Genomic DNA, 72,089 nt, shown 5'->3' on the forward strand with positions numbered 1-72,089 from the left:
GCAAGGCCAGGTCGTAATAGGCATTTTGCGGCTTGCCAGTTCGATATAGCACCAGAACTTCTGCCCACTGTTCTGGCGGTAGCTTCTCCTGCTCAACAACTATTTCAAATACCGTCAACAAGACCTCAACATCACCTGGGATCATCTTTTCATCTTTTGTATGCATGGTCTTACCACTTCTGGACGTGTGAATCATCCCCTGGATGTGGGAGTGGGGCAGTCGCCCTGCCATGGACTGCCTCCACTAGGAGATCCATCTGCCGCTACATGGCCTGCTGCTGATGCCGCTGCTGCTATCCTTCTATCTGTTCCAGCAACAGCATATTTGTTTCCTGCTGTGTTAGCTGTTGCTGCTGCTGGGCTTGTTGTTGCAGCAGCTGGTCTTGCACCAGGTGTTTCTTCAGATCCTCAATGCTGTCTGACTTATGGCGGCCTTGACTAAGGATATGCAGTTTGTCTGCAGCAGTCACATGTGCTCCCTGGGAATCTTGCCTGCATTCTCCACCAATTGTAAGGATTTGGGCTGCGTAAAGAGGTAGACACAGTAATGGTTTTTGTTTAAAGCTTTCACTGGTTTATCTAGATTTCATAAACCAGGATAAAATAAAACAAACTAACAACAACCTCTCATAAAGGAAACAAACAGCTCTTAACAGACCATACAACTGCAGGGTCTGCCGCCTCAGGAAAAAGGTTCAGCTCCTTCAGTATAAACACAGCTTTGGTGGTCTGCTCACCTCCCTACACAGAACATTGAGTGAATCCAGAGGCCTTCATTTTACCTGCTGGACCATACCCTATGGTGGAGATATGTGAACTGCCGTCTCTTTGACTGTTCACAAAAAACCTGGCCCTTATCATAACCAATAAACCCTCTCAGCGCATAGTATGACAGAGTCTACATCTGGGTTCACATTACTGAAGCTGACAACCTCAGTGAAACATATCTCCCCTCTGGGATTTTATCAGTGACCATGTTACAAATGGATAGCCTATATTTAAGGTCAATTGCAGATAATATGTACATTTGCATCAAATGGCAGCAGAAGCCTAGTAACTATACACAAAGTGATAAATATGCTAAATATATTATATACAAAAAGCATTATTATTCATAATCAGAAATACAACATCAGTAGATATGAGCTAAATTGATCCATAATGAACATCTGATGCTAAGAAGATTATAGGAAGTCATTGTACCTGATGTCATGATGCTAGCTTGAGTAACCCCTTTTGTGCAAGCAACACCTCAACACATGTTTCACAGTCTTCATCAGGAGACATCTGCAGGGAAACTAGAGGAAATGTTCCCTATATTGGGCACCCATAATCGTGAAATGGAAAATGAGCTTTTTTTTTAAGAAATCTGCCAAGATGTTGCACAAGCTTCTACTAAAGCAAATCTGTCGCCTTGAAAATGCGTTTTTCCCTGACAACAATTTAATATTTGAGGCAGAAACATCTGCAGCAAATACTTATGCTATGGTTACATGCAGAGGTTTAAAATTAAAACCTGCTTTTTACAGTACCAGCAAAAGCTATGAGATTTCAGAAATGTCATTCGCACGCTTGCTTTTTTTTATTGTGACTGAAATTGAAATCTACAGTTTCTTTTTTGCACTCATAGAAAAACTGCAAAATAAAAAAAAAATAACTTTTTTTTAGCAGTTTTGGTGAATAAAACTAACTTTATTAAACATGTACAATAGACTAAGCACACAAGTAATCCACATCCACATCCCTGAAAGGGATTTCTGAATGCAGCATCAATTCTGCAAAGATAGCAGGTTTTTAGCTGCAGAGAAAAAATCGTGGACATAGCCTTAACATGTGCCCTTATACATATTTTTAGTAACATTGGATATACCATTTCATATTATATTTTACTGCATTTACAATACTAATAATTATTAAATAGAATTGAAATTTTATTTTCCCTTAATTCACTACAGTGAAAAACAATATAGTGTTCTTCATCCTGAGTTTCGGCATCTAGGAATGGAATACGGATATAACTCTGCATATCAATGAATATTTATGCCATTGAGGGTATACGAAGGTAACAAGAGTTATTAGTGGTGATAAGCGAGCACTGCCATGTTCAGATGCTTGGTGCTCCTAATGAGCAGTTGGATGCTCAGATGGGTGTGTCTTGAGTACGTGAGTATGTGGAAGTCAATGGGAAACTCAAGCATTTTCCTGGAACTCTTCGAAAAAATTCTCGAGTCCCATCCCACATTGACTTCAATTATACTACGGTACTTGAGTCGCGTCCATCAGAGCATCCAACTGTTCGCTACAAGTGCAAAGCACCCAAGCATTATCCATGTAGAAAAACAGTAAACATTAGTATTTCTTATTTTACGGGATAAGGGCCTATAAAATGTAAGCGCTATCCAAAATATAGTCCTGCACATAATCTCAGCGTCTTTTCTCCAATGTTCTCCTTTGTGTCACTAAACAATCAATCTCTGTAATATTCTTTCAGAAATAACCTGCTTTGAAATAAATGCAACCTAAACATGTCGTCCATTCAACTACTAGATTTTATTTTTCCAATAACAAAACTGATGCCACATATGCTGTAACTGTCCTGAATCTACATGCAATTTTGACTTTGAAAGTTGCTAAAGGTTTAGTTGATGTCAATAAGGCTACCTTCCCGCAATGAACATTTGGGGAGTTTTGGATGTTGCAGATTTTCTGTGCACCGCCCCCGTGTCAGCAGCTCGGATACGGATCCGCAGTGGCTCAAGGGGTCTCCGGACCCGGGGGTCGTGCGGCTACTCAAAAAAAAGGGGGTAGTATTTACAGGGGACTGTATGGTTAAAGTTCGTGACGCCACCCACGGTGTGTGGTAAGGTGGAGTAACACCGCTGCCCTTGGGAGCACCCGGTGGCGATGGGATGGCAGCCAGGTGTTTAACCCCTCCGTGGGTAGGGGGAATGCCCCGAGGCTCGGTGATGGTGGCGAAGGGATGCCGTTGGGGATGTAAGGGTCACTGCGTACTCACTCAGTTCAATAACGCTGACACCGACAACTTGTAAACCAAAGTTCTGAGCACTGCTGCAGCAGGGAGGGAGCACGCTGGATCCCGTGCCCGATGGTGTTGCTTGTTAGCCTGTGACCTTTTCCTTGGCACCTTTCTACTGATTGGCCCCTGTAGTGTAGAACTAGTCGGGTCCCGCTCACCCGTATGGCTAACGGAGTGAGCTTGCTCTCAGGGTTCACGCTTGGGATTTTCTAGACTGTGTATTGGCAAAGTCCTATCCTCCTCGTTGCGCTAGTACCCCGATTTTTGAGCAGGTGGAGAACGAATCTTGAAGGCTCCATCCTCCTCGGGTGAATTACCAGGACGCTTCAAGCTATTTCCCAGCCTAGGGTCCACGTACCCTGTCGTGCCCTGGCCCCTGCCCGGAGATGGCACAAGGCCGCTGGCTGCCCTCCTCGGCAGTGCTGTGCCCCTTGTCACGATCCCCTGCGACCGGGGTTTCAGCTCCTACCAGGCCCAGACCAACGTCTGCCACCTAGTATTCTCAAGGAGCCCTGCTCCCAACCTCCTCCAACGCTACCCCTCTCTCAACTGACTGCTGCTAACACTCCTGACCTTCCTAACTAACCCCCTAAGTGGGCGGCCCTATTCCCTTCAGGCTACCCATTGGTGTGTCTGGTGGGTGTGATGCAGAGTGTTTCTAGGATTTTGATTAGCTTGTTCTTAGCAACACCTAAGGCCATGGACCTGTAACCAAGGGGGATTCGGATGCTGTGCAGAAGGGCAGATTGCACAATACCCTATGACGACCTGATAGGCCAGGGTGTCACATTCCCCCTTGGTTAAACTTAGCTCCCTGAGCTACAGGACACCAGAGGTTTATTATTTTTTTTTTCAACTGTAGAAAAGATAGAAAACAAGGTAAACATTTTTATTTGTATTTTCATCCCACGCAGGGGAGGCACTTTTCTTAAACGTTACTAAATGGAAAGAGTTCATCTCCCAACGATGGGACGCTACCGGTTTTAATGGTAACGGAGACTCAACCTGCTCCGTTGCAGCCTCTTCCTGCGACAGTCCAGTCCCAATGTCCCGCATCCCAATAACCCGCCACCCAAACAAACCTGACCCCTGCAAACCTATCCGCGGGTCCGTGACTAGGTTAAGGTCCCGGGTGTGGTATTAGACGATTCTGGTTGGCACAGGAGGTGCAACTATATACAAAACACAAGTTCGTGTTGGTCACGCCAGTCCTGTGACCATGGTCCATTTTTACTAACTATAAAAATCAACGGAGTCCATGGACCGGGTGTACACACTGTAAAAGAATCTGGTTGTCAATCAGGTAACTTCCTCATTGATTTGCAATTGGTTAATTAAACATTTACTTGCTACATTTTCTAAATGAAAAATAACAAACTATGGAAAATAACAACCGAAAACACCGATACCTAACAGTTCTATGGCATCGTAAAACTACTGGCATTATGAACATATTTTTAAACTACTGGTACCGCTCACTGGGAGGCTGGTAGTCGACCGCGGCAGCTGGCACAACTTGCTCATTCACCACAGCAAGCCTTTTTACATAAAGGGCGTACCAGCCCTGCTCGCTCCAGTGACTACCTCCCCTGGCTCCAGATTTCGGCCCGGGTGATCCCTCGGGATATGCTGCTCGATATCCCTTCGAGCCACAAACATCTCATCAGGGAGACTTGCTTCCCAGAGGAAACCCCACCCCTTTTTAGGGTTGAACCGCCGCACGAGGCCCCTTCTCTGTGGCCCTCGGACACGAAATGTGGCTTTCGTCAGGTTCTCTTTAACCCCTCCGTGGGTAGGTGGAATGCCCCGAGGCTCGGTGATGGTGGCGAAGGGATGCCGTTGGGGACGTAAGGGTCACTGCGTACTCACTCAGTCCAATAACGCTGACACAAACAACTTGTAAACCAAAGTTCTGAGCACCGCTGCAGCAGGGAGGGAGCACGCCTAGATCCCATGCCCGATGGTGTTGCTTGTTAGCCTGTGACCTTTTCCTTGGAACCTTTCTACTGATTGTCCCCTGTAGTGTAGAAGTAGTCAGGTCCCGCTCACCCGTATGGCTAACGGAGTGAGCTTGCTCTCAACTGACTGCTCCTGACACTCCTGACCCTCCCTAACCAACCCCCCAAGTGGCAGCCCTATTCCCTTCAGGCTACCCATTGGTGTGTCTGTGGGCATGATACCATGGATTTACAAGAGCGACGCGTCGCTCTTTGAGATCCCGCGCTTGCCCACTTACCATTCCCGCAACCTTGTTTTCCGGGCGCTTGCTTCTCGTCTTCAGACACACACTGCATATGACCAGAACCACAGGAGTCTTCTGAGCATGCGCAGTTCGCGTGTGAAGCCGAGAAGCAAGCAAGGCTGCGGGAAGGGTAAGTGCGCACGTGCGGGATCTCAAGGAGCAACGGGACGTCGCTCATGTAAATCACGACCACAGGGGCATGATACCAAGGAAAACATGCAAACGCCCACAGGGCGATGCAACGCCCAGGTGGCTAGAGCATCTGATCATTTACATAGGGTACACATAAGTATTAAAAATATTTTTATACATGCACATTACACAGTATTACAACACAGGGATGGGTAGGAAGGGGTTACTAGGCATCACACTGCTTCTAGGTTAGAACATATAAATTACCTGACAGGTTCCCTTTAGCTTTGATAAACTTTTTGGATAAAAATCATGTGAAAATTACATGCTTTTTTTTAGTTAGTTTCAATTATGAAAACACACTAAAAACACACAATAATTACCTGCATATTTTCCTCATTTCTTTCAGTCTATGAGGAATATTTGTGAATAAAACACATATTTACAGCAAGAGGAATTGACATGTTGCGGATTTCAAAATTGCGCCACAGTTAAATAAAGACACACACTGGGAAGGAGATTTCTATAAATCCCATTCAATTTGCTGAAACTGTACAATGCTGAGGTTTTTTTTTAATCATAAAGGTTTTATTAAATTTCCAGCATATAACAAAGAAATTTGACAATGTCAAACCACATACAGGTAACAATACAAAAATAGAGTACATATAGGGTATATCAGTGATGGCGAACCTATGGCACGCGTGCCAGACTGGGCACGCAGAGCCCTTTTTGTTGGCACACGCGCTGTCGCCACACTGCACCAATTTACACTATCAGTGTGGTCGCGCCGACAGTGCAAATTGGTGTTTAGCAGAGGACATCTCTGCTCCTTCTGACACGCCTCCTCTCCTGGGCCGCAGGCCTGTTGTCTAGGAGACGGAGGAGCGTCAGTAGGCGGTGCCGGTGTCTTGTGGCCGCGCAGGAACTGAACTGAGGACGCAGCGATGGCGCGGGTGTTGCAAGGTGAGTTTTTTTTTTTATTTTTAAGCGGTGTGCGGCTGTGCCAAGGTGTGGGGGACAGAGCCAGCACCGGGGGAACATGGAGCGCACGGGGGAACATGGAGCGCACGGGGGAACATGGGAGCACAGGGGACGGAGCGCACGGGGGAACATGGAGCGCACGGGGGAACATGGAGCGCACGGGGGAACATGGGAGCACAGGGGACAGAGCCAGCACTGGGGGAACATGGAAGCACAGGGGACAGAGCCAGCACCGGGGGAACATGGAGCGCACGGGGGAACATGGGAGCACAGGGGACAGAGCCAGCACCGGGAGAACATGGAGCGCACGGGGGAACATGGGAGCACAGGGGACAGAGCCAGTACTGGGGGAACATGGAGCGCATGGGGGAACATGGGAGCACAGGGGACAGAGCCAGCAACGGGGGAACATGGAAACACAGGGGACAGAGCCAGCACCGGGGGAACATGGAGCGCACGGGGGAACATGGAAGCACAGGGGACAGAGCCAGCACCGGGGGAACATGGAGCGCACGGGGGAACATGGGAGCACAGGGGACAGAGCCAGCACCGGGGGAACATGGAGCGCACGGGGGAACATGGGAGCACAGGGGACAGAGCCAGCACCGGGGGAACATGGAGCGCACGGGGGAAACATGGGAGCACAGGGGACAGAGCAAGCACGGGGCAAACATGGAGCGCACGGGGGGGACACATGGGGAGCAAACATAGGAGCACAGGTGCAAACCGACGGAGCACGGGGGCAAACCGACAGAGCACGGGGGCAAGCAAACAGAGCCCGGGGCAAACAGAGCACGGGGCATACATGGCTGCAAAGATGGGGGAAACGTGCAAGGATGGGGGGAAACATGGCTGCAAGGATGGGGGGGAAACATGGCTGCAAGGATGGGGGGAAACATGGCTGCAAGGATGGGGGGAAACATGGCTGCAAGGATGGGGGGAAACATGCAAGGATGGGGTACATTTAGCAGGAAGGGGAACATGCCAGTAAGGGGTACATTTACCAGGATGGGGGATACATTTACCAGGATGGGGGGAAATATGCCAGGATGGGGGTACATGAACATGCCAGGATGAGGACAAATGCCAGGATGGGGAACATTTAGCAGGAAGGGGTACAATTACCAGGAAAGGAGACATTTACCAGGAAAGAGGACATTTACCAGGATAAGGCCACATGCCTGGATGAGGTACATTTACTAGGATGGGGTCATTTAACAGCATGGGGGAACATGCCAGGATGGGATACATTTACAATGATGGGGGACATTTACCAGGATGGGGCCATGATGGGGACAAATATACCAGAATGTAGGAAATATATATATCAGGATGGGGATGGGGGTGATGTTTACCAGGAAGTGACCAGGAAGGGGGACAGAACTACACAATGAAGGGGAGGGGGCAACTCGTACGTCTTTATGGGATTTCAGGGTGTTCAGACTTTGAAATGTAGATGTGGATTACAGGGCGACATCTGATTGCATTCCAGGCTAAAATCTCTGTCTAATATGCTGCAATTTTTTCCAGAAAGATCAATCCAACTGCTGTGTCTGGAAAGGGCAGGGGCTCAGCTTCAGTGTGTGGTAAGCATGAGTGTGATGTCCTCTGCTGAGGAGAAGACGGCAAAGGTAAGGTTACAATCAATTCTTTATATAATAGGATTGGTTGGCACTTCGGAAAAAAAAATGGGTTTTGGGCTACAGTTTGGGCACTCGGCCTGTAAAAGGTTCGCCATGACTGGGGTATATCAACATATCATTGTGGGACATTAAATACCCCTACAGTACAAACTGTGAATAACTAAGGAAAAACATAGGGGGAAGGGGGGGGGAGGGGGGGAGCAGCCATATAGATAAATTACCTTAGTGAGTCTAGCATTTTCCCTGGGGTTATCTGTCTCAAGGGGCCATCTCTTTACACATTGCAACATCGCAAACGACATCGCTGTAACGTCACCGGTTTTGTGACGTAATAGCGACCTCCCCAGCGACATTGCAGTGTTTGAAACACATCAGCGACCTGGCCCCTGCTGTAAAGTTGCTGATCACTACAAATCGTTCAGGACTATTCTTTGGTCCTTTGTTTCCCGCTGTGCAGCAAAGTCTCAGTGTGTAAAGGGACTTAAAACACTGGAAACGAGTGATGTGTCACAATATCTGTCAATCACTATTCTCTGTCAGTCGGTCTCTCCCTCTCGGTCTCTATTCTCTCTCTGTCGGTCCGTCACTATCTCTGTCCCTCTCTCACAGTCTGTCGGTCATTTTCCACTCCTCTCTCATACTCACCGATCCCCGATCCCCGGCGCGGCACTGCACGGCATTCACACTGCTGCGGCGGCTTTTCCTCTTTTGAAAAAGCCGGCCGCTCATTAAACAATTTCGTATTCCCTACTTTCCCTGCCCACAGGCAACTATGATTGGTTGCAGTGAGACACACCCCCACGCTGAGTGACAGGTGTCTCACTGCACCCAATCACAGCAGCCGGTGGGCGGGTCTATACTGTGCAGTGAAATAAATAATTAAATAATTAAAAAAACGGCGTGCGGTCCCCCCCAATTTTAATACCAGCCAGATAAAACCATACGGCTGAAGGCTGGTATTCTCAGGATGGGGAGCTCCACGTTATGGGGAGCCCCCCAGCCTAACAATATCAGTCAGCAGCCGCCCAGAATTGCCGCATACATTATATGCGACAGTTCTGGGACTGTACCCGGCTCTTCCCGATTTACCCTGGTGCGTTGGCAAATCGGGGTAATAAGGAGTTATTGGCAGCCCATAGCTGCTAATAAGTCCTAGATTAATCATGTCAGGCATCTCCCCGAGATACCTTCCATGATTAATCTGTAAATTACAGTAAATAAACACACACACCCGAACAATCCTTTATTATAAATAACAAACACATTCCCTCATCACCAATTTAATAAGCCCCAAAAAGCCCTCCATGTCCGGCGTAATCCAGGATGCTCCAGTGTCGCTTCCAGCTCTGCTGCATGCAGGTGACAGGAGCAGCAGAAGACACCGCCACTCCTGTCACCTCCACGCAGCTAATGAAGACAGCCGCGCGATCAGCTGAGCTGTCACTGAGGTTACTCGCTGTCACTGGATCCAGCGGTGGATGCAGCGGTGGCCGCGGGTAACCTCAGTGACAGCTCAGCTGATCGCGCTACTCACCGCCGCTCCGGTCAGCTCCACGCAGCAACTGAGGTGAGTAGCGCGATCAGCTGAGCTGTCACTGAGGTTACCCGTGGCCACCGCTGCATCCACCGCTGGATCCAGGTAACCTCAGTGACAGCTCATCTATTGCCTTCATTAGCTGCGTGGAGGTGACAGGAGCGGCGGTGTCTTCTGCTGCTCCTGTCACCTCCATGCAGCAGAGCTGGATGCGACGCTGGAGGTCCGTGGATTACGCCGGACAAGGCGGGCTTTTTGGGACTTATTAAATTGGTGATGAGGGAATGTGTTTGTGTTTGTTATTTCTAATAAAGGATTGTTCGGGTGTGTGTGTTTATTTACTGTAATTTACAGATTAATCAAGGAAGGTTTTTCGGGGAGACGCCTGACATGATTAATCTAGGACTTATTAGCAGCTATGGGCTGCCAATAACTCCTTATTACCCCGATTTGCCAACGCACCAGGGCAAATCGGGAAGAGCCGGGTACAGTCCCAGAACTGTCGCATATAATGAATGCGGCAATTCTGGGCGGCTGCTGACTGATATTGTTAAGCTGGGGGGCTCCCCATAACGTGGAGCTCCCCATCCTGAGAATACCAACCTTCAGCCGTATGGCTTTATCTGGCTGGTATTAAAATTGGGGGGGACCGCACGCCGTTTTTTTTTAATTATTTAATTATTTATTTCACTGCACAGTATAGACACGCCCACCGGCTGCTGTGATTGGGTGCAGTGAGACACCTGTCACTCAGCGTGGGGGCGTGTCTCACTGCAACCAATCATTAATTATTTATTTCACTGCACAGTATAGACACGCCCACCGGCTGCTGTGATTGGGTGCAGTGAGACACCTGTCACTCAGCGTGGGGGCGTGTCTCACTGCAACCAATCATAGGCGCCTGTGGGCAGGGAAAGTAGGGAATACGAAATTGTTTAATGAGCGGCCGGCTTTTTCAAAATAGTAAAAGCCGCTGCAGCAGTGTGAATGCTGTGCAGCGCCACGCCGGGGATCGGTGAGTATGAGAGAGGAGGGGAAAATGACCAACAGACTGTGAGAGAGGGCAGAGATAGTGACGGACCGACAGAGAGAGAATAGAGACCGAGAGGGAGAGACCGACTGACAGAGAATAGTGATTGACAGATATTGTGACACATTACTCATTTCCAGTGTTTGACTAGCTAGGTCGTTCTGCAGGTCCGGATCGCTGTTGCGTCATTGGCCAGGTTTGCCTGTTTGACAGCTCACCAGAGACTCACCAGAGACTTTGAAGCGATCCCGGCCAGGTTGGGATCGCTGGTGGGATCGCTGAAAGTCTCAGTGTGTAAAGGGGCCTTTAGTTACTTCAGGGTTCAGAGGAGCCTGGTGACTGTGGGGGATTAGAAGGTTGCGGGAGAGCCGCGGCATATGGAGAAGTCGCCCAGGGGGCCCATTGTTCCAGCACTGCCTCTTTCTTTTTCAGACTAGAAGCTAAACTCGTTTCATATACCCACTGTAGATTCAGCCTGTCTGTTAGCTCTGTCCTAGTTGGGGACAGCGGGGACTTCCACCTGTAAGCTATACAATGCCTACCTGCAATAAGGAAATGGGAGATAATGGTTTTAAAGGGGTCAGGAATTGTGTCTATACCCATATGTAGAACGGCGAGGACTGTGGACGGGGGGATCTGGAGACCAGTGACCTCCTGTATCATTTCAAAAACTAAATTCCAAAATTCAAAGGTCCTCGGGCAGAACCACCACATATGACTTAAAGTACCTCTGTGGTTGCAGCCCCTCCAGCACAGTGGGGACATATTTGGAGAAAAGGTTGCTAATTTGGTGGGGAAATTATACCATCTCAGGTGGATTTTTTTTAGTTGTTCAATATGGTTAAGGCATGAGGAAAATCTTTGGATCCACTTTGAGGCAGAGTGCCAGGCCTGAGTTTGGAGTGGGGAGGAAAGATCCTTCTCCCATTTAAGCATGTAGGGGAGTTGTTTATCATCTAGCGGGCCATTTAGTAATTTATACACGAATGAAAGGCCCTTAATTTTACTATTTTGAAAGAAGTTTTTTATTGAGATGGGGTCAGCTACTAGAGGGTTGGAGCGTTTATGAGAAAGTGGCGCAACTGAAAAAATTGGAACAAGCTGTGCCGAGGAAGATTGAATTTCTCACACATCTCTGAGTAAGGAAGTAGAACTCCATCTTTATATAGGTCCGCTAACACCACAGGCTCTTTTTTTACCCATGAGGTAAGGTTTAAATTTGGGATGAAGGATTCAAGCGCTCTCAGGGGGATATTTGGTCTTAAAGCTTGTGACACTGTTCCACTCCACTCGCTCCAATTTTTCTTCAGTGTTGCTGTTGTGGGAAGAAGATCACCATGGGAAGAGGGAGCTAGAATTAATGATTCAATGAACTGTTTAGGGGTGTGACAATTGATTGAGGAATGTTCGATCTGCAACCATCTCTGGTCTAGTTTGTTTTTACACCAGTCACGGGCCGCCTCCAAAATGGCAGCTCTATGATATGTTAGAATGTTTGGGATACCCATGCCTCCGCCATTCAATGGTGCATGCATACAGCGCAGGGCTATTCTTGTTTTTTTCCCAGCCCAAATGAATTTTCCCATTAGTGAATGGATTTTAGATAGATAGCGGTGTGGGATTGCCAAGGGGAGGCATCTCAGGAGGTAGATGATTTTTGGGAGACATATCATTTTGAAAGTCTGCATTCTTGCCATCCAGGACAGGGGAAGCAGAGTGAGGCGGGCAAGTTCATTTTCTAGTGAATTATGTAGAGCTATCATATTTGTTTGAATTATGGTTTTAAGTGGGGCCAGTATAATACCCAGGTAAGGGATGCCATCCTCTTCCCACTTAAAGGGGTATAACTGAGATAAGGTGGTTTTGGTAGCGGGAGGCAGGAAAAGCGGAAAAATGAGGGATTTATTAACGTTTAGTTTGTAGTACGAGATTTGTGAAAAAGAGGTCAATATCTCCATTATATGCTTCAGGAACACCACCACATTGGTACACGATAGGATGACATCATCTGCATATAAGCTGATCACATGATCCATCTTGCCCGCTTTCACTCCCGAAATCTGCGGACACTCACAAATGGCCTGGGCCAAGGGTTCAATTGTGAGAGCATAAATGATAGGGGAGAGGGGGCATCCTTGACGTGTCCCATTAGTGATTTCAAAGCTCCGAGACATAAACCCGGACGCCAATACCTTAGCATTGGGACTAGAATAAAGCGCCATTATAGCAGATAAAATAGGGCCTTCAAATCCAAACTTATCTAGTACCGATTTCAGGTAACCCCAGTGCACCCTGTCGAATGCTTTTTCTGCATCTAAGGACAGGAGCACACTGGGGGTTTTCCTTTTCTCAACTAGCGCGATCAGGTCCAGCATCCTTCTTGTTCCATCCTTCGCCTGTCTGCCCGCCACAAACCCCACCTGATCTGGAACAATTAGTTTCGGGAGAATTTTATGAATCCTGGCCGAAATAATTTTTGCATATAATTTTACATCGCAATTCAAAAGGGATATGGGCCTAAAGTTTCCGGGGGTTACTGGGGGTTTTCCCGGTTTAGGTAAGGTAGTTATTATGGCTTCAAGATTACTTGGTGAGATAGCTGCTGATTCTTGCCAAGAGGAGAAGATTCTCAGGATAAATGGGGACAGAATGTTAGTGAATTGTTTATAATATGTGTTAGTGAGCCCGTCTGGGCCAGGAGCTGAGTTTCTTTTTGCCGAATTAATTGCCTGGCGAACGTCTTGTATAGAGAAGGTCACATTGAGCAATTTTAGCTGATCTGTGGATAACCGGGGGAGGTTAATGCTATTTAAAAAGGAACTAATTGTGTCTTGGGAGGGCTTTGGGGCGGTGAGGTCATCTTTAAGGTTGTATAGTGATTGGTAAAAGTCAGCAAATGCATTGGCGATTTCTGTTGGGTTGCGAATTTTCGAATGAGGGCCTGATATAAGGAACTCTATTTTGTTTTGTACTTCTCTTTTTTTGACTCTCCTGGCTAATAAGGCTCCTGCCTTGTCACCCATGGCATAAAATTTTAACTTAAAAGCTCTCAAATTTTTCTCATAGTCCACCAAGAGCAATTGGCGGAGCTGTAGTCTTAGTTTTCTGAGATCGTTCGAAACAGAGGGACTTGGGGAGAATTTATTAAGAGAGTCAAGGAAATTGATTTGGTTTAGGATAGCTTTGGAAGCTGCCTGACGTCTTTTTTTCTCCCTAGTGGCGATTTTTATGAATGACCCCCTAATATAAGCTTTGTGAGAGGACCACAATGACTCCTCTTTTACTTCATTATTATCATTAAATTTGAAAAATTCGTTGAGGTCAGATCTTAGTTCCTCAGCTACTTGTTTGGAAGCTAGAAGGGAATCATTCATTCGCCACCGGTCAAATATAGGCGAGCGATCTTGCTCTCGAATAGTCAAATAAATGGGGGCATGATCCGACCATGATATTATTCCAATTTTAAAATCTGAACAGTCTGTAATAAGTGTACTATCTACCAGAAAATAGTCCAATCGGCTGTAGGAGAGGAACCGAGGTGAGAAGTATGTGTAGTCTCTTTCATTTGCATGATGGTATCTCCATATATCATGAAGGTGCCATTCTGAGACCACTACTCTCATCTCTTTCCTCTGTACAGCAGCATTCGAACTGTCCAAGGAGCTTGACATTAACATATTGTAGTCTCCGCAAATTATTTGCTTATCTCCCGTGACTGCTGAGAGTTTAATCAGGAATTTGCGCAAGAAACAGATCTGGCCTGTATTGGGGGCATATACAGATGCAATAGTATACCTGGACCTATTTATGGAGAAATTTAGAATAGCATATCTGCCGTCAGGATCTGAGTGCTGGGCTAGCATAGTGAAAGAGACAGTATTTTTTACACAAATAAATACACCCGCCTTTTTTTTTTACCACATGCATGCATAATAAATGGGAATTTAGGATTATTCAGCCGATACGTGTCATTTTGGGGAAGATGTGATTCCTGTCTGCAAATCACATCACATTTTGATCTTGACACTTCCCGCCAGAACATAGACCTCTTAGCTGGCGAATTTAGACCTTTTACATTTATAGACATACAGTTTAACACCATTATGCTAGAATTAGAGTCTCTTGGCTAAGACTGCAAGGAGGGAAAGGAAGGTTAGGTTGAACATAACACACATAACCAACATTTGTCCAAAAGAAAAAAAAAAGTCCAAAAAAGGACCAGCGCCATGATAGGAGATTGCCGCCCTGGGGGCCAGAAGGACCTGGATGAACCATATCCAGAGGGCCTTCAAGAAAAATAACTAAGTCATAACCACGACTCGGAATATTAGATAACTCACGCTACAGACCACTCTTCATTAATTTTCTCCCTGCGGGATGGCCCTGCGGCTCTCGGAGATCTGTCTGGGAGATTCATCAAGTTCACCGAAGAGAGGAGCCTAGCCAGCTGGTTTGGCGAGTGACACACGTGGGTGTTCCTTGCCCGGATGATCAGGATTTTGACAGGGAAGCCCCATCTGTAGGCGATAGCTTCATCTCTTAAGATCTTGGTGTAAGGAGCAAATTCTCTCCTTTTTGCCAGAGTTCCAGCCGACAGATCAGGAAAAATGGATATAAGGCGGAATTTCTCAGGCAGGGATGGCTTCTTCCTCAGAGCTTGTAGCAGGGCCTCCTTGGTTTTGTAGAAATGCAGGCGAGCTAAGGTATCCCGAGGGGCCTCAGCGTTAAGATATTTTGGTTTTGGGACTCTGTGAATCCTGTCTATTATGAAATCATTTGGGCCCAGATCTGGCAAGGCCTCCTGCAGCAAGGATACCAAGAAGCTCTGCAATCCTCCGTCTGGTATAACCTCTGGAATCCCTCTTATTCTTATATTGTTTCGGCGAGATCAGTCCTCCAGATCCAGGATTTTAGTTTGCAGACCCTGTACTTGCTCTTCTAGATCTGCATTGGCATCTATGAGGCTGTTATGGGATCTTGTGAGCTCCTCCATCTTTGTTTCAATGTGGGAGGTGCGGGCTCCTATGGCTGTAATATCTGCACGCAGCTCAGCTACCATGCCTTTCCAGTCCTCTTGCAGTGAGGCCCGGAGGGCACTGAGAAGCTTCTGCATTGTGTGCTTAGTAAGTGGAATGTCAGCATTATCAGTGTAAGGGGTGCTTCACACACAGCGAGCTCGCTGCCGAGATCGCTGCTGAGTCACGCTTTTTGTGACGCAGAAGTGACCTCATTAGCGATCTCGCTGTGTGTGACACTGAGCAGCAATCTGGCCCCTGCTGCGAGATCGCTGCTCGTTACACACAGCCCTGGTTCGTTTTCTTCAAAGGCGCTCTCCCGCTGTGACACACAGATCGCTGTGTGTGACAGCGAGAGAGCGACGAAATGAAGCGAGCAGGGAGCAGGAGCCGGCATCTGGCAGCTGCGGTAAGCTGTAGCCAAGATAAACATCGGGTAACCAAGGTGGTTACCCGATATTTACCTTAGTTACCAGCCTCCGCAGCTCTCATGCTGCCTGTGCTGCCGGCTCCGGCTCTCTGCACATGTAGCTGCATTACACATCGGGCTAATTAACCCGATGTGTACTGTAGCTAGGAGAGCAAGGAGCCAGCGCTAAGCTAAGCGGTGTGCGCTGGTAACTAATGTAAACATCGGGTAACCATACCCGATGTTTACCTTAGTTACCAGTGTCCGCAGCTTCCAGACGCTGGCTCCGTGCAAGCGCAGCGTCGCTTGCATGTCGCTGCTGGCTGGGGGCTGGTCACTGGTGAGATCTGCCTGTTTGACAGCTCACCAGCGACCATGTAGCGATGCAGCAGCGATCCTGACCAGGTCAGATCGCTGGTCGGATCGCTGCTGCATCGCTAAAGTGTGAAGGTACCCTAAAAGTCTGTAGCAGCCGTGGAGCCCCTCCTGGATGAGCGTGTTGAAACAGTGGAGGAGGAAGCAGCCATCTTATCTCTTCCAGCATTGATAAAAAAATCTGTCACTTTTGCTGGAGAAGGCCTCTTTTGGGACTTTCCCTTTGTCATATCTAGCTCCAGGGGGTTATCTCTGTGATTACCCACCGTGCAGGGAGAATTTGGAGTCTCTGGTGAGCTGTTCTGAGCTGTTTCTGAGTCACTATGGCTGGAGCTCAGCTTCTAGGTGACCAGTGCCATCAGCGTGCAGGCCATGGCCCCCAGTGCTGAGTTTTTGATGCAGCAAAAACACGCAACGTCAAAAACTCAGTAAAAACTCACTATGGGAAGTTAGCATTAGTTCCCACAATGAATGGGAGTTTATTTTACCAAAAAATGTAATGTCTTACAGTTCCAACAAAGTGGATAGGACGTCTAGAAATCTCAAGCCCGATGTGCTTTATTTTTTTTTTACACAGTATAAACTGATCGGTGATGTGATTGTGAAATCAGCAACATATCTATTTCTCTTGCATGTACCTTGAGTTTTACGTGTGAATTTTTCCAATAGAATTGAATTAGATGTGAAAAATCCACTGGTATAAAAACACAGGTAATCCTTACATTACTGTATCATAACGTTATGTCAACACCAAATACCAAGAAATAAAAAAGTAAGGTAGTTTTCTTTAAAACATGACATTAAAAAAGCAAACAAAAAACAATGCAGTAAAAATACTGGTAAATAAACGCATTAAAAAGTGCAATGAAATAGAAATACAAGTATTTTAATTTACCTAATAATCGATGAAGAAATATGGCAGAGAATCTGCAATATTAAAACTCCCCAAATACTCATTGTGATAACGTTGCCTGAAGACAAGTATCATCCATTTACCATTTGGTTAAGAGAAGACTGCATCACCAAATATATCCTTAGAGCTCTTGTCACGCTGGAGCAAGGACTGCAATACAAGAGCTCTTTATAAAAAGCCCCTATGTGAGGGTTTATAATATGCACAACTTCCCTGACCAAAGGTCGCAGTCGAAAGCAAATATGGGCTTTGCCAGCATACTACAGGAGAGACCATGGGTCTGAGCAAACCCAGAATCAACCATATTGGCTCCAAAAGGACAGAAATGGTCCCCGTTTTTGTACCAATGACCACTTCTGCAGGTAAGATACACAGAGATACACATGCAATGCAAATGCATACGCCCAGGTCCTAATCCTCCACACAACCTGGGGTCAGAAGTTTTCCTATATTTTTTTCTGCTTGGGAATAGGAAGGACAAGTAAAGTGACCCCAATTACAGCAAAAGAACCCCCCCGACTTTTGGAGTATTACCTGAGACCCAGACTGAGAGGGCCCCCTTAACTGCATGGGTTCATCAGTGCATATGGGCAGGACTTTACCCATAGGAAGTACAATGATTGGTGGAGGCACCTATCAATCTGTATGGCAAAGGACATACAGTGCCTACAAGTAGTATTCAACCCCCTGCAGATTTAGCAGGTTTACACATTCGGAATTAACTTGGCATTGTGACATTTGGACTGTAGATCAGCCTGGAAGTGTGAAATGCACTGCAGCAAAAAAGAATGTTATTTCTTTTTATTTATTTTTTTTAAATTGAGAAAAGTTTATTCAGAGGGTCATTTATTATTCAACCCTTCAAACCACCAGAATTCTGTTTGGTTCCCCTAAAGTATTAAGAAGTATTTCAGGCACAAAGAACAATGAGCTTCACATGTTTGGATTAATTATCTCTTTTTCCAGCCTTTTCTGACTAATTAAGACCCTCCCCAAACTTGTGAACAGCACTCATACATGGTCAACATGGGAAAGACAAAGGAGCATTCCAAGGCCATCAGAGACAAGATCGTGGAGGGTCACAAGGCTGGCAAGGGGTACAAAACCCTTTCCAAGGAGTTGGGCCTACCTGTCTCCACTGTTGGGAGCATCATCCGGAAGTGGAAGGCTTATGGAACTACTGTTAGCCTTCCACGGCCTGGACAGCCTTTGAAAGTTTCCTCCCGTGCCGAGGCCAGGCTTGTCCGAAGAGTCAAGGCTAACCCAAGGACAACAAGGAAGGAGCTCCGGGAAGATCTCATGGCAGTGGGGACATTGGTTTCAGTCAATACCATAAGTAACGTACTCCACCGCAATGGTCTCCGTTCCAGACGAGCCCGTAAGGTACCTTTACTTTCAAAGCGTCATGTCAAGGCTCGTCTACAGGTTGCTCATGATCACTTGGAGGACTCTGAGACAGACTGGTTCAAGGTTCTCTGGTCTGATGAGACCAAGATCGAGATCTTTGGTGCCAACCACACACGTGATGTTTGGAGACTGGATTGCACTGCATACGACCCCAAGAATACCATCCCTACAGTCAAGCATGGTGGTGGCAGCATCATGCTGTGGGGCTGTTTCTTAGCCAAGGGGCCTGGCCATCTGGTCCGCATCCATGGGAAGATGGATAGCACGGCCTACCTGGAGATTTTGGCCAATAACCTCCGCTCCTCCATCAAGGATCTTAAGATGGGTCATCATTTCATCTTCCAACAAGACAACGACCCAAAGCACACAGCCAAGAAAACCAAGGCCTGGTTTAAGAGGGAAAAAATCAAGGTGTTGCAGTGGCCTAGTCAGTCTCCTGACCTTAACCCAGTTGAAAACTTGTGGAAGGAGCTCAAGATTAAAGTCCACATGAGACACCCAAAGAACCTAGATAACTTGGAGAAGATCTGCATGGAGGAGTGGGCCAAGATAACTCCAGAGACCTGTGCCAGCCTGATCAGGTCTTATAAAAGACGTGTTACGGGGGGACCGGCAGATTAGGACCAGGGGGTATATATCCTAATCGCCAGTCGGGGCCCACCGTGCTCCAGATGACAAAGGAGCTGCTGGCACCTGAGGGTTAGGCAGAGACTATAGAGCTAGATGGCTCTGAGATAACCCAGGAACTCTGGGAACCGGTCACGTGTGTTGGGACACGTCAGACCGGACGACAACCCGATTAGCGTTTTGGTGCACCTAGCGCTACACCAACCACGTGTGCAGGAATCACGTCAGGCCGGGTGGTAACCAGGTAGCGTTGACCGGAAGACCGCCACGAAAGCGCCCTGTCGGCCACGTGTGTAGGACACGTCAGGCCGAGCGGTCCTCCGATTAGCGTTTCTGGCCACCTCTCGACTGGCCACGTGTGTGTAGGAAACGTCAGGCCAGATGGGTACACCAGTAGCGTTGACCGGGAAGCCGAGGAGGATAAGGAACACCCTGTTAACTCCACAGGGGTCCTGGGGTACGCTGTCCGTGCGCGTAGGGGGCACAACCGGACAGATGGCGCAGCAGGTGCGTTGTCCGTGTGCGTAGGGGGCACAATCGGACAGGTGGCGCAGCAGGTGCGTTGTCCGTGTGCGTAGGAGGCACAATCGGACAGGTGGCGCAGCAGGTGCGTTGTCCGTGTGCGTAGGGGGCACAATCGAACAGGAAGCACAGCAGCCGCAGCCCAGTTAACGCCACTGGGCTGCTATAGCAAGACTGGAACGGCAGGAGAGAAGTACGGCGCCTGACCTTGATGTGCCGAGCCACGAATCTTGGCGTGACAGGCACCGTTCGCCTAACCCTACCTACCGCTTCCCAACATAGGCTTATGCCGCAATGAGGCTCTAACATGGAGGTGTGCTCTAACTGAGCAAAAGTGAAGACTGCGCACCTCCATGTTGTCTCCAGCCCCTGTTATAACCTGGGTCCGCCCCAAACCCAGGGTGGAACCACCAATGTCCAATAGCAGAGTGCCATGTCATCAGTGACGTCACATGCGACCTATCCGGAACCGCCACGTCATTGATGACTTCATGGCAGCCACGCCCCAAACACTTCACCAGTCATCGTCTGACGACCAATACTGAGGTGCCAGATCATAGGGGCGGGCCTCTGCGAGCCAGTCCGGAGTTGCCACATCATCAGGACACCTGACACCCTCTGCCCTATCAGGGCCTGCCACCTCACGGACATGCTCAGTGAGGTCCTTACCGGACCTAGCCTCTGGTGCACTAAGTGCCTGAGCATGCCCAGTAGCCTGAGCAACAGGCTCAGAAAGCAGACTATCAGTTTGAGCATGCTCAGTAGGCACATCCCAGAACTTCGACACAGCACGAAGTCCAAGTACCTGTGCAAAGAGGCTGTTAGAGTTAATTGTGGGAGCATGCTCAGTAGCCTGAACTGAGGACTTAGTTTCAGACATAACACAATCAGGCTGAGCATGCTCACTAGGCAAAACACCGGGCTTAAACTCTGGCTGGGGTAAATCAGCGCACGCATGCGCACTAGCCGCCTCTCCACACTTAGACGTGGTGGAAGGAACAGCCAACTGGATGACCCGAGGCACGGCCAAGAACGGCAGCCGGCGCCTGGGCGCAACAGGAACTGCAGCAGGCTGCTTGCGGCGCCGGTTCGTAACAAGACGATTATTAGCTGTAATTGCAAACAAGGGTTATTCCACAAAATATTAAACCTAGGGGTTGAATAATAATTGACCCACACTTTTATGTTGAAAATTTATTAAAATTTAACTGAGCAACATAACTTGTTGGTTTGTAAGATTTATGCATCTGTTAATAAATCCTGCTCTTGTTTGAAGTTTGCAGGCTCTAACTTATTTGCATCTTATCAAACCTGCTAAATCTGCAGGGGGTTGAATACTACTTGTAGGCACTGTAGTGGCCTCTAAAGGCTCAGAAGTTTTATATAAAACCAGAGTGTCCTTTAATCTTTCTGACAGACCATGGCAAAAATGACTTCTTAGAGCAGGTTCATTCCACTGAGTGTCAGTAGCCCACCTACGGAACTCTGAATAAAACTCCTCAGCAGGCTGGTCTTCCTGTTGGAGCTTGAGAAGTTTTGACTCAGCAAGAGAGAAACGGTCAGGATCATCATAGACGAGACCCATAGGCTTAAAAAAAAACATATACTGACCGGAGTGACCGTGAGTCCGTAGGAAGGGAAAAAGCCCAGGATTGAGGATCACCTTGCAGGGCAGAGATAATAATCCCTACATGTTGTACCTAACCCCAGAAGAAGCTTGAAATAAAGTTTGCAAGCCTCATGAAAAACCACAAACTTATCAGGTCCCATGAAAACCTATCCGGGAGAGATGATTAGCTGCCGAGAACATTAGCTCCAATGACTGCTGTTGCTGATCCAAGAACGCATACTGTAGATCTAGAGCCAGAGTCTGCAACTGATCAGCAAGAGCAGCAACAAGATCCATGAAAAATCCTGAAAAAATGTGGTCCGGCTATAATATCAAGCTGGTCCAAGGACCATTCGGGGTGCGGCACAAGAGGAAGGGGACACCAGGGAAGATGTGCCAACTTTCGAACAATGAAGTGAGCAGTGAAATAGATTAGTCAGAGCCCTTTATTTCACCAATGTAAGATGTTGGTCATTCCATTCTAGCTTAAGGTAGTAACTCACAGCATAATAAACAAAAGATATAAATTGGATATCATATGCATCTGTGACGCCCTGGCCTATCAGGCAAAAGATGCAGATTTGGTGCAGAAATATTTGCAAACACTCAACGTGCGCACATAGCTTAAGACGGTAATCCAGAATTGAGTTCAATGACTTCACCTTAGATGAACTCACAGAGTTCAATAAGTTCACCTCAGGTCAGTTCACCTGAGGTCACAGCTGAGGTACCATGGGATTCCAACTGTTACATCATTGACTTCAATGTCGGATTAGCCTATGTGCACAGATTGAGTATTTGGTTGCAGATATTTCTGCACCAAATCTGCAGCATTTCCTGGCAAAAACGCACTGAAACCGCATGCGTTTTTGATTCAGTTTCGGTACGTTTTTCTGCCAGGAGATGCAGACTTGGTGCAGAAATCTCTGCAACCAAATACTCAATGTGGGCACATCAGCTAACCCGGTAGTCTGGGATTAAGTTCAAAGACTTCACCTTAGGTGAGGTCACTGAGTTCACCTCAGGTCAGTTCACTTGAGGTCACAGCTGGGGTACTGTGGGAACCGCCAGCTGTGACCTCAGGTGAATTCACTGACGTCACAGCTCACAGCTGCACCCGTGTGTACCAGAACGCCGCAGTGCACTTTAACCCCAGGATCTAGCAAAGCTGGGATCGTCGTGGGACTTTGTGGTGTGGATTAAATTTGACCTGCAGTGGTGTATTGGGGGTTAATAATTTAATGAACAAAGGGTGTTTTCTTAAATAAAGGATTTTTCTGTTTTGTGTTTTATTTTTACTTACATGATTAGTAATGGGGGATGTCTTATAGACCCCTCCCCATTACTAACCTTGGGCTTGATGACAGCTGTGATTTTTTGACAAATCACAGCTGTCATTAACCCCTTATATTACACCTCTCCATGGCAATCAGGATGAACCGGGTAAGCACCAGGATTGGTTCATCTAATGGATTTTCTAATTCTGGGGCAGTTGGGGGCTACTATTTTTAGGCTAGGGATGTCCAATAAGCATGGGCCTCCCCAGACTGAGAATACAAGCCTCCCTGTGTGCTTTATTGTGGCTGGGTATTAAAATTTTGGGGGACCGCACGCAATTTTTTAAAATTATTTAAGTAAATAAAAAAAGCCACATGGGGCTCCTCATATTTTGATACATAGCCAAGATAAGTGCATGGCTTCCTCCCCACCTAATTACTGATAGGCCCATTTATTTTAGAAGACAGGTGTCGTGCTTAGGGAGAATTAATCCCCTTATGGGAGATTACCCATATTACTGGGAGATATTTTGAGCATCATATTCATTTGTTGGAGAAACTTTAATTGATATGAAATTTTCTGAGATAATGAATTGGTAGGGGGATCTTAAAACCTAAATTATCATGGTGTCTGGACTTGGATTATATTGATTTTGCCCTTATCTGACCTGCTAACTGCATGTGAATGATACGTATATAATTGGCATGAATTTGTGACTACCGATTGTATATATATAATATACATGTAAATGTTCTTATTATTATTGTTATGGTCAGGTATTTGCATGTATATGAGCGCGGGATCCCTATCATTAAAATTGTCATGTAGATATGACTATTAGTATGCTGCCCCTTTGAATGCCCTTATGTCATCTTATAAGCTGTGGACTTTCTATGTTCCTTGTGTATCTCAGTGCGGCTGCGTCTCAGTTTTAAATGCCCTTATGTCATCTTATAAGCTGTGAACTTTCTAAGTTCCTTTTGTATCTCAGTGCGGTTGCGTCTCAGTCTGCCTTGAACACGCCCACTCTTGATCATGTGACCGTGTGAGCTCACGATGAAGGAGGCAATACTTATTATTGTGAAGGGCTTTTCCCTTCACATTACGTAGCTGGGGCATGCGCACTGGTGGCGCAGGTGGTGCATGCGCAGCTGAGACTACGGTGACGCTGAGTGTGGGAGGACGTGGGTTTCCCCACAGCTGTTTGGTTTAAGTGAGGGCTATTTAAGGCAGCGGGGAACATGCAGCTCCATGACGCCTGGAGGACGGGAGCATGTCATCAAGACAGGATTGACTGGAGTGCTGCTGATCTGTTTGTCTGGCGCCATGGACCTGCATACCCCATATTATATGATCTGACAAGTGAGTTATCTACTTATTCTGTTACCGGTCTGATGTAATTTTGTGCACATGTTGTATCTTTATGCCTGTTTGTCTATGTATGTCCGATTGAAAGCTGATAGACTATACTTACCTTTCCAGCCTCCTGATGAACCACATGTCTGTGTGGGGAAACGCGTCGAGGTGGAGACGTCTTTAATTAATATGAAATGGTTGGCGGTTCACTACATTGACTAAAGGACTATTTATTCAACGCCTTGTGATCTTAATGTGGATACTCCTGGATGAATATATCTGACTGTGACTCCAGAATTAGCACTAACGTGCCAGCATAGTCATATTGGGAGCTACCGAATTAAGTTTGGCTTAGGCTAAGTTCACATTTCCGCTAAAATCTATCAGTCACAATCCGCTGCTCTTGTAAACAGCGGAATCCGTTTAGCGGATTCCGCTGCTCCCATAGACTTGTATGAGCAGCGGATTGTGACTGATGATGCTGCGTTGCACCCTCCGCCCGACTGATCAGTCGTGGAACGACTGACCGCCGGGCGGGGGGAACGCAGCATGTAACGTTTTTTGAGCAGCGAGATCCGTCGGATTTCGCTGCGCATGCTCTCTGGCTCCCTGCACACGTCACCAGCTTTGGTTGGTTACCCGATATTTACCCTGGTTACGGTGCAAGGAGCCAGCGCTAAGCGGTGTAGGCCCGTAACCAAGGTAAATATCGGGTAACCAAGGTAAACATCGGGTGCTTTGCTGTTACCCGATATTTAGGCTGGTTACGTGTGCAGGGAGGCCGACACTTCCCCGCTCGGCCCCGCCCCCTCCCGCACTCCGCACATGTATGTACACACACACACACATACACTCACCTGTCCCCAGCCATGCAGACAAGCACTGCCACTGACATCCTCAGCGCCTGGCCCCGCCCCCCGCTCGGCTCCGCCCCCTCCCGCACTTTGCATGTGCACACACATACATTACATACATACATACATACATGCACATACACACACTCACTCACTCACACATACACTCACCTGTCCCCAGCCATGCAGACCGCAGCACTTCTACTGACATCCTCAGCGCCTGGCCCCGCCCCCCGCTCGGCTCTGCCCCCGAACTCCGCCCCCGCACACAACGGAATCCGACAAAGAATTCTGTTCTTTGTCATCCGTTGTACAGCGTTGAACAGCGCATCAGTCACATGCGTCAAGCGACGCATGTGACTGATACAAATCAACGGAAATGTGAACTTAGCCTTATGCAATGTGTGTCCTTATGTGAACCAGCATTGGTTATGTATGTTTAAATTGTATCAATTTGTCTTTTATTTCATTGTAAACCCTGTTCTTGATATTCAAGATCAGGGGTTGCCATTTAGTTGTCTTAAGACAATTGATCAGTGTAATGTCAATATGCACAAAATGGTGTGGTGAAAAATTCTTTTTTTACTTGAATAAAAATAAAAATCAATTTCATAAAATTGGGGATTATTATACGTTTAATTCAATCACAGACATGCCAATACTCGACATGGGGACAGAAAGGAATGGTTTCTGCAATAGTGTAGATGCCAACATTTACAGAACAATGACGAACTTGGTCGATTTTTCAGAAAAGGGTTTGTGAATCCGATCTTGATCAGAGCGAGCCAAGGCTCCTGCTGAATGTGAGATTGGCAATTCTTTATCTTTATTTTTATATAGCGCTAACATATTCCGCAGAGCTTTACATACATCAGGAATGCTGTCCCCATTAGGGCTCACAATCTAAATTCCATATCTATATGTCTTTGGAGTGTGGCAGGAAACCGGAGAACCCGGAGGAAACCCACGCAAACACGGGGAGAACATACAAACTCCTTGCAGATGTTGTCCTTGGTGGGATTTGAACCCAGGACCCCAGGGCTGCAAGACTGCAATGCTAACCACTGAGCCCCCGTGCCGCCCATCTCTGTAATATCTCTAGTGCTGAGCTGCCTACTGTCCGGGGTCTATTGAGTGCTTGGTGGGGTCTCTGGACCTGGACCCTCACCAGGTGATTAAAGTGCACACCAAATCTGATACAGGTTCAGAGTATAGTTACTCTGCTGAGACTCAAGGAGGACTGGACTGTACTGCGCTGACTGCACTCCTCCCTCCCTTCACAAAAATGGGGAGCGCTGCAGTCAATAACCGGAGACGATCAGCGTACAGTCAGCACACCACAGCAGTGCTACAAGGTCCTGCAGTGCGATCTGTGTGCATTCACAGAGGGCAGAAAAAAGCGGCCAACCATGGTGTTCTCAGTGCATCAGCCAAATGCTCTCCGCCCACAGAGTGTACGGAACACAGGCGACTTCCGGTTCTCCGCTCTCTATGTCCGTACCCAACAGTGTGACTGTGTACGGAATACAGGCGACTTCCGGTTCTCCGCTCTCTATGTCCGTCCCCCACAGTGTGTACGGAATACAGGCGACTTCCGGTTCTCCGCTCTCTACGTCCGTCCCCTATTTCCTGCCGACGTCACACGTTCCTGTACGGAAGGTGGTTCACAGTTCCGGTTGCCTGCCGTAAGATGGCGTCATTCAGTAGAAGAGTCTTGTGGAGTTTCTCCTGTCTCCTCAGGTACGTGCAGCCGGTCACTGGCGCTTTCTCTGCCATATATAGTGTAATGTAGCCATTACCTGTGACAGAGCTGAGCGCTCCATACCGTGTGTCTCCGCCATATACAGGTCATGGTGTGCTCGTCCTTCCCTGGCTGTGGTGGAGCAGGTAATGTCAGGACTCGGTGAGCGGACCTATCCTACTGTGCAGGGTAATGGTAGCCATGTTCACATAGGAATCACAGCCCAGCTTTCATTATTCCAGCCCGGCTTAAAGGGCCATATTAAAGGGATCCTGTGCTCCTATAATATCAGACCCCGGTGTAAGGTTACTGACCGCTCTGTTTTACTTAGATACTTTGAGGCAGATCAGAGAGAATATACTTTAAGATCCAGCCGGGGCGGCGCTGACTGGTCAGGACTCTCACTATGGTCTTATTCCTGCCCTTCAGGTGACTGACAAGTGTTTCCCTATATGCACATGGATGAGACCTGTCATTCACCTGCAGCGAGGTGGCAATACGCCGGCTGGCTTCCTTGCCGGACTAGTCAGCTCCCCCCTATAGTCCCTGGTCGGCTCCTTGTGTTTTTCTGAAACGATGAAGTGTATCAATGTAAAACACCCCTGACTTCCATCGCACAGCCGGGCTCTGATTGCTGCTGCTCGGGGTCCGGAGATCCGGCTCTTAGTCACATGTTCCCTTTAAAGAGTAACTAAACTTTTGTTTGATTATTCTCCAGACATTGCAAAGTTCAGAATTTGTGATGATTCATTACCTCACCATTTGTTCAAGCAGTCTGTGTACAGGCAGCTCCAATGGTGATCACTGTCCCTTCTAGATGTCACAGGTCCCCTAAAGCCTATGATTGTCTGTCTGCAGTGTATCAACAGGAAAACATTCACTCACTGTACTGGTCATGTGACCGCTGCAGCCAATGATATACGAATTGTGCAGTCATTGCTTCCATCCACAAGGATGGCCTGCACTGTATCCATGGGGGTGAACACAGGTGAGCATTTATTTTTAGGACAGCCTATTCCTAAGTTGACCCTTTTTTATTTTTTTTGTTTTTGCAATGCTGGGCAACCCCTTTAAGAAATAAAGGCTGAGCTCTGCTTGGTTGCTGTCACGAACCACCGGGGGGTCACTCAGAAATCCCCCGCGCTGGCTACCAGTACGTCACAATCGGGGGGTAACAAGTGGGGTCACCCCTCCTTTATACCTCCCGACCGACAGACAGAGCACGTGACGCGCTCTCTAGCGCCCCTCTTATAGTCAGGCCAATTATGGAATTGCCCGACAATAAGCAAGGAGGCCGCTATACTACTTATGCCGGTTATTGAAGGGTCCCCGGTGAGAGTAGGGTATATATTCCCCCGACCTCCGCGGGCGGAATATATAATATCTTCCCGAATCTCACTGGCCTCCCCACAATAATCCTTGGCACAATTCGCTGCCACCAACCGATTTACGGTAACTATTAGCCGAACACACAGACGTGGGATTCGAGATCGAGATAACAGAACAGCCCAAGATTAATTATATAATTTAATCAGCTTAAAGCACACTAGAACTACGATATATACAATAGGGAATCTACAGAATATACATATGTCAGAGTACAGTTACAGATAAAGCATGGGTTACAAACAGGTATACAATTACATCAGTTACCTTGTGTGTCTGGCCACAGGGGGGCGCTGTAGACCAGGTTTCCAGGAACTCTCTCACAGGTCTGTCCCAACCAGGCCCCCGAGCAGAAGAACGCTGGAAAATGGCCGAAGTAGGGTTATCAACCTGGGCAGATCCAGGTCCCCTCCTACCTTCGTGACCTCACGGGGAAGCACTGCCACTCCCCCTGCATGGATCAGAATTATCCAGAAAAGGGGATTTTGGCCATAACTGTGCCTGGGAGCGTCGTAGACGGACGTCAACGCTCTCATTGTGACAGTTATGAATTTAGCTACAGAACGAGGGGACTCATGACCTGTCTACGAGTTCCCATATGGCTGATATCACGTTTGGTGTGTTTCCCAATGTCCTACTTCCATAAAAAGGGTGTGCCAGCATCGTCCACATGCGGAGACACCATTTCTATGGTTGCCATATTTATCGGAAATATGGCTTGCGAGATATGAACCATTTTTTACTGGAGTCGTTCTGTCTGGCTACTTCCATAGCCTTGCTAATGAGATAGCAGCTCCAGCTACAGGGTGACGGCAGGGAGTCATCCTGGATCCATTGTCCTCACATCATCTCATTTCCATATCACAGGACATGGCCATGGATGTGTAAGTGGAATGTGACACCTTTCAGATGCTGCACATTGAGAATAAGAAGGGAGGGGGGCACTGCCAGGGAGTGATGAGAGCAATTATGACTTCTCGTCATAATTCCTCTTCATATCCCAGGCTTTACCTCACACCTCCCCCCTTTTGAGGGCGCTAGGGGGCAGCACACTCCGGTGTTCCCCCGTGCGCCCGTCCGCGACCCCTCCTTGTCTGGACAGCCCGTCTGCGTTACCGTGGTCACGGCCCCTTTTGTGGCGAATGGTGAAGTCGTATTGCTGGAGCGCAAGGCTCCATCGCAACAATCGCCCATTCGTCCCAGAGACGGTGTGCAACCAGCTGAGGGGATTGTGGTCCGTCTCCACGATGAAGTGGCGCCCGTATAGATAGGGTTGCAGACGCTGCAGGGCCCACACTATGGCCAGGCACTCCTTCTCCATCGTGGAATAGGCAACTTCCCTTGGTAACAGCTTCCTGCTCAGGTACAAGACTGGGTGCTCTTGGCTCGCAGAGTCCACCTGGCTGAGCACCGCACCGAGGCCGAAGTCACTGGCGTCGGTCTGTACTACAAACGGCCGCGTGAAGTCGGCTGCCTGTAGCACGGGCGGGCTGGACAGGGCGTCCTTTAGGGCCCGGAAGGCTGTCTCGCAGTCCATTGTCCAATCGACTGCAGAGGGCAGCTTCTTCTTGGTGAGGTCCGTCAAGGGCTTTGCCAGGCTACTATAGCGTGGAACAAACCTCCTATAGTACCCAGCGGTCCCCAAGAAGGACATCACCTGCTTCTTGGTCCTGGGGGTGGGCCAGGATGCGATGGCCTCCACTTTCTCAGGCTCGGGCTTCAGCGTTCCCCCACCTACCCGGTGACCGAGGTACTGGACCTCGCTCATGGCCAGCTGACACTTTCCCGGCTTGATGGTCAAACCTGCCCGGTGGATCCGCCTGAGCACCTGTGCTAGATGCTCTAGGTGGTCCTCCCAGGTGGGACTGAAGACGGCAATGTCATCCAGGTACGCGGCCGCGTACCCTTCAAGTCCCTTGAGCAGGGTGTTGACCATCCGCTGGAAAGTGGCAGGGGCATTCCTCATCCCGAATGGCATCACCGTGGACTCGTACAGTCCAAATGGGGTAATAAAGGCAGAGCGTTCCCTGGCCTTGCGAGTCAGGGGGATCTGCCAATATCCCCGGCTCAGGTCCATGATGGTCAGGTACTGAGCCCCGGCCAACTGATCGAGCAGGTCATTGATGCGTGGCATTGGGTACGCATCGGCGACCGTGACAGCATTGAGCCCCCTGTAGTCCACGCAGAACCGAGTGGTTCGGTCCTTCTTAGGGACGAGGACTACAGGCGAGGCCCAAGCGCTGTGGGATGCCTGGATCACCCCCAGCTCCAGCATCTCGTCAATCTCCTGGCGCATGTGTTGCTGCACCTCCAGGGAGACCCGATATGCTGAACGCCGGATCGGGGGATGATCCCCAGTGTCCACGTGATGGACAGCCAAGTCAGTCCTTCCGGGCTGGTTGGTAAACAACCCCCGGAAGGGGAGGAGGGTGGCCCACAGCTGGGACCGTTGGTCCTCCAAGAGCTGGTGGCCAACCTCCACATCCTCAATGGATCCGCCTGCCCTAACCTGGGCTAGCATATCCAAGAGGGTTTCCGCTTCTCCCTCCTCGGGCAGGTTGCACACGGGGAGCGCACATGCCTCCCGCTCATGATGTGCCTTCATCATGTTCACATGGAAGGGCTTCCGCCTTCCACGGGCAGGGTCCAGGGTGACCAGGTACGTCACAGGGTTGAGCTGCTGGTACACGAGGTATGGGCCTTCCCAGGCTGCCTGAAGCTTGTCCTGTGGTACGGGGACCAGTACCCACACCTCTTGACCCACTTGGTAGGTCCTCTCACAAGCGTTCTGGTCGTACCAACGCTTCTGATCAGCCTGGGCTTGAGCCATATTGTCGTGTACCAGTTGCGTCAAGGCCTGCATTTTGTCCCGGAAGCGCATGACATACTCGATAACCGACACTCCAGGGGTGGCCAAATCCCCTTCCCAAGCCTCTTTCACCAGAGCCAGGGGGCCCCGCACACGTCGCCCGTACAGGAGCTCAAACGGTGAGAATCCTGTTGAGGCCTGTGGAACCTCCCGGTAAGCAAATAACAGGTGTGGGAGATACCGCTCCCAGTCACGCCCATGGGAGTCGACCAACATCTTAAGCATCTGCTTTAAGGTGCCATTGAACCGCTCGCACAGGCCATTAGTCTGTGGATGGTACGGGCTGGCCACCAGATGTCGCACCTGGACTTGCTTACAGAGGGTCTCCATCAGCTGGGACATGAATTGGGTCCCCCGGTCAGTGAGCATTTCCTGGGGAAAACCCACTCGGGAGAAAATCTCCAGCAATGCGGTGGCCACCTTGTCAGCCCGAATGGACGACAAGGCCACTGCTTCTGGGTACCGGGTGGCATAGTCCACTACCGTCAGTATGAAGCGTTTCCCGGAGCTGCTGGGGATGGCCAGCGGGCCGACCAGATCCACAGCCACCCTCCTGAAAGGCTCATCGATGATTGGCAGAGATACCAGTGGGGCTTTGGGGCGTGGCCCCGCCTTCCCCACTCTCTGACAGGTTTCACACGAACGGCAGTAGGCAGCCACATCGGCCCCCATTTTTGGCCAGTAGAAATGCTGGTTTAACCTGGCCTTGGTCTTAGCGATCCCTAGGTGTCCGGCCATCGGAATCTCATGTGCGATCCGCAACAACTCCGTCCGGAACGGATAGGGTACCACCAACTGTCGGTCCCTGGGCCACGCCTCCGGTGAACCCTGCTGGACCGTGGCCCGGTACAGCCGTCCTTGGTCCCAGACCACTCGCTCCGGGTCCGAGTCCGAGGGAGGCTGTGCCGCCTGCTCCTTAAGAGCTTTCAGGCTGTCGTCAGCTTCTAACGCTGCCTGAAACCCCTGACTAGATGTGGCCAGAATCGACGAGACTGTCACATCTTCAGTCAGTACCCCGGGACCTGTGTCCTGGCCTCCACCTGACTCGGCTGCCACTTGGTCAGAAGGGGAAGAGCTATCGGACCTCCGGGAGGCCCCTTGGCTTCCAGCACTCCCACTGCGGGTGACAGCGGCCACAGCCGCTGCGACCGTGGGTCGTGCCTGCTCCTCCTCCGTTCCTGACCAAGTCGCCGGTTCAGGCAGACCTACCTGGCTTCCTGACACCCCGGTTGTGGGGGAACCCTGCACCGAGATCTTACCTGGGAGCACTTCCGCTCCTGGACCGGCCCCAATCTCACCTGCCTGTTCCCCCCCTGCAGCAACAGAACCCCGCTGTGAAATCTCTGGGGACCCCACATTTGCTGTGGTAGCCCCCACCCCACACACTGGTCCTCCCCCTGCAGCACCCTGCTCTCTGCTTATCCCTGCAGAGGGCAACAGATCCCAGCTCACAGGCTGGTTACTTGTAGAGGCATTGTCACACCTTTCTCTGACCCCCTCCCCGGTCACAGCTGCAGCTGTGTGTGTGTCTATGGTGTCTGTGCAAGCAGAAATATCAGAGTTCACTCCCTCCTCCCTTACATCATTCATAGATAACACATTAACATTGTCAGGAGTCATGTCAGCACTGGCTGAAGGTTCAGCCTTTGGGGCGGGGCCAAACTGGGAGGTTATTTGCCCCAAATCTGTCCCAAGTAGCACGTTTGCAGGGATCCGATCAGTTACCCCCACCTCCCTCACCCCTCGCCCTGCGCCCCAGTCCACATAAATGTCAGCAACAGGCAGCGCCGGGTCAATGCCTCCAATCCCGGAGACAGCGAGGGTTTTTCCAGGGATCAAGTCTTGGGGGGACACCATCTCAGGCCGCACCAGAGTCACCTCCGAGGCGCTGTCTCGCAGTCCTATGGTCACAGACTGGCCGACGGTGACAGGTTGGAAGCTGTCCAGGGACCTACCACCACCCCCACCCACACAATACACCTTGGGCGGCCCTTGGGACGGGGACGGAGCCGGGGCCTTGGGACGCTGAGGGCACATGGCCTTGAAGTGTCCAGGTAGGTTGCACTGGTGGCACCGTCTTGGTTCTGCCACGGGCCTGGAGAGGGGAGTTGAGGGGGACACCCCCTGCAGTCTAGGGGCAGGTGGGGCAGTCGCAGAGTTCATCTTACCCCCTCTCCAGGTGCTGCTGGTGGCTGCTCTCCTGGCTTCAGGAGCCCGATTGTTGGTGTAGTCATCGGCCAGGGCAGCTGTAGCCGTGGACCCCTTTGGCTTCTGGTCTCGGATGAACTGGCGGAGATCCTCAGGGCAGTTCCACAAGAGTTGCTCCGTGATGAACAAGTCCAGGATCTCCGGTCCGGTGGAAAGCTGCAGGCCTTGGGTCCAGTGGTCGGCAGCTCGGGCAAGTGCCCGCCTGTGGTCAGCCCAGGAGTCCTTTGGTCCCTTCTGTAGGCTCCGGAACTTCTTGCGGTAGGACTCCGGGGTGAGGTTGTACTGTTGGATCAGGGCCCGCTTGATGGTGTCGTAGCCCTGATCTGCCTCAGCAGGCAAGTCCCCAAGGATATCCAGGGCCTTACCCCTTAAACGGGGGGTCAGGTATTTGGCCCACTGGTCCTTGTTCAGATGGTGCTGCAAGCAAGTCCGCTCAAAAGCAGTCAAGAAAGAGTCCAAGTCTCCATCCTTCTCCAGCACTGGGAAGTCCTCAACACGGACCTTTGGAAGTTTGGTGTCTTGAAGGTCACGTGTGGCTGATGAGGGCCGGAGCTGAGCTAGCTGCAGCTGGTGGTCACGGTCTGCCTGTTGCCGTCGCTCCGCAGCCTCACGCTCTGCCTGGCGCTCTTCACGCGCTGCCTGCCGCTCTGCCCTGCGCTCTGCCATGAGTATCTCGTAGGTATCCCGGTCTCCAGCCTGGAGAAGGGCCATAGCCATTTGAAGAAGGCTATCCGAGCCTCCCAGGCTCGGTGGAATGGCACGTGGTGATCTGCGGCCCGCTGCGGAGCCTGGTGCTTCACTGTCCATTGCAGAGCGGAGGGCTGGCATCTGGCTCGTTGAGGAACCTTGGGCGAGCTCCTCCTCATCTTGTCCAGCAGTGCCAGGTTGTGCAATGTCCTCGGCAGAACGGCTTTCTGGCGTCGAGCTCCTGGAGGGCTCGTGGACAACCTCCTCATCGTCTATGGCCTGAGCATCGGCCATTCCTTTGGCTTTGCTCCTGGTGCTATCAGCCATTGTTGCAGACTTTGGTCACTGACACAGAACTGACACCTGATGCCTCCACACACCTTACAGTATCTGCACTCTGACACTCTAGTGTTGAGCTGGTCTGAAGACCCCAGCAGCCACAGCTGCTGCAGGCAGTCTTTAGTGTCTGGGAGTATGGGTCTCACACTCACACACACTATTATCTCGATCCCACCGCTTGCCACCAATATGTCACGAACCACCGGGGGGTCACTCAGAAATCCCCCGCGCTGGCTACCAGTACGTCACAATCGGGGGGTAACAAGTGGGGTCACCCCTCCTTTATACCTCCCGACCGACAGACAGAGCACGTGACGCGCTCTCTAGCGCCCCTCTTATAGTCAGGCCAATTATGGAATTGCCCGACAATAAGCAAGGAGGCCGCTATACTACTTATGCCGGTTATTGAAGGGTCCCCGGTGAGAGTAGGGTATATATTCCCCCGACCTCCGCGGGCGGAATATATAATATCTTCCCGAATCTCACTGGCCTCCCCACAATAATCCTTGGCACAATTCGCTGCCACCAACCGATTTACGGTAACTATTAGCCGAACACACAGACGTGGGATTCGAGATCGAGATAACAGAACAGCCCAAGATTAATTATATAATTTAATCAGCTTAAAGCACACTAGAACTACGATATATACAATAGGGAATCTACAGAATATACATATGTCAGAGTACAGTTACAGATAAAGCATGGGTTACAAACAGGTATACAATTACATCAGTTACCTTGTGTGTCTGGCCACAGGGGGGCGCTGTAGACCAGGTTTCCAGGAACTCTCTCACAGGTCTGTCCCAACCAGGCCCCCGAGCAGAAGAACGCTGGAAAATGGCCGAAGTAGGGTTATCAACCTGGGCAGATCCAGGTCCCCTCCTACCTTCGTGACCTCACGGGGAAGCACTGCCACTCCCCCTGCATGGATCAGAATTATCCAGAAAAGGGGATTTTGGCCATAACTGTGCCTGGGAGCGTCGTAGACGGACGTCAACGCTCTCATTGTGACAGTTATGAATTTAGCTACAGAACGAGGGGACTCATGACCTGTCTACGAGTTCCCATATGGCTGATATCACGTTTGGTGTGTTTCCCAATGTCCTACTTCCATAAAAAGGGTGTGCCAGCATCGTCCACATGCGGAGACACCATTTCTATGGTTGCCATATTTATCGGAAATATGGCTTGCGAGATATGAACCATTTTTTACTGGAGTCGTTCTGTCTGGCTACTTCCATAGCCTTGCTAATGAGATAGCAGCTCCAGCTACAGGGTGACGGCAGGGAGTCATCCTGGATCCATTGTCCTCACATCATCTCATTTCCATATCACAGGACATGGCCATGGATGTGTAAGTGGAATGTGACACCTTTCAGATGCTGCACATTGAGAATAAGAAGGGAGGGGGGCACTGCCAGGGAGTGATGAGAGCAATTATGACTTCTCGTCATAATTCCTCTTCATATCCCAGGCTTTACCTCACAGTTGCTATAAGGAACAAGTCCAGCTTTACTCTTAGCCAGTTTTGATAAATCACCCCAGGTTATCGTGACCCCAGTGCTGATGGGGAACTACAACCCCCTGATTTGTGGCACCAGGTAACGGATGCTGGGGATTGTAGTATAACTATTTTGACAAGATAAGTAGGTTCTCAACCGTTCTAATAATCAGGACTTTGTGTTGCAGGCAGTCTCATCCCTCCTTCCATAGAAGACACGTTTTTGGCATCTTTAAAGGGTCATGGCGTCAAGTTCTGTCGGTGGGATTGGGGGCCAGTCTCTGTGCTATTCCGGTGGGACAGGTAATGTTACTAATCTGAGACTTCATAAAAAATAAAGTGGCAAATCAACTGCATAGAATATTCCACCTAGGAAATAAGTTCTGTCGGCGATCTCATCTCAACAAGCGGTGTGTATAGTTCCAATGCGCAGCTTCAGTTCGCCCCAGAAAATCACTTTTATCTATAGTATTCGGTTTATTTAAAGACCAAACTGTTTAGAAAGTCTAAAGCATTTAATGTTATTTCTCCTTTTGGATGCCACTCATGTATTTAGCCAGAAAAGTAAAAGAGAATCTGTCAGTGTGAAAATGCGGTTTAGTATGAAAACCAGGTTATAAGCAGGGGGAGCTGTGCTGACCGGTGTATAGTCGTGGGAAAGACTTGCTTGTCATTTTATACTTTGCTTATTCTGGGCTTGGTAGCCCGATGAGCGGGTCTTATCAGTCTTATCAGTGATTGGCAGCTATTTTGGTATGCATGCATATACAGGAAGTGTGTCAATCACTGAGTAACACAACCCACTGGATTATTGAACCCAAAATAGGCAAAAATAAGCACGGGAGCAGAGTGAAGGGGTGAGTTTTCAATCCTTGTTTTACTCCTATGACTGCCCTCTGTAAAAGGTAACCATTGAACAGAAAACCCCCTTTAATTTTTTCCCAAATGACTATTTCATACATATTTATTTCAGACATAGAATGGAGTTCCAAACATTATTCCTTAAATGACTATTTCAAGCTGTCCATCTCCTGCGCTATACCATGCTTCTGGCAGAATGGACTGGCTGGACATGGGAGAAGCGAGGACGCTCCCATTATTCATCTTAACACATTTGTTTGTATGACATAGATTACATCTATGGACTCTTTCTACTTAAGGCCCCGTCACACTAAGCAACATCGCTAGCAACATCGCTGCTGATGGACAACTTTTGTGACGTAGCAGCGATGTTGCTAGTGATGTTGCTGTGTGTGACATCCAGCAACAACCTGGCCCCTGCTGTGAGGTCGCTGGTTGTTGCTGAATGTCCTGGGCCATTCTTTAGTTGTTGCTGTCCCGCTGTGAAGCACAGATCGCTGTGTGTGACAGCGAGACAGCAACAACTAAATGTGCAGGCAGCAGGAGCCGGCTTCTGCGGACACTGGTAACCACAGTAAACATCGGGTAACCAAGAAGCCCTGTCCTTGGTTACCCGATATTTACCTTCGTTACCAGCCTCCGCCGCTCTCACTGTCAGTGCCGGCTCCTGCTCCTTGCACGTGTAGCAGAGTACACATCGGGTAATTAACCCGATGTGTACTGTAGCTAGGAGAGCAGGGAGCCAGCGCTAAGCGGTGTGGGCTGCTCCCTGCTCTGTGCACATGTAGCTGCAGCACACATCGGGTAATTAACTCGATGTTTGCTGTAACTAGGAGAGCAGGGAGCCAGCGCTAAGCGGTGTGCGCTGCTCCCTGCTCTCTGCACGTGTAGCTGCGTGCGCTGGTAACCAAGGTAAATATCGGGTTGGTTACATCGCTTCAGTGCATCGCTGCTGGCTGGGGGCTGGTCACTGGTTGCTGGTGACAGCTCACCAGCAACCCGTGTAGCGATGCTCCAGCGATCCCTGCCAGGTCAGGTTGCTGGTGGGATCGCTGGTGCGTCTGACTGTGTGACATCTCACCAGCAACCTCCTAGCAACTTACCAGCGATCCCTATCAGGTTGTATCGTTGTTGGGATCGCTGGTAAGTTGTTTAGTGTGACGGTACCTTAAGGCAAAATAATGCATAGCGTTCCACTTTGACTTTAATAACTATTTTATGGTGTCATTGCCATGTTTCCAGCTCCTTCATACTGCTATTTATATAATCCTTGTCAGGTTCCCGTATTGCCTTGTAAGCATTTAAGAGAAGCACCAGTGTTTGGTTTTTTTATTCTCTGAATGTTGTTCGTGGGTCACAAGCAGATGGACATCCAAAATTTGTCTGGCTCTTTATCTCTCATGCAGAGCTGTAGTGTGATAATGACAACTATTGTATGATTTCTAATAAGAGGCTTGTTCTGCTTTTCCTACACACATGTTCCTGAAGAGATCGGAGCCTGCGCTATCAAACGACTCTCTGATAAAAAGGGCGGCATCTCTGGTAGCAGACAGTACGCAGACCCTCCTATCACAAACAACGTATGCTCTTCTGGAGTCCCTCACAGATTACACTAAGGTAAGAAACTGGCAAATCGTGGAATCTCCACCCCTTCCAATTATTTTTCACTAAATTGAACTTTCTCATTTGATACGGTTCCAGATTTTATAAGTGACAGCATGTTTATTTTGCATGCGTATGACTAGTGAATTGCTTGCGGAAATGTTCCATTGGCATGCATTGGGAGGTCAAAATCCATAGATATAGCACATTGGTGCTGTGGTTTTAGTGGATACGCTGCTGATCCACAATTCCACAGGAAAACTCAGAAATTGACGTGGATTGGCTCATTAGATTGACTTCACATTGGTGTAGATTTATTGGATGTGAACTTAGTCTTATCTCCTAAATTAGCATTAGAAGGTAATGGAGACAGTAGTTTGTGTAATCACAGAACACTTATTTCCAGCGGAAAATGAATTTGCATGACCACCATATGAACAGTAATGTTTTTCCTTTTGCATACAGGCCGTGTACACCCTTCTATCCTTACAGAAGAAATATACATCCCTTCTGGAGAGGATGAACTCAAATGAAGAAAGTGCAATATGTCAGGTGATGATTGGGGCACGAGTGCAAGTAAGTAGGTGTGACGTTTGTCAAATTATACCTAGATATCTTCTGGACAACTTTTCCTTGGAGATCCATGCAGTCATGACAAGGATACTAGTCGTGAATAATCTGGTTTGAAGTACCTGAATGCACTTGGTGTAATACATGGAGATAGAGGGCTGCTGATGGGACGTCTTGTACATCTATAGGCAAGATTCAGCAGTAGCACAAGATTTCTTAAATCTTACAGCCCCGGTAGTTTGAAGATGACCAAGTAGTAAAAACAAATCTTACCTTTATATTTCTTTGTCGCTCCATTGGGAGACCCAGACAATTGGGTGTATAGCTTCTGCCTCCGGAGGCCACACAAAGTATTACACTTTTAAAAAAGTGTAACCCCTCCCCTCTGCCTATACACCCTCCCGTGGATCACGGGCTCCTCAGTTTTATGCTTTGTGTGGAAGGAGGCACACATCCACTCATGCATTCTCATACTTAGTTATGTCGGTTGGAAGAAAAGAGGGCCCCCACGGGGCCCCCGGCATGCTCCCTTCTCACCCCACTAAGTCGGCGGTGTTGTTAAGGTTGAAGTACCCATTGCGGGTACAGAGGCTGGAGCCACATGCCGTCTCCTTCACCATCCCTTATGCGGCTCTGGGAGAAGTGGGATCCTGAGCGGTCATCCATTTACTGGGACCGTGCTCCATCCGCAGCCCCTGTGGGAACCTACCGGACCGGAGCCTCTTCAACCTCAGGGACCGGGCCCTGCAACTCAAAGGTAATCTGTGTCCCCATAGGGGACTGTGCAGGAGCGCACCTTCTTCCCGGAAACCGCGGCAGCTGCTGAATTAAGGAGGCCGGTGGACTTCCGCGCCGACTGTGCCTGCTTGTCGGGTGCGGTCTCAAATTTAGTCCCCGGCTTCATCGCGGCCTAGTCGCAAAAATCCCGCCCCCGGGCCTGCCTGTCAGGGGTAAGGGTGGGATTACCGACCTGACGGCGGATGTGAGGGCTGGAGCATCCTGCATGTTTTTCTCCCCCCTCACTGATCACTGTGGGGACCCCAGATTCCTGTACTTTACTGGTGCCGCCCACGGCTCCACTCCTCCCCTGAGAGCTCCGGCAGCCATTTTTTTGGCATTCTGCCGGTGGAGGATTCTCAGTGAACAGCTCTGCAGCTCCGGGGGATCCAAGGCAGGGAATCTGGAGGACACACTTCGCTCGTTAGCGGTTGGTAAGCCACACCGGTCACCCGGTGCTGGTCCCCGTAGGGTGCCGGAATACGTACGTATATATATATATATATATATATATATATATATATATATATATATATATATATATATATATATATATATATATATATATATATATATATATATATATATATATATATAATAATCTCTGTTCGGTCGGGCTGTGAACCCCTTGCCCATATACCCTCAGTGATCTCTCTCCTAGGAGACAACAGCATGTCGTCCACAAGGAGCAAAGCTGCTAAGGCACAGGGTTTTTTTGCGGCCTGTACCTCTTGTGGGGCTATGTTACCTGCGGGTTCCACCTACCCTCACTGTGAGCACTGCTCGACCCCTGTTTCGCTTGCTCAGCCTGAGCCTCGGAGACTGGTGGGCCCCTCGGCTCATGTAGACCCCCCTGCTCCCCCTGACCAGGCTGCAGGGACAGAGTTCGCCTCTTTTGCTGAGAAACTCTCTGACTCACTTTCTCAATCCATTGCACAGTCTATGGACAAATGGTCTTCTAAGCTGCTAGAGGCTTTGCAGTCCAGACCGGACCTTTCACAGGCCCCGGCCCCTGTTAGCTCGTCGCCTCCAGGCCCCTCTCGGTCCGCGTCGCAGCGCGCTCCCAGGTTGGCCCCTCGGTCTCAGGCGGAGGACTCCTGCCCGGACCGCAGTCCTAGACCGGCTAAGCGGGCTCGCTGGGACTCTTCCCCGACTTCCTCTCGCTGCTCGGGATCCCAGCTTGAGGACTCTCTGGAGGACGAGGCGGACATCGCAGCTCAGGGCTCTGACCCTGACGTCGCCCTTAACCTTGATACACCTGAGGGGGACGCCTTAGTAAATGATCTTATCTCGTCCATCAACCAGGTGTTGGATCTCTCTCCCCCGCCCCCTCCTGTAGAGGAGTCGGCGTCTCAGCAGGAGAAACACCAGTTTCGGTTCCCCAAACGTACACGCAATACGTTTTTTGATCACTCTAACTTCAGGGATGCTGTCCAGAAGCCCAGAGCGGTCCCGGACAAGCGCTTTGCTAAACGCCTCACTGACACGCGTTACCCCTTCCCATCTGAAGTTGTTAAGGGTTGGGCTCACTGTCCCAAGGTGGATCCTCCAGTCTCCAGATTGGCGGCTAGATCCGTGGTGTCGGTTGCAGATGGCTCATCCCTAAAGGATGCCACTGACAGACAGAGCTCCTGGTGAAGTCCATCTATGAGGCCACGGGCGCGTCTTTTGCCCCGGCCTTTGCAGCCGTGTGGGCACTCCAAGCAATCTCTGCTTGTCTGACTGAGATTAATGCTGTCACACGCAATTCTGCTCCGCAAGTTGTGTCTTTGACCTCTCAGGCGTCAGCCTTTTCGTCCTACGCCATGAACTCCGTCCTGGACTCGGCTAGCCGTACGGCTGTAGCATCCGCTAACTCTGTGGCAGTCCGCAGGGCCATGTGGCTGCGCGAATGGAAGGCAGACTCTGCTTCCAAGAGGTTCTTAACCGGTTTGCCGTTTTCTGGCGACCGTTTGTTTGGCGAACGATTGGATGAGATTATTAAGGAATCCAAAGGAAAGGATTCCTCCTTACCCCAGGCCAAACCCAAGAGACCTCAGAGGAAAATTCAACCGAGATTTCGGTCCTTTCGTCCCTCCGCCAAGTCCCAATCCTCTTCGTCCAACAGGCCGGAGAAAGGCCAGAGGAACTCCTATGCGTGGCGATCCAAGTCTCGCCCACAAAAGGCCGCAGGAGGCACTGCCTCCAAGACGGCTTCCTCATGACTCTCGGCCTCCCCTGGCCGCATCCTCGGTCGGTGGCAGGCTCTCCCGCTTTGGCGACGCCTGGTGGCCACATGTTCAAGACCGATGGGTGAGAGACATTCTGTCTCACGGTTACAGGATAGAGTTCAGCTCTCGTCCTGCGGCTCGTTTCTTCAGAACCTCTCCGCCCCCCGCTCAGGCCGACGCACTTTTTCAGGCAGTGGCCGCTCTAAAGATGGAAGGAGTTGTGGTCGCGGATTTTACTCCAACTTGTTCGTGGTGCCAAAAAAGGACGGGTCATTCCGTCCCGTTCTGGACCTCAAGCTACTCAACAGACATGTGAGAACCAGACGGTTCCGGATGGAATCTCTCCGCTCGGTCATCGCCTCGATGTCACAAGGAGACTTCCTAGCATCGATCGACATCAAGGATGCTTATCTCCATGTACCGATCGCGCCCGAGCATCAACGTTTCCTCCGTTTCGCCATCGGGGACGAACACCTCCAGTTCGTGGCATTGCCTTTCGGCTTGGCGACAGCCCCACGGGTTTTCACCAAAGTCATGGCATCCGTTGTGGCGGTCCTGCATTCTCAGGGCCACTCGGTGATTCCCTACTTGGACGATCTCCTAGTCAGGGCCCCGTCTCGGGTGGCGTGTCAACAAAGCCTATCTGTCACTCTGGCGACTCTCCAGCGGTTCGGGTGGATCATCAACTTCCCGAAATCTAAGTTGACACCGACCCAATCACTGACGTACCTTGGGATGGAGTTTCATACCCAGCAAGCGTTAGTCAAGCTTCCGAGCGACAAACAGCTTTCTCTGCAGGCAGGGGTGCAATCCCTTCTTTGCAGTCCGTCACACCCCTTAAGGCGCCTCATGCACTTCCTGGGGAAGATGGTGGCAGCTATAGAGGCAGTCCCGTTCGCGCAATTCCATCTTCGGCCACTCCAATGGGACATTCTCCGCAAATGGGACAGGAGTACGGCTTCCCTCGACAGGAAAGTCTCTCTTTCCCTTGCAACCAAGACGTCACTTCAGTGGTGGCTCCTTCCCAATTCTCTGGCGCAGGGAAAATCCTTCTTACCCCCAACCTGGGCTGTGGTCACCACGGACGCGAGCCTGTCAGGTTGGGGAGCGGTTTTTCTCCACCACAGGGCTCAGGGAACCTGGACTCCGATAGTCATCCCTTCAGATCAATATTCTGGAGATAAGAGCAGTGTATCTAGCCCTATTTGCTTTTCATCGGTGGCTGGAGGGCAGGCAGATCCGTATCCAGTCGGACAACGCCACTGCCGTCGCATACATCAACCACCAAGGCGGCACTCGCAGTCGTCAAGCCTTCCAGGAAGTCCGACAGATTCTGCAGTGGGTGGAGGCCACAGCCTCCACCATCTCCGCAGTTCACATCCCGGGCGTAGAAAACTGGGAAGCAGATTTTCTCAGTCGTCAGGGCATGGACGCGGGGGAATGGTCTCTGCACCCAGACGTGTTTCGAGAGATCTGTCGCCGCTGGGGAACGCCGGACGTCGATATCATGGCGTCACGGCACAACAACAAAGTCCCAGCATTCATGGCACGGTCTCAGGATCACAGAGCTCTGGCGGCGTACGCGTTGGTTCAGGATTGGTCACAGTTTCGACAGCCTTATGTGTTTCCTCCTCTGGCGATGCTGCCCAGAGTGCTACGCAAGATCAGGTCGGACTGCCGTCGCGTCATTCTCGTCGCTCCAGACTGGCCGAGGCGGTCGTGGTACCCGGATCTGTGGCATCTCACGGTGGGTCAACCGTGGGCGCTTCCAGACCGCCCAGACTTGCTGTCACAAGGCCCGTTTTTCCATCTGAATTCTTTGGCCCTCAACCTGACTGTGTGGCCATTGAGTCCTGGCTCCTAGCGTCTTCAGGGTTATCTCAGGATGTCATTGCCACCATGAGACACGCTAGGAAGCCTACGTCCGCCAAGATCTATTATAGGTCTTGACAAATCTTCCTATCCTGGTGCGCTAATAACGGTTTTCCTCCATGGCCGTTTGCCTTACCCACTTTTCTTTCATTCCTTCAATCCGGAATGGACAAGGGTTTGTCACTCGGCTCTCTCAAGGGCCAAGTATCGGCGCTCTCCGTGTTTTTTCAAAAGCGTCTAGCCAGGCTTCCGCAGGTCCGCACGTTCCTGCAGGGAGTTTGCCACATAGTCCCACCTTACAAGCGTCCGCTGGAACCCTGGGATCTTAACAGGGTGCTAACGGCTCTTCAGAAACCACCTTTCGAGCCGCTGCGGGATGTCTCTCTATCACGTCTTTCGCAGAAGGTGGCCTTCCTAGTGGCAGTCACATCACTCCGGAGAGTGTCTGAGCTTGCAGCGCTGTCATGCAAAGCCCCCTTCCTGGTGTTTCACCAGGATAAGGTGGTTCTGCGTCCGGTCCCGGAATTTCTCCCTAAGGTGGTATCCCCTTTTCATCTCAATCAGGATATCTCCTTGCCTTCATTTTGCCCTAATCCAATTCACCAGTGTGAAAAGGATATGCACTCTTTGGATCTTGTGAGAGCACTCCGGCTCTACGTGTCTCGCACGGCGCCCCTGCGTCGTTCAGATGCGCTCTTTGTCCTTGTCGCTGGCCAGCGTAAGGGCTCGCAGGCTTCCAAGTCAACTTTGGCTCGGTGGATCAAGGAACCGATTCTCGAAGCCTACCGTTCTTCTGGGCTTCCGCCTCCTTCAGGGCTGAAAGCCCATTCTACCAGAGCCGTGGGTGCGTCCTGGGCATTGCGGCACCGGGCTACGGCTCAGCAGGTGTGTCAGGCAGCTACGTGGTCGAGTCTGCACACTTTCACGAAACACTATCAAGTGCATACCTATGCTTCGGCAGACGCCAGTCTATGTAGGCGAGTCCTTCAGACGGCGGTTGCCCACCTGTAAGAGGGGGCCGTTTTTCGGCTCTTTTTTTATTGAGGTATTCTTTTACCCACCCAGGGACTGCTCTTGGACGTCCCAATTGTCTGGGTCTCCCAATGGAGCGACAAAGAAGGGAATTTTGTTTACTTACCGTAAATTCCTTTTCTTCTAGCTCCTATTGGGAGACCCAGCACCCGCCCCTGTACCCTTCGGGCTGGTGGTTCTTTTGTGTACACATGTTGTTCATGTTGAATTGTTCTTTTGGTTCATGGTTTTCAGTTCTCCGAACATCCTTCGGATTGCATTTACCCTAGACCAATTTATAAGTTTTCTCCTTCCTGCTTTTGCACCAAAACTGAGGAGCCCGTGGTCCACGGGAGGGTGTATAGGCAGAGGGGAGGGGTTACACTTTTTAAAGTGTAATACTTTGTGTGGCCTCCGGAGGCAGAAGCTATACACCCAATTGTCTGGGTCTCCCAATAGGAGCTAGAAGAAAAGGAATTTACGGTAAGTAAACAAAATTCCCTTCTTTCCCACCATGCCGTATTTTGACATTTGTCTTTAAATTAAGTAGAATAAAGTTATATCTACCCTCAATTTTATTTTTTTTTTCTAACTTTATATTGATAGAACTTTCTGTAAAAAAAAAAAAAAATAAAATATATTATTTCTAGATGAAAAAGCTGCTTGAAGAATACCAGAAGTATGAGGCCAGCTGGGCACGTGCTGTCAGTCTTTCAGAGCTGGCAGCTGAAGCTGCTTACCAGGCTGGTGAGTATTCAATTCACATTAACAAAAAGAGCTCAGTTGGCCATTTTATCTTTACTTTGTTAAATGCGATGGATACATAATTTTGTGGCACTTACTAATATATACGTGTTAGTACAACCTTCACCGCTCTCCTGTTCATATAATGACTGCTGGTGGGGGAGCGTGTGACCAGACCGGAAGGCGGCACGAATAAGTGTAGGAGAAGAGCTACCCACTGACAGCTGACTCGGCATTGGCGTTGGCTGTCAGTCAGTGCCGGGGGCATGCTTACAACTACCACGCACAGTACACTGAGCGGTGACTGAACACGTGGTGGCGAAGAACCCTATAACTGAAAGCCAAGCGGTACCAGAAGGAATTAAGGGGTATTCCCATCATAAAAGATGCATTTTATTAAGCAGAAAATGTGTAAATATTTTTGTAATTTACATCTAACTAAAATTATGCTCTGTTCAGAAAAATAACCATTGTTCATCCTTTGAATAGGCCTCCTGTCATGGCGTTATGTCAGTGAGTTTTATCTTTCAATCACAGGGGCTATGTTTGCTTCTTTTGTGATTGTAATGCCACTTTATTTCCTCCCTCGAAGTGCAGGCGCTGGGCAGATTTAAAACACTATTAACCTGCAGATTGACCCCATATCTGCAGGATAATAGCATTTTTTTCACATGCCAAGTTCCCTTTAACTACCTAAATGGAACAATAAAGTGAAAATGAATACAAACTACATTTCCTGAATATATGATGTCACATAGGTGAACATTTGGTGTTACTCTTATTTTATTTTAAAAAAATGTATTAAATGCATGTTCCCTTGTGTATATATAATCAGTAGAAGGCACGGCACTCCAAAACTTCAGTACGATTGAGGCAGAGGATGGCAAAGCCTGATCTGAGCTCAGTCTTGCTTGGTGCTGAAGCTTTGAAGTGCCATGTTTTTTGGTGTCAAGCCCAGTGATTGATTGGGCGAACCCGAACTGTGAAGTTCGGGGTCCATGCACAGACCTCTCAGGGAAGTTGTGTTACAGTTGGGCCATCTGGATAAAGGGCTAGGGGGCTGCTAAATGGGGATTAAAACTGGACAATTATACTTAGTTTCTGCTCGGCTGTCACACTGCTTCAGGGTCAGCTCATTAAGCCTTATGAATATTCACCATTTCCCCACCTACCCTCTATGACAGTGTCTGTGATTGGTTGGAGTCAGACTACCCCCACCCTCTGTGCCGGCGTCTGTGCTTGGTTGCAGTCTCCAGCTGTTTGCTTTATATGCGATAGGTATCAAAATACAGGGGACTCGCCGTGTGGCTTAGGCCTAATAGTCTGTTTACTCAGGCAGACCAGAGTAAGTGATATGTAGTGAGTGTTCTGGAGTAGATCGCTCAGTGCACTTAGGATGTCATGGTTCTCGGCAATGCGAGTCCGTTTTTATACTGGGCAATGCACTGCCGAGAACGATGATCTGTGCAGAAGATCCTTTCACCTGATTAATAAGTATTTTTCTCACAGGCACCTATCCTAAGGTTTCTCCATGAAACAAGCTGCCGGTTATTTTAGTCTTTTAGTGATTACGTCTATAGATAAAATCTAAAATAATTGCTAATTTAAATGTATTTAGGAATTTATAACCTTTTTTTTTTTCTATTCTTGGAGAACCCCTCTAAAGGGAAACCTGTCAGTTGCAATACACACCCAGAACCACAAGCAGTTCTGGGTACATATTGCTAATCCTTGTCTAACTGTCTTTGTATCTAGTGGCATAGATCAAGGGATCTTTAGAAAAAGTATTTTGGTCATGCGCACTACATGGGTTTGAAGCCAGGACTTGTACACTCGGCTTCATAGTGCGCATGACCACCGGGTGTATGAGTCCTGGCTTCAAACCCATGTAGTGTGCATGAACGAAAGTCCGGGATCATGCGCACTGAACTGAAATTCAGGAATCGGACGCAATGGCAGCAGAGAGGTGAGCGCGACCATCCTCTGATACTGCACATTCATTAAAGGGAAAGTGTTGCGGATTTATATATTCCAAACAATGATTACTTGTAAGATAACATGCAGTTATAATGTTATCTTGCTTTAAATAAAGATGTCTTTCAGTTTTTATAATGCTGGAAAACTGGTAATGGGGGGCTGCCATTTTACATTCCAAGTTTTAGCACGACAGTGCAGGCTCAATTTACAGCACCTCATGGACATAGGCGATAGTAGTCGGATTCCGACCCTTTTAGTTCTGTTACAACTGAAATGGTAATGCCTATGTGGGCTGCCCAATTCACAGCCGTGGGTGTGTTCAGCCGCCCTTTTTCCATAGCCCACGCTTTCGGCTGGGCTGCATTTTTCCCCTACAGCCAGGATCTGAAAGACCAAGCAGTACCATCCTAACAGATCCTAGAACAGTAACGTTGCCGACAGTTGGAGCGGCGTGCAGCAGTGGATTACCATCTCCAATGACACCCCCTCTCTCTGCTCCCCCCCCCCCCCCCGCGTCCATGCAGCAGAGCCGTGTGTGTTTGTGTGTATGCAGAGCATGTGAGTACCGGCACCCCCCCCCCCCCGCTACTGTCTCCACTGACACCCACCCGCTCCCCCCTCTAATCCTGCCCTATATTATACTGTCTGCTGAGCCGTGTATCTAATCCTCTCCTGTGTGATACAGCAACTCAGCACACAGTATCTAATCCTATCCTGTGTGATACTGCCTGCTGAGCTGTATCTAATCCTATCCTATTGTGATACTGCCTGCTGGGCTGTATCTAATCCTATCCTGTGATTCTGTCTGCTGAGCCATGTAGCTAATCCTCTCCTATATGATACTGAGTTGCTGTATCTAAACCTATCCTGTGTGATACTGTCTCCAGAGCTGGGTATCTAATCCTATCCTGTGTGATACTCCTGCTGTCCTTGGTGACACTTTATACATTTCTGGTCACCAACAAAATGGCTCTGCACTGTGATCCTAAATTTCAGTCCCTGTTATCCTGTTGTAAACATCCAGATTGAGAGGGGGAGGTGACATCACACACAGGAGAGCAGACTCCGCCCACTTTACTGCAGCTGTAATGCAGGCTATTTCTACAGTGGGATTTCTGTAAGATGTCAGCAGCTACTCCCCCTAGTGTTTAACAGTGGAAAATAACAAACTTTTTTTTTTATATATATTTTGCTCAATTAAAAGCAAATAATAATATTTAAGCAAAACATTAATACTTTATATTTCTTTGTCGCTCTATTGGGAGACCCAGACAATTGGGTGTATAGGCTATGCCTCCGGAGGCCGCACAAAGTATTACACTTAAAAGTGTTAAGCCCCTCCCCTTCTGCCTATACACCCCCCGTGCTCCCACGGGCTCCTCAGTTTTTTGCTTTGTGCGAAGGAGGTCAGACACGCACGCACAGCTCCACAGATTGGTCAGCAGCAGCTGCTGACCATGTCGGATGGAAGAAAAGTGGGCCCATATAGGGCCCCCAGCATGCTCCCTTCTCACCCCACTCTTGTCGGTGGTGTTGTAAGGTTGAGGTATCCATTGCGGGTACGGAGGCTGGAGCCCACATGCTGTTTTCCTTCCCCATCCCCCTCAGGGCACTGGTGGAAGTGGGATCCTATCGATCTCCAGGCACTGAGACCGTGCTTCATCCACAACTCCTGTGGAGCCTGCTGGATAGGAGCCGGGTATCGTTCAGGGACATGGCCCTGCTACTTGGAGGTACTCTGTATCCCGGTGGGGACCGCGCACAGCAACACTCCAGCTTTGCTGGGTGTGCTAGTGCACCGGGGACCGCGGCGCTGACCGGGTTAATATGTGCCATTACACACTCAGCGTTGCTGAGTGTGTTTATGTATAGGGACTGCCGCACTGACCGCCGCTGCCATGGAAACACTGCGGCGCGGCTGGGACTTGTAGTGCGCCGGGGACTTCCACGCCGGCCGCGCTTTTACGGCGGCCGCATTTATTACTAGAGTCCCCGGCTTTTTGCGGCCTAGTTCCTTTCCTCCCACGCCCAGCCCTGACAGGCAGGGGAAGGGCGGGACGCTGCTCAGAACGAGCAGCACTGAGGGCTGGAGCATGCTTTGCATACTCCACTCCCCTCACTGTGCACAGTGCGGGCACCAGTTCCCGCTCTTTCTGGGTCACGCCCACGGCTCCCTCCTCTCCTCAGGACGCATTCCTGTCAGCTCCTCGGACGCTGCAGAGGGGGACAAAGTCTGGGAGACCCAGGCAGGGACTCTGGTGGCCTCACAACCGTTTTAAGCGGGTGGTAAGCAGCACCTGTGGTGCTAGCCCCATTGTGCAGTAGTGTAACATTATATGTTTATTTTACACTGTATAGTGCACAGTTGATTTCTGGCTATATACCCTATTGTGTTGCTCAGGGAAGATAATAGCATGGCGCCCACGAAAGGAAGGGGTGCCAAAACACAGGCTTATTATGTTGCCTGCGCCGCATGTACGACCCCGCTACCGACAGGTTCCACTGACCCTCATTGTGTGCACTGTTCGGCCCCTGTGGCACTTGCTCAGCCAGAGCCTCTGCTAGGGGGGGCCCAGGGGGAGCCACCTGCTAACACTGTTCAGGTGACAGGGACGGAGTTTGCAAAACTCTCTGAGACTATGGCTAAGATACTAGAAGCCTTGCAGTCCAGGCCGGTATCTCGGCACAGGGACTCTGTTGAATCTTTGTTCCCTGGCCCACCTCAGCTGGACCAACAATGTCCTCCCGGGGTATCTCATGGATCCCAAGCTGAGGGTTCTGACACAGACCCCAGCCCCAGACCGACTAAGCGAGCTCGCTTAGATTTTCCCTCGACATCATCATATTGCGCAGGGTCTCAGAGGGGGGAATCTCTGGTTGGTGATGCGGAGACAGCTGATCAGGATTCTGATCCTGAGGCCGCTCTCAATCTTGATACTCCGGACGGGGACGCCATAGTGAACGACCTTATTGCGTCCATCAATCGTATGTTGGATATTTCTCCCTCAGCTCCTCCGGTGGAGGAGTCAGCTTCCCAGCAGGAGAAATTCCGTTTCAGGTTTCCCAAGCGTACACCGAGTATGTTTCTGGACCACTCTGATTTCAGAGAGGCAGTCCAGAATCACCATGCTTGTCCAGATAAGCGTTTTTCTAAGCGCCTTAAGGATACACGTTATCCCTTTCCCCCTGACGTGGTCAAAAGTTGGGCTCAGTGTCCCAAAGTGGATCCTCCAATCTCCAGACTGGCAGCTAGATCCATACTTGCAGTGGAAGATGGGGCTTCACTCAAAGATGCCACTGACAGGCAGATGGAGCTCTGGTTGAAATCCATCTATGAAGCTATCGGCCCTTCTTTTGCCCCAGCATTCGGCATTTGCGTCTTACGCTATTAATGCTGTCCTGGACTCTGCGAGCCGTACGGCGGTTGCAGCCGCCAATTCGGTGGTACTCCGCAGGGCCTTGTGGCTACGGGAATGGAAGGCAGATTCTGTTTCCAAAAAGCGCTTAACCAGTTTGCCAATTTCTGGCGACCGATTGTTTGGCGAGCGTTTGGATGAAATCATCAAACAATCCAAGGGAAAGGATACATCCTTACCCCAGCCCAAACCGAACATACCCCAACAGAGGAAGGGGCAGTCGAGGTTTCGGTCCTTTCGGGGCGCGGGCAGGTCCCAATTCTCCTCGTCCAAAAGGCCTCAGAAAGATCAAAGGAACTCTGATGCATGGCGGTCTAAGTCACGTCCTAAAAAGACCACCGGAGGTGCCGCTACCAAAGCGGCTTCCTCATGACTTTCGGCATCCTCACTCCGCATCCTCGGTCGGTGGCAGGCTCTCCCGCTTTTGCGACACCTGGCTGCCACGGGTAAAAGACCGTTGGGTGAGAGACATTCTGTCTCACGGTTACAAGATAGAGTTCACCTCTCGTCCCCCGACTCGATTCTTCAGGTCATCCCCGCCTCCCGAGCGAGCCGAGGCTCTTCTGCAGGCGCTGGGCATTCTGAAGGCAGAAGGAGTGGTGGTCCCTGTTCCTCTTCAGCAACAGGGCCACGGTTTTTACTCCAACTTGTTTGTGGTCCCAAAGAAGGACGGGTCTTTTCGACCTGTCCTGGACCTGAAACTTCTCAACAAACACGTAAAGACCAGGCGGTTCCGGATGGAATCCCTCCGCTCCGTCATCGCCTCAATGTCCCAGGGAGATTTCCTTGCATCGATCGATATCAAAGATGCTTATCTCCACGTACCGATTGCTCCAGAGCACCAGCGCTTCTTGCGCTTCGCCATAGGAAACGAACACCTGCAGTTCGTGGCACTGCCGTTCGGCCTGGCAACAGCCCCACGGGTTTTCACCAAGGTTATGGCTACTGTAGTAGCGGTCCTCCACTCTCAGGGTCACTCGGTGATCCCGTACTTGGACGATCTGTTGATCAAGGCACCCTCTCTAGAGGCATGCCAACACAGCCTCGACGCTACCCTGGAGACTCTCCAGAGTTTCGGGTGGATCATCAATTTTCCAAAGTCAAATCTGACACCGGCCCAATCGCTGACATACCTTGGCATGGAGTTTCATACCCTCTCAGCGATAGTGAAGCTTCCGCTGATCAAGCAGCGGTCACTACAAACAGGGGTACAATCTCTCCTTCAAGGTCGGTCACACACCTTGAGGCGCCTCATGCACTTCCTGGGGAAGATGGTGGCAGCAATGGAGGCAGTTCCTTTCGCGCAGTTTCACCTGCGTCCTCTTCAATGGGACATCCTACGCAAATGGGACAGGAAGCCGACGTCCCTCGACAGGAACGTCTCCCTCTCGCAGGCGACCAAAGCTTCCCTTCGGTGGTGGCTTCTTCCCACTTCATTATCGAAAGGGAAATCCTTCCTACCCCCATCCTGGGAGGTGGTCACGACGGACGCGAGTCTGTCAGGGTGGGGAGCGGTTTTTCTCCACCACAGGGCTCAGGGTACGTGGACCCAGCAAGAGTCCTCGCTTCAGATCAATGTTCTGGAAATACGGGCAGTGTATCTTGCCCTGAAAGCGTTCCAGCAGTGGCTGGAAGGCAAGCAGATCAGAATTCAGTCGGACAATTCCACAGCGGTGGCATACATCAACCACCAAGGCGGCACACACAGTCGGCAAGCCTTCCAGGAAGTCCGGCGGATTTTGATGTGGGTGGAAGCCACGGCCTCCACCATCTCTGCAGTTCACATTCCAGGCGTGGAAAACTGGGAAGCAGATTATCTCAGTCGCCAGGGCATGGACGCAGGGGAATGGTCCCTTCACCCGGACGTGTTTCAGGAGATCTGTTGCCGCTGGGGGGTGCCGGACGTCGACCTCATGGCGTCCCGGCACAACAACAAGGTACCGGCGTTCATGGCACGGTCTCAAGATCCCAGAGCTCTGGCGGCAGACGCCTTAGTTCAGGATTGGTCGCAGTTTCAGCTCCCTTATGTGTTTCCTCCGCTGGCACTGTTGCCCAGAGTGTTACGCAAGATCAGGGCCGACTGCCGCCGCGTCATCCTCGTCGCTCCAGACTGGCCGAGGCGGTCGTGGTACCCGGATCTGTGGCATCTCACGGTCGGCCAACCGTGGGCACTACCAGACCGACCAGACTTGCTATCTCAAGGGCCGTTTTTCCATCTGAATTCTGCGGCCCTCAACCTGACTGTGTGGCCATTGAGTCCTGGATCCTAGCGTCTTCAGGGTTATCTCAAGACGTCATTGCCACTATGAGACAAGCTAGGAAACCAACGTCCGCCAAGATCTACCACAGGACGTGGAAAATTTTCCTGTCGTGGTGCTCTGCTCAGGGTATTTCTCCCTGGCCTTTTGCCTTGCCCACTTTTCTGTCCTTCCTTCAATCTGGACTGGAAAAGGGTTTGTCGCTCGGCTCCCTTAAGGGACAAGTCTCAGCGCTCTCTGTGTTTTTCCAGAAGCGCCTAGCCAGACTTCCACAGGTACGCACGTTCCTGCAGGGGGTTTGTCACATCGTCCCTCCTTACAAGCGGCCGTTAGAACCCTGGGATCTGAACAGGGTGCTGATGGTTCTTCAGAAACCACCATTCGAGCCAATGAGGGAAATTTCTCTCTCACGCCTTTCGCAGAAAGTGGTTTTTCTGGTAGCAGTCACTTCACTTCGGAGAGTGTCTGAGCTAGCAGCGCTGTCATGCAAAACCCCTTTCCTGGTGTTTCACCAGGACAAGGTGGTTCTGCGTCCGGTTCCGGAATTTCTCCCTAAGGTGGTATCCCCCTTTCATCTCAATCAGGATATCTCCTTACCTTCTTTTTGTCCTCATCCAGTTCACCAATGTGAAAAGGATTTGCACTTGTTAGATCTGGTGAGAGCACTCAGACTCTACATTTCTCGTACGGCGCCCCTGCGCCGCTCGGATGCACTCTTTGTCCTTGTCGCTGGCCAGCGTAAAGGGTCACAGGCTTCCAAATCAACCCTGGCTCGGTGGATCAAGGAGCCAATTATCGAAGCTTACCGTTCGACTGGGCTTCCGGTTCCCTCAGGGCTGAAGGCCCATTCTACCAGAGCCGTGGGCGCGTCCTGGGCTTTGAGGCACCAGGCTACGGCTCAGCAGGTGTGTCAGGCGGCTACCTGGTCGAGCCTGCACACTTTCACGAAGCACTATCAGGTGCATACCTATGCTTCGGCGGATGCCAGCCTAGGTAGACGAGTCCTTCAGGCGGCGGTTGCCCACCTGTAGGAAGAGGCCGTTTTACGGCTCTCTTACGAGGTATTATTTTACCCACCCAGGGACTGCATTTGGACGTCCCAATTGTCTGGGTCTCCCAATAGAGCGACAAAGAAGAAGGGAATTTTGTTTACTTACCGTAAATTCCTTTTCTTCTAGCTCTAATTGGGAGACCCAGCACCCGCCCCTGTTTTTTTGTGTACACATGTTGTTCATGTTGAATGGTTTCAGTTCTCCGATATTCCTTCGGATTGAAGTTACTTTAAACCAGTTTATAATTCTTTTTCCTCCTTCTTGCTTTTGCACCAAAACTGAGGAGCCCGTGGGAGCACGGGGGGTGTATAGGCAGAAGGGGAGGGGCTTAACACTTTTGAGTGTAATACTTTGTGCGGCCTCCGGAGGCATAGCCTATACACCCAATTGTCTGGGTCTCCCAATTAGAGCTAGAAGAAAAGGAATTTACGGTAAGTAAACAAAATTCCCTTCTTTTTCAGTTACTAAATTTTTTTTTTTTTCTTGGGCGACACCTTCCCTTTAACATGTTAGCACGCCCACAGGGGAGTACTAACATGCTAAGGGACCGACTAGCCAAGGGAAGTAACACCCTTGCGGCTAATCACTGGCCTCATTAGCATATGATAAAAAAAATCTTTAGAAATACTTTTTCTAAAAATCCCTTTATCTATGCTACTAGATGCCGGGATTAGCAATATGCACCTAGAACTGCTCGTGGTTCTGGGTGCATATTGCACCTGCCAGGTTCCCTTTAAGTCACTAGTAATGTTGTATGGACGGTATTTCTTGGCTTGCCTATTTTCATAGCTTTTTCTTATGTGCAGGTGCAGACTATGTCTCTGTAACTGTAAGAAATCACATACAGTTGGTACAAATACAAGTGCAAGAGACCCGGGAGCTTGCTGTGAAAGCAGAGTCCATGCTGGCTGCTTCTCAATCAGAGGAGATTATAAAGACCGTTACAGAGGACAAACATAATCCACCCGATGGAGGCAGTCCTTCTGAAGACGTCCCTGAAGCTTACCTGCGTGAAGACTGAACCATGTGTTATTTGTTCTATTGTAAGAAGCAAACGACTATGTGTACCGTGTACTACTGATGGGCTATTACTAATCACGAGGGCAAAGCCACTGCTGCATTCTCTGCCACAAAATCTCAAGAGAATATATCTGCTTAGGAGAATCCCTCCCTGCGTTGTGGTATATACATGGAAACAGTCCCTGGAGTAATGTGCTGTGGCCCCTGGCGCTGAAGCTATAAATATAATATTTTCTAATAATCTCCACTGTATTAAGAGTGTAAAATAGAACTATTGTCCTTGTCTTTTGTAGTCACCCACAGCACAGACTCCTACAAAGTGGGTGCAGCTTTCTGAAGACAATGGGGCACCTGCGCTAATCATTACGGTACAGCAGTGTGTCCACTCCATACATCCACCCTACCTAACAGACTATGGATTCTGTGATATTAGGAGCTAATAAGCACTTCATCTTTGTAGCCCTTCTTTGTATGGTTTGCATTTAATGTCAAGATTTGTGTTTTCATAAATTGTCAGTTTTTCAGGTTTCATAAAAACAGAAATGACCTGAATGCCAACTGCTCGAGATATTTTTGATAATTTTATTAAAATGAAATTGTGTTTGGTTCCATCTTTTGACCTGTGCTTTAACATTATACTGTCATCACGTCAATGAAGAATCGTGCAGTATACTTCATTAACACTAGGCAGCAGAACTGAGCAAACCACTTGACCATGGTTTTTGCTTGTATGGAGGGTTTTAACTTCTCGGAAACGGCGTAGCATTAACAGCATTTAGAGAACACTGATGTCTGAGCCTTTGATTTTGAGTATATACAGTATATGCATGCAGGTTAGTACAAACACAATGTTCAGTTTGTATAAAGTGTACAGCTGATTTTGTGTGATAAGAAGCTGTTCTCTAATAAAAAATAAAATATTGTAAAATAGTGAGTATATGTCATTAACATGTAGCAACATTGGAGGTTTAAGGTACATTCCCATGGGATGAATTCAAAGTGGATTTTCTGAACCAACCATGTGTAAGGGGATTTAAGCATCCACATGCTGTGGAGAAAAGCCGCTACATAAATTGTCTGGTTAAGTAGATTTGACTTTTGCAGCCTTCAATGCAAAGAATAGGTCAGCGATATATGTGCATCAAGGAAACCAAAGCAATATTTGCACAAGTTAGGCTATGTGCGCACGTTGCGTACTAGCCCTGCAGAAATTTCTGCAGCGATCTGAAGAGCACACATGCGCTTCAAATCGCTGCAGAAAATGTCCGTAGAAAGAAAAAAAAAAGCCGATTCCATGCGCTCTGCCTGCAGCTCCTGCCATAGACAGAGCAGGAGCTGCCGGCAAAGCGCACGGAAGAAGTGACATGTCACTTCTTAGAACGCAGCGCTTCGGGCAGCAGCCGAAGTGCTGCGCTCTAAGACGCCACGTGCGCACGGCCCCTGCACAATCTCCATAGACTGTGCAGAGGACGCATGCAGTTACGCTGCGCTACAAAGCGCAGCGTAACTGCATGTATTTACGCAACGTGCGCACATAGCCTTACAGTGGGTATGCCTGCTGCAGACTTCCCACTGCAACATTCTAAAGTAAATAATATGTTCCAGTGTGAGCATTCCAAATTTGATTGGATTATTGAAATTGCCTATTTTTCGGATTATAAGACTCACTTTTCCTCCCAAACATTTGGGAGGAAAATGGGGGGTGCGTCTCAAAATCCAAATATAGCTTTACCTGAAGGGTCCTGTCTGTGCGGTGATCGGGCGGCCAGGTGCCTGTGCGCGGGCAGAAGCCGGGTGCCTGTGTGCGGGAGGCAGCCGGCACCGACAGGCACCCGGCTGCCGCCCGCACACAGCCACAGGTACCTGGCTGCCACCCGCAAGCACAGGTACCCGGCCGCTTGCACGCAGGGTGGCGGGCAGCCTACTGGCTGCCACTCTGTGCGGGCGGGTCGGGCGGATGTGCAGCAGGTTACCCAGTTTGTCTGCGGTCTCAGTTTCAAATGATAGCGCTGGAAGTGTGTGCAGATGGAGCTCCATCTGCGCATGCGCCGCATCGGGAGTCAGCGTGTGCGCAGATGGAGTCCTTGGATGAGAGCTCCATCTGCTCATGTGCCGCTCCAAGCGCCATCACTTGAACCGGGACCTGGGACACTCACTGCACCGGCTTCCTGCACGACTCACCCGCCGCCGCCACCACTGACCTGCTGCGCCTGCGAGCAATAATATCTCCTTTTCTTTTTGGAGAGGAGGGAACACAATAACAATATTCTCTGAGAAGTGTAAAACGCTGTCTTCATCTAATATAGATTTTACTGGAGAACTGAAATATCAATTCAGGAGGAGAAAGAAGCAGATTTCTTGATCAGCTTTATTACAATGTTTCTTATTTTCATGTGTACTATTGGCTTATGAAATATTAAATTGACAGTCATTATGACAGTAACATGACTAATTTTACTATTTAACACCTGTCAGCAGCATGGTGCCAGCTTCATAAGCAAAAACCTGATGACTTGCTCCCTTTACAAAATTGTGTAAACCCCCTTTAATAAATGTACACTATGGTTTCCCTAGTTACACTATCTAAATGAAATGTTGATGCCCCCCACCCACCCCCAAAAAATAATTTTAAGTGAAAAGGTTGTTATTGCAGAATATCAATCTATAGCCTTATTCAGATGTGCCTGATGACACACATCTGTAAAAAAAACATGGTTCGAATTTCATTAGTGTTTTGAAGGAACGTCAGTGAGTCAGTTTATATGATTCGTGTTTTACCAGTCATTTTCACGTATAAAATAAAAAAAGCTTCTATTTATTCCAATGTTATTAATGTAAAAAATAGCAACAAAAAGAGGAGCTAAAAACTCCCCCAAAAATGTATTATAAAATGTACTCACAGCAAAAAAGGGCAACCAGTCCAGTTAGCCCAGGCCAACACATCTAATGCACAAACAGGATGCAGACAAGCCTCTCAACATGATGGACACTTCACAGGTGCAAGGTAAATTGCACACCAGTGGCGCGCATAGGGCACTGTTCACACTTGTATGCGCATGGTGTCCAGCCAGCAACCTATTACCACGCCCTTACTATTAGATTAGGAGGGTTAGGGTATGTGCGCACGTTGCTTTTTACCTGCTTTTTTGCTGCTTTTTCTTCTGCGCTGTTTAATGCCAAAATGGATGTGTTCTTCTATTCAAGCAAAGTCTATGGGAATTTGGGTTTCTTGTTCACACTATGTTGTTCAAAATGCTGCCTTTTTGTGGCAGAACTTTGGTCAAAAACTCAGCTTTGCAGTGCAAAACCCAAATGGCAAAAACAATTGACATGTTGCTTCTTTGAAAAGCTGAGTTTTTGACCAAAGTTCTGCCACAAAAAGGCAGCATTTTGAACAACATAGTGTGAACAAGAAACCCAAATTCCCATAGACTTTGCTTGAATAGAAAAACACATCCATTTTGGCATTAAACAGCGCAGAAGAAAAAGCAGTAAAAAAGCAGGTAAAAAGCAACGTGCGCACATACCCTTACCCGGACACTACTCACTGCAGCACGTAAGGGACAGAAATTCCACTATGCACGGCCGTATTAAGAGGCCCGGCTGCACCCCTCATAGTCAATGTGCAAAAAATACATATAAAATATATGTGAGGTATTAGTTTGTAAATTGGCCAATGTACGTAAGCCCACAATCCTCATCACGGATCCTCACGCTTGTGGGTCCCTACACTGATAAATATCAAAAATAGCAACAAAAAGAGGAGCTTTTGCACCTGTGAAGTGTCCATCATGTTGAGAGGCTTGTCTGCATCCTGTTGTGCATTAGATGTGTTGGCCTGGGCTAACTGGACTGGTTGCCCTTTTTTGCTGTGAGTGTGAGTACATTTTATAATACATTTTTGGGGGAGTTTTTAGCTCCTCTTTTTGTTGCTGCCCTCACGCGCGCCGGGGAGCTAAATGCGCAGGCGCGAGATTATGGGTGGGTAAGAGGATGGCGCTGGTGAGGTCATGCACAGCGCCGACCATAATCTCGAGCCTGCACAGTTAATTCACCGGCGCAAGCGAGGACAGCTATATTTTCTCGCTCTGCCCGCGATATGGCAGAGCGAACTGCGCCTGCCGACATAACTGCAGGCACGAGATTTGAAAATGCGACAAGGAGGATGACTGAGGACATCATCACGTCAATCAAGAAGGGAGGAAGGCAATCAGCGGCAGGAGGGGGAATAGGAGCATAAAATAAGCCCGCCCATCTGGCTAACACAGGTAAATATAATTAGCATACCTAACGGCCAGGTTTTATAAAGTTATTTTTGGGGTCTGATAGGGGAGTCAGGGTCAAGGTGCACATTCATAGAATGCAGCCCAGGAGCTGCAGAAGGTGATTCTTTTAGTTTAATAGGGAAAAATCTGGTGCCAGGTTCCCTTTAAGGCTTCCTTTACGCACAATTCTTGAACTACTGATTACTGTTACTGTTCTACCAGAATAAAATAACAGAATTGCTTACTGACGTGGTATTTTACAAAAACCAGAAAACTCTTGCGTCTTCCATGCAACAGCATATCGGGAGATCTGATAAGCATCTGGTTGGCTCTACCTCTCCAACGTTTTGTTAGTCAAGTTCACTTTTCTCCTATTTCAGTTTTCTCTTTCATTTCATTGGGGGACACAGGCAAAAAAAAAAAAGTTTAACTCCTCCTCCGCAGTATATACCCACCTACCGGCAGGAAGTTATTCGTTTTTTTTTTTGCTTAGTGTCGTGGGAGATAAACATGGGTATTTTCTTTGTCGCTCCATTGGGAGACCCAGACAATTGGGTGTATAGCTTCTGCCTCCGGAGGCCACACAAAGTATTACACTTTAAAAAGTGTAACCCCTCCCCTCTGCCTATACACCCTCCCGTGGACCACGGGCTCCTCAGTTTTATGCTTTGTGTGGAAGGAGGCACACATCCACTCATGCATTCTCATAACTTAGTTGTCGGTTGGAAGAAAAGAGGACCCCCACGGGGTCCCCGGCATGCTCCCTTCTCACCCCACTATGTCGGCGGTGTTGTTAAGGTTGAGGTACCCATTGCGGGTACAACGGCTGGAGCCACATGCCGTCTCCTTCACCATCCCTTATGCGGCTCTGGGAGAAGTGGGATCCTGAGCGGTCATCCATTTACTGGGACCGTGCTCCATCCGCAGCCCCTGGTGGAACCTGCCGGACCGGAGCCTTTTCAACCCCAGGGACCGGGCCCTGCTACTTAAAGGTACTCTGTGTCCCCATTGGGGACTGTACAGGAAGCGCACCTTCTTCCCGGAAGCCGCGGTAGTCGTAAAGCTGGGGAGGCACGTGGACTTCCGCGCCGACTGGGCCTGCTTGTCGGGCGCGGTCTCAAATTTAGTCCCCGGCTTCACCGCGGCCTAGTCGCGAAAATCCCGCCCCTGGGCCTGCCTGTCAGGGGTAAGGACCGGATTACCGACATGATGTCGGATGTGACGGCTGGAGCATCCTGCATGTCTTCCTCCCCCCTCACTGACCACTGTGGGGACCCCAGACGGTACCCATTGCGGGTACGGAAGCTGGAGCCACAGGCCGTCTCCTTCACCATCCCTTATGCGGCTGGGAGAAGTGGGACCTGAGCGGTCATCCATCTGCTGGGACCGTGCTCCATCCGCAGCCCCTGGTGGAACCTGCCGGACCGGAGCCTCTTCAACCCCAGGGACCGGGCCCTGCTACTTAAAGGTACTCTGTGTCCCCATTGGGGACTGTACAGGGAGCGCACCTTCTTCCCGGAAGCCGCGGTAGTTGTAAAACTGAGGAGGCAGGTGGACTTCCGCGCCGACCGGGCCTGCTGGTCGGGCGCGGCCTCAAATTTAGTCCCCGGCTTCACCGCGGCCTAGTCGCGAAAATCCCGCCCTCGGGCCTGCCTGTCAGGGGTAAGGGCGGGATTACCGACATGACGTCGGATGTGAGGGCTGGAACATCCTGCATGTCTTCCTCCCCCCTCACTGACCACTGTGGGGAACCCAGACTCCCGCTCTTTGCTGGCGCCGCCCTCGGCCCACTCCTCCCCTGAGAGCTTCGGCGGCCATTTTCTGGCATTCTGCCGGTGGGTGCTTCTCAGGGGAGCTCAGGGTGAACACAGCACCCGGTACTGGTCCCCCTAGAGTGCCGGATACATATGTATATATTATATATATTTCTGTTCGGACAGACCGTATCCCCTTTTCTTTTCACATTTACCTTCAGTGGTCACTCTCCTAGGAGACAACAGGCACAGGTTTTTCTCACGGTCTGTACCTCTTGTGGGGCTATGTTACCTGCGGGATCCACCTACCCTCACTGTGAGCAATGCTCGACTCCTGTCTCGCTTGCTCAGCCGGAGCCCCGGGCACTGGTGGGCCCCTCGGCTCATGTAGACCCCCCTGCTCCCCCTGAGCAGGCTGCAGGGACAGAGTCACAGGTGTTGGCCCTCAGTCATTTTCATATGATCAAATGGTCTTCTTAGCTCCTTGAGGCATTGCAGTCCAGACCGGACCTTTCACAGGCCCTGACCCTGTAGCTTGTCTCTCCAGGCCTCGCTTGGTTAGCGCCGCAGCGTGCTCCCAGGTTGAGCCCTAGGTCTCAGGCGGAGGACTCCTGCCCGGACCGCAGTCCAAGACCGGCTAAGCGGTCTCGCTGGGACTCTTCCCCGACTTCCTCACGCTGCTAGGGATCCCAGCTTGAGGACTCTCAGGAAGACGAGGCGGACGGGGGAGCTCAGGGCTCTGGCCCTGACTTCACCCTTATCCTTGATACTCCTAAGGGGGACGCCTTAGTAAATGATCTTATCTCGTCCATCAACCAGGTGCTGGTTCGCTCTCCTCCGCCTCCTCCTGTAGAGGAGTCGGCTTCTCAGCAGGAGAAACACCAGTTTCGGTTCCCCAAACGTACACGCAATACGTTTTTTGATCACTCTAACTTCAGGGATGCTGTCCAAAAACCCGGAGCGGTCCCGGACAAGCGCTGGGTTAAACGTCACACTGACACGCGTTACCCCTTTCCATCTGAAGTCGTTCAGAGTTGGGCTCATTCTCCCAAGATGGATCCTCCAGTCTCCAAATTGGCTACTAGGTCCGTTGTGTCTGTTGCAAATGGCTCATCACTGAAGATAGAGCTCTTGGTGAAGTCCATCTATGAGGCCACGGGCACGTCTTTCGCCCCGGCCTTTGCAGCCGTGTGGGCTCTCCAAGCAATCTAGGCTTGTCTGAAGGAGTTTAATGCTGTCACATGGAATTTTGCTCCGCATGTTCCGTCTTTGACTCTCGGGCATCAGCCTTTTCGTCCTGCGCCATGAACGCCGTCCTGGACTCCACTAGCCGCACGGCTGTAGCATATGCTAACTCCGTGGCAGTTCGCAGGGCCATGTGGCTGCGCGAATGGGAACCAGACTCGGCTTCAAAAAGGTTCTTAACTGGTTTGCTTTTTTCTGGCGACCGTTTATTTGGCGAACGATTGGATGATATTATTAGGAATCCAAGGGAAAGGTCTCCTCCTTACCCCAGTCCAAACCTAAGAGACCTCAGCAAAGAAAAATCCAATCGAGGTTTCGGTCCTTTCGTCCCTCCGCCAAGCCACATTCTTCTTCGTCCAACAGGCCGGAGAAAGGCCAGAGGAACTCATATGCGTGGCGGCCCACGTCACAACCCCAAAAGTCCGCAGGGGGCACTGCCTCCAAAACGGCCTCCTCATGACTCTCGGCCTCCCCTAGCCGCATCCCCGGTCGGTGGCAGGCTCTTCCGCTTTGGCGGCGCCTGGTGGCCACAAGTTCAAGACCGATGGGTGAGAGACATTCTGTCTCATGGTTACAGGATAGAGTTCAGTTCTCGTCCTGTGGCTCGTTTCTTCAGAACCTCTGGGCCCCTTCTCAGGCGGCGTGTCAACAAAGCCTTGCCGTCGCTCTGGCGACTCTCCAGGGACAAACAGCTTTCTCTGCAGGCGGGGGTGCAATCACTTCTTCGGAGTCAGTCACACCCCTTAAGGCGCCTCAGGCACTTCCTGGGGAAGATGGTTGCAGCTATGGAGGCAGTGCCGTTCGCGAACCAAGGCGGCACTCGCAGTCGTCAAGCCTTCCAGGAAGTCCGGCGGATTCTGCAGTGGGTGGAAACCACAGGCTCCACCATCTCCGCAGTTCACATCCCGGGCGTAGAAAACTGGGAAGCAGATTTTTTTCAGTCGTCAGGGCCGCTTAGGAACCCAGGACGTCGATCTCTCAAGGTCCCGGCCTTCATGGCACGGTCTCAGGATCACAGACCTCTGGCAGCGGACGCTTTAGTCCAGGATTGGTCGCAGTTTCGACTGCCTTATATGTTTCCCCCTCTGGCGATGCTGCCAAGGGTACTACGCAGGATCAGGTCCGACTGCTGTCGTACCATTCTCGTCGCTCCAGACTGGCCGAGACGGTCGTAGTATCCGGATCTGTGGCATCTCACGGTGGGTCAACCGTGGGTACTTCCAGACCGCCCAGACTTGCTGTCACAAGGCCCGTTTTTTCCATCTGAATTCTGTGGCCCTCGACTAGGTGGCCATGGGCCCCTGACTCCTAGAGTCTTCAGGGTTATCTCAGGATGTCATTGCCACCACGAGACAAGCCAGGAAGCCAACGTCCGCCAAGATCTATTACAGGTCTTGGCAAGTCTTTCTATCCTGGTGCGCTGATAACGGCTTTCCTCCATGGCCGTTTGCCTTACCCACATTCCTTTCATTCCTACAATTTGGAATGGACAAGGGTTTGTCCCTCGGCTCTCTCTCTAGGGCCAAGTCTCCACGCTCTCCGTGTTTTTTCTTTCAAAAGCGTCTTGCCAGGCTTCCGCAGGTCCGCACGTTCCTGCAAGGGGGCTGCCACATGGTTCCACCTTACAAACGTCCGTTGGAACCCTGGGATCTTAGCAGAGTCTTGACGACTCTTCAAAAGCCGCCTTTTGAGCTGCTGCGGGATGTCTCTCTCTCCCGTCTTTCTCAGAAGGTGGCCTTCCTGGTGACAGTCACTTCTCTTCAGAGAGTGTCTGAGCTTGTGGCGCTGTCATGCAAGGCTCCCTTCCGGGTTTTCCACCAGGATAAGGTGGTTCTTCGTCCTGTCCCGGAATTTCTCTCTAAGGTGGTATCTCCTTTTCATCTAAATCAGGATATCTCCTTGCCTTCCTGTTGCCCTAATCCAATTCACCAGGGTGAAAAGGTTGTGCACTCTTTCGATCTAGTGAGAGCACTCCGGTTCTACGTGTCTCGCATGGCGCCCCTACGCCGTTCAGATGCGCTTTTTGTCCTTGTCGCTGGCCAGCGTATGGACTCTCAGGCCTCCAAGTCGACCTTGGCTCGGTGGATCAAGGAACCGATTCTCGAGGCCTACCGTTCTTCGGAGCTTCCGCTCCCTTCAGGGCTGAAAGGCCATTCTACCAGAGCTGTAGGTGCGTCCTGGGCATTGCGGCACCGGGCAACGGTTCAGCAGGTGTGTCAGGCAGCTACGTGGTCTAGTCTGCACACTTTCACAAAGCACTATCAAGTGCATACCTATGCTTCGGCAGACGCCAGTCTAGGTAGGCGAGTCCTTCAGACGGCGGTTGTCCACCTGTAACAGGGGGCCGTTTTCGGCTCTTCTTATTGAGGTATTCTTTTACCCACCCAGGGACTGCTCTTGGACGTCCCAATTGTCTGGGTCTCCCAATGGAGCGACAAAGAAGAAGGGAATTTTGTTTACTTACCGTAAATTCCTTTTCTTCTAGCTCCTATTGGGAGACCCAGCACCCACCCCTGTGCTCTTTGGGCTGGCTGTTCTTTTGGGTTATGGTCTTCAGTTCTCCGAACATCCTTCGGATTGAATTTACCCTAGACCAATTTATAAGTTTCCTCCTTCCTGCTTTTGCACCAAAACTGAGGAGCCCGTGGTCCACGGGAGGGTGTATAGGCAGAGGGGAGGGGTTACACTTTTTAAAGTGTAATACTTTGTGTGGCCTCCGGAGGCAGAAGCTATACACCCAATTGTCTGGGTCTCCCAATAGGAGCTAGAAGAAAAGGAATTTACGGTAAGTAAACAAAATTCCCTTCTTTTCTCGGCCCCAGATTTTTCCAGGATCACTGCTTTTTTACACTAATATTTTCTCCATTTCTATTTCAGAAATCTAGCATTTTCTAAGGGCAACAGAGTGTAATGGGTCACTGCTTTCCCACACAGAGACCGAGAGAACAGGAGATAATGAGAGATGACAGTGTGATCTATCAGGTCTGGATGGCAGGATCATTTTACACTAACTCGTCGGCGTTTAGTGTTTGGACGGAGAGGCATAACGATCCTAGCCAAGCCTCCGTCCCGCTTGCTATAAAGAGAGAGAAGCGAGGCCGTTGAGACAGATGAGGGAAATATCTCCAACCCCGCTTACTATACAGAGTGAAGCGCGGCCATGAGAAAGAGGGAACCATCTCCAGCCCACTCGCCCACCAGAGTGAACCACGGCTATGAGACAAAAGGGAGGAAAGGTCCAGGTACCTCCAACCTCGTTGAAGACAAGGTAGGACTGTTACCAGCCTCCCTCCACTCAGTGTCCGCATAGGGACTCCTGCGCAGTGTCACCATAGGGACTCCACAATCCCACTTACCTCTCTCAGTGGTGGCAGCAAACGTCACTCACATCCCTTCCTAGCATGCTATAGCTGGGTAGATCCGTCACATATCCACCAGTATTTCCTCCCATGACACGAGGAAGCAGCACAGATTTAATCCTCAGGCACACAAGCCAGATCTCAGGCACGCCTTTATAGCCATTTTAGTCTCCATGTGTAGTTCTATTCCCATCCATAGACCCACACACTGGATAAAACCATGCCTCTCAGGGCCATCTTGGTTAGAACATGTTTTCTTTGTTCCTCAGTGAGTAGAGTCTGGGAACGCCCTTCTACAAGTACTGACTCTTACAATTATGCCAGCAGTACAGTCCACACCCAATCAGAGCACAGACTATGCGACTCTGTTAGGCCCAATGAGAGTACAGACCATGTGACTATTCTCAGGCCAGGAGAGGCTGCACACCTCTCCTCCAAGCAAATTCAATATACACAAATGGAAGCTCAATCACAGTACAATGTCTATTTGTTCTTCCAGCTATGCAAACTAATACAGCACCTACAATGTAAGCCTCAAAGTACAGAGCAGTCTCTGATAATCACAATGGAGCCCCCCAGTTGTTAAGTCTGCTCTACTCAGCTGATCTCCTCCACCACAGTTTTAGGCTACTTTTCACATTTGCGCTGAACGGCATCCGTCACAATGCGTTGTGTGACGCATGTGATGGATGCGTTGTAAATAGTGTAATATAAAGTCAGCGGATTCCTGTGAAATAACGCGTTGCGTTAAGCCGAGAGAGAGCATCATCACTGCACACACCCCGGCACTACCGCACCCATCATCATCACTGCACACACCCTGGCACTACTGCACCCATCATCATCACTGCACACACCCTGGCACTACCGCCATCATCATCCATTACCAACCATCAGCACACACACACCCCGGCACTACCGCACCCATCATCATCATTGCACACACCCCGGCATTACCGCACTCATCATCCCCGCACACACCCCGGCACTACCGCACCCATCATCATCCCTGCACACACCGCAACACTACCGCACTCATCACCGCACACATGCAGGCACTACCACACTCATCATCACCGCACATACACCGGCACTGCGGCACTCATCATCACCGCACACCCCCAGGCACTATCACCCCCATCATCACCGCATACACGCAGGCACTACCGCACTCATCATCACTGCACACACACGCAGACACTACCGCACCCATCATCACTGCACACACACGCAGGCACTACCGCACTCATCACCACACACACGCAGGCACTACTGCTCCCATCATCACCACGCACATTTATCTCAGTGACGTCTCCGCTGACAGTGCGGCTCACTTCAGTTGCAGCCTGGAGGTGACAGAGAGGGGCGGTGTTCTACGGCCGCTCCTGTCAGCTTCATGTAGCAGAGCTGAATGCGTCGCGGGACCTCGTGTGGATTACACCGGACCTGGAGGGGTATTTGGGGAATAATAAAGTGGTGAAAGAGGGTTGTTTTTTTTTTCTTTCTTTATCGTTCCTTTGGGAGACCCAGACCATGGGTGTTTAGCTTCTGCCTCCGGAGGACACACAAAGTACTACACTTAAAAGTGTAGCTCCTCCCTCTGAGCTTATACACCCCCTGGTGAGCAGACCCAGCCAGGTGCTGTGCTTGGGGGTCCGGGCTTCGGGATCTGGAGGGCACACAACACCGCTCCAGCGGTCTGGTAAGCCACAACCGGTCTCTGGTTGTGGACCTCTGTATATACTCTCTGGGGTTCATTCTCTTGCAGAGCCCCCACTCCAGCAGCATGTCTCACATGAGGAGCAAGTCTCCAAAGCTTTATACTATATGCGCTGCATGTAAGCTCCTGCTGCCTGAACCGAGCACCTATCCACATTGTGATGTCTGCTCTAACTTGGCGGTGCCACAGCCTGGAGTCTCACCCCCAGTGGTCTCTCAGGCTGCTCCTGCACCTGTGGCTGAACCCCCGGCTTGGGTAGAATCCTTTTCTAGGTCTATCTCCCAGTCTTTTGCTGAGTCCATGGGACTTCTGTCCAGGACTTTGATGAATATGCATCAGCCCCCTTCACAGGGTGCCTCTACTGCTAAGGGTCCCTTAGGACCGGAGCTCACAGAGGATTCATCATCAGGGCCCAGACCCCGTTCTCCTAAGAGGAGACGCAGGGTTTCCTCTCCCTCCTCCTCCCGCGGCTCTGATTCAAGAGCTGACTCGCAGGATGAGGAGGATGCCTTTACAGGGGGCTCGGAGGCTAACTCCATGTACCCCATTGATCTGTCCGAGGGTGACTCAGATCTTAGTGACTTGATTGCTTTCCATAATTCTGTACTGGATCTCAATCCGCCAGTATCACCAGTATCAGAGGAGCAACCCTCTCTGGCAGAAAAGCACCAGTTTACCTCGCCTAAGAGAGCAAAGAGTGTGTTCTTTAACCACTCCAGTTTTCAGGCCGCTGTGACCAAGCCCAGGGCCTGTCCTGACAAACGCTTCCCAAAGCGTGGTTCTGATGACCGTTTTCCCTTTCCACCTGAGGTGGTCAAGGAGTGGGCTCACTCCCCAAAGGTAGACCCCCCAGTGTCTAGGCTCTCAGCCCGGACCGTTGTGTCGGTGGCTGATGGCACCTCCCTTAAGGATTCCACTGACCGTCAGATTGACCTTCTGGCCAAATCTGTGTATGAAGCGGCGGGGGCCGCGTTTTCCCCGACTTTTGCAGCAGTGTGGGCTCTCAAAGCCATCTCTGCTTCTCTGGAGGAGATGCATTCCCTCACCAAGGAATCTATGCCCGAAATGGTTGCCTTAACTTCTCAAGCTTCAGCTTTTTCATCTTATGCCATGTCTGCCATGCTGGAGGCTTCTCACCGCACTGCGGTGGCTTTGGCTAATTCCCTCGTTATCCGCAGGATCTTGTGGCTTCGACAGTGGAAGGCAGATGCTTCTTCTAAGAAGTACCTTGCTGGGCTCCCTTTTGCTGGGTCCCGGCTGTTCGGAGAACAGCTGGATGAAATTATTAAGGAAGCTACTGGCGGGAAGAGTACTTCCATGCCACAAACCAAAACCAGGAAACCTGCCTAGGGTAGGAATCAGTCGAGGTTTCGCTCCTTTCGTTCCTCCAACTGGTCGTCCTCTAAGCTCTCAGCCTCGTCCGCTAACTCAGCCAAGGACCAGAAATCCAACTGGCGCCCAAACGCGCGTCCACAGAAGACCGCAGGAGGTGCTGCCACTAAGGCAGCCTCCTCGTGACTCTCTGCCCGCTCCGGCGACGTCCTTAGTCGGTGGCAGGCTCTCCCACTTTGGCGACGCTTGGTTTCAACACGTCTCCGATCAGTGGGTGAGAGATGTCATCTCCCATGGCTACAGGATAGAATTCTCTTCCAGCCCGCCAAACAGATTTTTTTCTCTCAACTCCCCCTTGCTCCAAGGCCGCCGCCTTCTCACAGGCCGTGGCAGCCTTGCAGGCCAACGGAGTAATTGTACCAGTTTCCGCCCAGGAACGGTTCAGAGGTTTCTACTCAAATCTCTTCCTAGTTCCCAAAAAGGACGGTACCTTCCGGCCCATCCTGGATCTCAAGCTTCTCAACAAGCATGTTCAGGTGCGGCATTTTCGCATGGAGTCTCTGCGATCAGTCATTGCCTCAATGACCCAAGGGGATTTCCTGGCATCCATCGACATCAGAGATGCCTATCTGCATGTGCCAATTGCAGTTTCACACCAGCGTTGGCTACGTTTTGCAATAGGAGAAGATCATTTATAATTCGTGGCTCTCCCCTTCGGGTTAGCCACGGCCCCTCGGGTATTCACCAAGGTCATGGCAGCAGTGATTGCGGTTCTGCACCTCCAGGGGTTGGCAGTGATTCCTTACCTGGACGACCTTCTAGTCAAGGCTTCATCCAGCGCAGACTGTCAGCGGAGTGTCTCGCTCACTCTCGCCACTCTATCCCAATTCGGGTGGCTTGTCAATCTTCCCAAATCCACTCTGACTCCGACCCAGAGTCTCACGTACCTAGGGATGCAGTTCGAGACTTTGCCGGCACTTGTGAAGTTGCCCTTAGTCAAACAGCAGTCTCTCCAGCTAGCGGTGCGCTCTCTGCTGAGACCCCGCCATTATACCCTCAGGCGTGTGATGCAGGTGCTGGGTCAAATGGTGGCGTCCATGGAGGCTGTTCCCTTTGCCCAGTTCCATCTGCGCCCCCTGCAGCTGGACATTCTCCGCTGTTGGGACAAGCGGCCTTCCTCCTTACACAGGTTAGTGGCTCTGTCGCCACGGACCAGGAGCTCTCTTCAGTGGTGGCTTCGGCCCCTCTCTCTGTCCCAAGGGCGCTCCTTCCTGGCCCCGTCCTGGGTGATTCTCACCACGGATGCCAGTCTATCCGGCTGGGGAGCGGTATGTCTCCACCACAGAGCGCAGGGCACTTGGACTCCGTCCGAGTTAGCCCTTTCAATCAATGTGCTGGAAACCAGAGCCGTGCTTCTAGCTCTCCTAGCTTTTCACCACCTGTTGGCGGGCAGGCACATTCGAGTCCAGTCAGACAACGCGACAGCGGTTGCCTACATCAATCACCAAGGCGGGACACGCAGCCGTCTAGCAATGATGGAGGTACAACGCATCCTTCAATGGGCGGAGGACTCCAAGTCCACCATATCCGCAGTCCACATCCCAGGCGTGGAAAACTGGGAGGCAGATTATCTCAGGCGTCAAACCATGGACGGTGGCGAGTGGTCCCTGCACCCGGCAGTGTTTCAGTCAATCTGCCGCAAATGGGGCACTCCGGACGTGGACCTAATGGCATCCCGTCACAACAACAAAGTTCCTGTTTACGTGGCTCGCTCCCACGATCCTCAGGCATTCGCCGCGGACGCTCTGGTTCAAGACTGGTCCCAGTTTCGTCTGTCCTACGTGTTTCCCCCTCTAGCTCTCTTGGCCAGAGTCCTGCGCAAGATCAGAATGGAGGGCCGTCGAGTCATCCTCATTGCACCGGACTGGCCCAGGCGAGCTTGGTATCCAGACCTGCTCCATCTGTCCGTAGAGATGTCGTGGCATCTCCCGGACCGTCCAGACCTACTCTCACAAGGTCCGTTTTTCCGCCCGAATTCTGCGGCTCTCAAATTGACGGCGTGGCTCTTGAGCCCTGGATTTTGACGGCTTCTGGTATCCCTCCTGAAGTCATCTCCACTATGACTCGGGCCCGTAAGTCTTCCGCTAAGATCTATCACAGGACTTGGAAAATTTTCCTGTCCTGGTGTCGCTCTACCGACCATCCTCCTTGGCCATTCTCCTTGCCAACCCTTCTGTCTTTTCTACAGTCCGGTCTGCAGCTAGGACTGTCCCTCAACTCTCTCAAGGGACAAGTCTCAGCTCTGTCAGTTCTGTTCCAGCGGCGTCTCGCTCGGCTGGCTCAGGTCCGCACCTTCATGCAAGGCGCGTCTCACATCATTCCGCCTTACCGGCGGCCCTTGGATCCCTGGGACCTTAACTTGGTTCTCACGGTTTTGCAGAAACCCCCCTTTGAGCCTCTTAGGGAGGTTTCTTTGTATCGTCTTTCTCAGAAGGTGGCCTTTCTGGTGGCCATAACTTCTCTCAGGAGAGTCTCTGATTTGGCTGCGCTCTCCTCGGAGTCACCTTTTTTAGTCTTTTATCAAGACAAGGTGGTTCTCCGTCCGACTCCGGAATTTCTTCCTAAGGTGGTCTCTCCCTTCCACCTTAACCAGGACATTACCCTACCTTCCTTCTTTCCGGCTCCTGTTCATCGCTTTGAAAAAGCGCTGCATACTCTGGATCAGGTGCGTGCTCTCCGGATCTATGTGTCTCGCACCGCTGCGCTTAGGCGGTGCATCTCTCTTTTTGTGCTAACCACAGGTCGGCGCAAGGGCCTCCCTGCTTCTAAGCCGACCTTAGCCCGTTGGATTAGATCGACCATTTCGGACGCCTACCAGAGTACTCAGGTGCCTCCCCCGCCGGGGATCAAGGCACATTCGACCAGAGCTGTCGGTGCCTCTTGGGCTTTCAGGCACCAGGCTACGGCTCAACAAGTCTGTCAGGCTGCCACTTGGGCTAGCCTGCATACCTTCTCGAAGCACTACCAAGTGCATGCTCATGCTTCGGCAGATGCGAGCTTGGGCAGACGCATCCTTCAGGCGGCTGTCGCCCATTTGTGAAGTTAGGTTCTGCCTACTTCTTAGTTTTTCTGTTTATTCCCACCCAGGGACTGCTTTGGAACGTCCCATGGTCTGGGTCTCCCAAAGGAACGATAAAGAAAAAGAGAATTTTGTTTACTTACCGTAAATTCTTTTTCTTATAGTTCCGTATTGGGAGACCCAGCACCCTCCCTGTTGCCTGTTGGCAGTTTCTTGTTCCGCGTGTTATCACTGGCTGTTGTCGTGGACAGAGTCTCCGGTTGT

General features: G+C 50.3%; 1 protein-coding gene across 1 annotated transcript; it reads left to right on the plus strand.

The window, feature by feature from the left end:
* The first annotated feature begins 26,614 nt into the window (after positions 1 to 26,614).
* DIABLO (diablo IAP-binding mitochondrial protein) lies at positions 26,615 to 56,005 on the plus strand. The gene is made up of 6 exons (XM_075323245.1): positions 26,615 to 26,707; positions 35,890 to 36,004; positions 38,051 to 38,179; positions 38,630 to 38,740; positions 45,255 to 45,351; positions 54,858 to 56,005. The coding sequence occupies exons 1-6, from the start codon at positions 26,658 to 26,660 to the stop codon at positions 55,070 to 55,072; spliced, it is 717 nt and encodes a 238-aa protein (XP_075179360.1). The 5' UTR covers positions 26,615 to 26,657; the 3' UTR covers positions 55,073 to 56,005.
* Positions 56,006 to 72,089: the final 16,084 nt, after the last annotated feature.

The sequence above is a fragment of the Anomaloglossus baeobatrachus genome, chromosome 1 (genome assembly GCF_048569485.1).
Source record: "Anomaloglossus baeobatrachus isolate aAnoBae1 chromosome 1, aAnoBae1.hap1, whole genome shotgun sequence".
NCBI classification, from domain to species: Eukaryota; Metazoa; Chordata; class Amphibia; order Anura; family Aromobatidae; genus Anomaloglossus; species Anomaloglossus baeobatrachus.

Bases quoted from the DNA above. Each gene is read 5' to 3' on its own strand.
- DIABLO (XM_075323245.1), top strand. From the start codon at position 26,658: ATGGCGTCATTCAGTAGAAGAGTCTTGTGGAGTTTCTCCTGTCTCCTC. The intron at 38,741-45,254 runs GTAAGTAGGTGT...TATTATTTCTAG, and splicing joins TGATTGGGGCACGAGTGCAA to ATGAAAAAGCTGCTTGAAGA. The intron at 45,352-54,857 runs GTGAGTATTCAA...TCTTATGTGCAG, and splicing joins TGAAGCTGCTTACCAGGCTG to GTGCAGACTATGTCTCTGTA.